This window comes from Ornithorhynchus anatinus, chromosome X1, assembly GCF_004115215.2.
Source record: "Ornithorhynchus anatinus isolate Pmale09 chromosome X1, mOrnAna1.pri.v4, whole genome shotgun sequence".
Taxonomy (NCBI): domain Eukaryota; kingdom Metazoa; phylum Chordata; class Mammalia; order Monotremata; family Ornithorhynchidae; genus Ornithorhynchus; species Ornithorhynchus anatinus.
The window spans coordinates 87,403,225-87,475,313 of NC_041749.1; the positions used below are offsets into that span (position 1 = coordinate 87,403,225).

The 72,089-nt window shown below is 45.7% G+C and overlaps 1 long non-coding RNA gene and 1 other non-coding gene across 2 annotated transcripts; one reads left to right on the forward strand and one right to left on the reverse strand.

The window, feature by feature from the left end:
- The first annotated feature begins 20,020 nt into the window (after positions 1–20,020).
- On the forward strand, positions 20,021–41,688 carry LOC114806398. The gene is made up of 2 exons (XR_003754426.2): positions 20,021–20,125; positions 41,566–41,688. It is a non-coding gene; the product is annotated as an uncharacterized LOC114806398 (long non-coding RNA).
- LOC114806935 lies at positions 24,332–24,469 on the reverse strand. Its single transcript, XR_003754989.1, has one exon. It is a non-coding gene; the product is annotated as a small nucleolar RNA SNORA7 (small nucleolar RNA).
- Positions 41,689–72,089: the final 30,401 nt, after the last annotated feature.

Sequence of the window (72,089 nt, forward strand, 5' to 3'; positions counted from 1 at the left end):
CTGAGAACAATTAACAATAACATGTGAAACCAGTAATATAGTAATATGATACAATAAGACATTATTAATAAGCGGGTGATGACCAGGGTGGGGTGTTGACTAAGGGTCAATCGGATCAAAATCGAAAGGCTAGCGGCAAGGAGAGTCCTGGGGCTCGTGGTCCAAATGTCTCTGAGGTGACAGAGGGAGCCCTGAGGATGTCTGATGTGGGGAAGGGTGGAGCTGATGCAGGGGATAGGGGAGGGGAAATTCATGGGGAGAGGAGTAGTTGGGAGCGCAGGTAGCAGCTAAAGTAACACAGTTAGAACAAGGGCAGTGTTGCCTGGGGATGGGGGTGGGGAAGGAGGGGCGGCGGGGGAAATCTCTCACCTCTGGTCAGAGCACAGGGGAGGAGGGAATGAAGGCTCCCCAAAGGATGGCCGCTTCTGGGTGGAGGGGGGAGGGCAGTTGGGGATGTAATGTCCCATGGCCCGTGGGGTTGGGGGGGGCGGCTGGGGAGCACAATGTGCCATGGCCCAGGGGTGGGGGAGAGCAGGGGAGCACGATGTCTCACAACTCCGGGGGTGGGGGGGGAAGGGGAGCACAATGTCCCATGACTCTGGGGGGTATGGAGGGGTGCTGGGGAGAACAGAGTCTTACGGTCCGGGTTTGCTACCAGGACAAGCTATGAGGGGGTGCAAGACCGGGGGGCGTTGGGAGTAGGAGAGTCAGGGAAAGATGGGGGAAGGTCTGGGAGCTACTCATGGATCTGGTGGCTGTGGGGTCTGCGGTGGCATGGGGGGCGGGGGGGATCCTCAGTGTCAGAGTCCTTGGGCGGGGGTGCAGAAGTCCGGGTTGGGGAGCTGACCACAGGCCCGGGGGCAGGTCATTGAAGTCTGATAGCAAGGCTTCAAGGGAGCGGAGATCCTGAAACCACGTGGTGATGATCAGGGGAGAAGAGAGATTCAGCCGAGAATAAAGGGGCGGGCGGTCTAAGGTGCGGGTCCAATGGCGAATCGGTCCCGGCGCAATTGTATCGGCGATCGGCAGCCAAAGAAACAGCTGTTATTGGTTATTGAGCTTTACCATGTGCAGATCAGTGTACTAAGTGGTTGGGAAGGTACAATACAACAGAGTTGGTAGACACAATCCCTCCCCACAAGGTGCTTACCTTCTACAGTCTCACAGTGTTCACTACTTTCCCTAAGCCATGGTAGCCTGAGCTGCTGGCTTGCCTGGAAGAAATGATTATCGTTTCTCCCCCTTCAAACCTAGGAGAGTCCAGCAGCCTATGGAGAACACTCTTATATCTGCCCCAAGGGGGGTTGCCATTCTCCAGAACAGAAAGGAGAAATCTCCCATGCCAGGAGTACAAGGAAAGCCATTACACTACTGTTAGAATAGCTCTCCTGGGCATCTGCAGCAGGTGGCAGGGAAGAGCTTGGTGAACAGTGGCTGGGAAGGCCCAAATGCGGGAGATTGGTGGAGGGTGCTGTTGAGGTGATTTTTTAAATTGCAAACTTGGACCACATTCCTCTCCAGGGTTCCACTACATGACAGCATACTGACGATTTCTTCTTTTATTATTCTTGGTAAAGAGATGTCCGTCCTCCTCACTAAGACAGAGATTAATATTCAGGCATTCTGGCTTCTAGATTCTTGTTCTCCTTCCTGTTTAGACTGGGAACTCCATGTGAAACAGAAACTGTGTCTGATCCAGTTATTTCATACCTACCTCAGCACGTAGTACAGTACCTAGCATTTAGTAAGCACTTAACAAATACCATCATTATTATTATAGGAGTAAATCGCTTTCAGAAAGAAGATGCCAGATGTAGCCCTGGGAAAACTCACACACCTACACACACACACACACAGAGGAAAAAAAACCAAAACAAACCCAATTGTTTTCTTTCAAAGTGGATACGTCTGAATTGGTACCATTAGTAAAAATCAAAACAAAAAAAACAGCAGCTCATATCCCAGAGACAGACACAGGCACATGCACTGTTAAGTGTCAGAGTCTGTCAATCAATTGGGCTCAAAGGTAATATTTATCCCTTATGTAGATGCCCTCTTCCTGGACAGAGCCGTGTGCCCTTTATTCTAACATGGCAGGCAGGACATTCAATCATTAGACCTCCTTTTTCAGCTCACACACAGTGCAGTGAGGTTTTTGGCAGATGCAAAAAATCCACCTGCATCTGTATCCAACTGCACCTATTCCCCAGTTGAGAAAAGGTTCTACTGGGAAACAGTCATTGACAACATTTTCCCTTTGCTCTCATGCCCCTGAAGTGACCCAAGGAAAAATGGGCAGAGTCGATACCAGGGTCCAACCCACTGGGATAAAGTGACCAAACATCCTGCTTTAGGCAGGGTGGTCATACAATTCTGGCTGCCACCACAAGCCTGGTGGTGCTCTATATGATGATGATCATGGTGATCATAATTGTATTTGTTAAGCACTTACTATAAGCCAAGAAGTGTGCTAAGTACTGGGGTAGATCCAAAATAATCAGGTTGGACACCATCCCTGTCCCAAGTGGGGATCACAGTCTAAGGGGGAAGGAGAACATATACTGACTCCCTATTTTACAGAATAGGAAACTGAGGCCCAGAAAAGTGAAGTGATTTGCCCCAGGTCACATAGCAGGCAAGAGGCAGAGCTGAGATAAGAACCCACATCCTCTAACTCCCAGACCCAAGATCTTTCCTCTAGGCCACGCTGTTTTTTACTGGGGTGTTGGCAGAGGCAGTAATAGCAAGCAGGGAACTTTACTCCTGAAGCAGCCAGAGACCCTATTCATACTCAGTGATGAAGTCTCACTGTCAGCAGCCTCATCTTCAAATATGTGTCTGTGTGTATGTGCATGTGTGGCCAGATTGTTGACACTGTGCTTACATTAAGTGATCCTGTGACTTAGTGTTTGGGGCTGGCTTCTTTACCTTCTTGAATCACACCAGTGATGTGCAAATTGGGAATTGTGCCTCCTACCTCACTGGAATTCTAAAAGAGATTGCTAGAGGTCAGAGACAACCATTATCCTGTGGCCTAAAGGACTGAACCCATTTTATGGACAAACGTCCATGTCCCCTTGCACCAAGTGACAAGGGGAGAGGATACCAAATGAGATCCATTTCCCACTGTTTCCTCAGAAGCGATAAAGGGGAGTGTGAAGAGGTTCGGCTGGAAAGGTCTGAGCCAACTGAATTAGCTGCAAATGGAGTGCGGGTGACAATCAAAACTGGAGTTTCTAACCCCCTCACGCCATCGGCCTGCCCTTTAATTTGCCAATGCATCAATGGGAGATAAGAAAACATATTTCTGGGTAATTAATTCAGAAAAAGGTTTCGGGTGGCTAATGCTGCCATTTGTGACTGCCTGGGAGACGAAATGCCTTTGTGGTCAGGATGTTAAAATATTTTGACAGCTCTCGTCCAAGAGGCTAACGTAATGAAATGTCTTGGCCGGCACCTTCCGAGGGGATGGAGACTGACTTCCCATTTCTTTTTCTTTAGTAGGTGACGGACGAGCATTTGCCTCGGATGCTGCCTTGGCAATTAATCACCATCAGCCCATCAGTCTCAATACCCAGTGATGGGAGGAGGAATCAGCCACTGCCTTCTGGCCTGGGTGGGAAGAACATTGTCAGAAGATTTCAGGCAGTCTCTCAGTGCAGTTTGACATTTTCTCTGTATGTGTATGCGCGCGTGCGCGTGCGCACACACACACATACACACACACACACACACACACACACACACACACCAGCTTAAGGGGAGCGAAGCCAGGGTATAGGAAATGTTTTGCTCCAGCCCAGACCCAGGTCAGCCACAGCTTGAGAGACCCCACTGAGACCACTCTACTCCAGCTCATATGCTTCAATATTAAGCTAACCTACTCATGTGTCTTACTGTCATCTCTCAATCAAACTATCAGTGGTATTTATTGAGCACTTACTCTGGGAAGAGCCAATCAATCATATTTATTGAGTGCTTACTGTGTGCAGAGCCCTGTACTAAGCACTTGTGAGAGCATAATTCAACAACATTGGTGGACACGTTCCCTGCCCACAAGCTTCCAATCCAGCAGGGGAGAAAGATATGAAAATAAATTACAAGGAGGTGAGACAATGGAGTATAAAGATATATACATAAGTGCTGAGGTGATGGGTCGGGGAGCAGTACTTTAGTGCTTAGGTGGAACATAAGGTATGGAGATTTCTCCAGATATTAATGGGCAGGGATTGTCTCTATCTGTTGCTGAATTGTACTTTCCAAGCGCTTAGTACAGTGCTCTGCACATAGTAAGCGCTCAATAAATATTATTGAATGAATGAATGAACTTCCTGTTGTCGCCCTTCCCATTGCCTGGAGCCCCCTCTGTCTTCACATCTGTCAGACCACAGCTTTTGCCATCTTCAAGACACTTTTGAAATCACATCTTCCAGGAGACCTTCCTTGATTAATCACTCATCTCCAGTCAGTGGTATTTATTGAGGGTTTACTAAGTGCTTCGGAGAGTACGATATAATATCCACACCCTATTTCCCTCCCAACTGTTATTTTAGCACTTTCTCATCACCTAAGTACTTAGGTTTTCTTGGATTTGGAACTCCAAATGGCACAAGAGCTCATCAGTCATGTACCCTAAGGGCAGGTTGTTGAGGTTGGGGAAAATGCCAAATGTCCCAGTCTCTTTGAGAAAGCCTTTCTGAAATAACAGCCTTTATATATGCAAACGCACATGCATGAACACATGTGCAGACTACTCAGGCACTCTGGTTATAAACAGAAATATCAGCCTTCTGGCCAACATCTGCTTATACATGTCTGTTCCCTAAAAGTGGCCAGCAGAGACTGATCCTCTTCATGGCTCTCAGGTTTTTCAACCACCTTCATAACCCACCTTCTTGCCCAAATCTTTACCTGCAGTTGGCTGTGCTGCAGCTGATGTCACCAGGTGAGTGATTGTCATCTCATGCCAAAACGTTTTCCCCTCTGGGAAGGGTCCTGAGGAGTGAGCAGTTTCCAGATCTGGAGCTTTGCAGAAACAACTGGCAATTCAATTTTTTTTATGGTATTTGTTAAGCGCTGACTATATGCCAGGCACTGTATGGAGCACTGGGGTAGATATAAGATAATCAGGTTGGATACAGTCCCTGTCCCACATAGGGTTCACAGTCTTAATCCCCATTTTCAGATAAGGAAACTGGCACAGAGAAGTTGTGACTCACCCAAGGTCACACAGCAGACAAGTGGCAGAGCTGGGATTAGAACCCAAGTCCTTTGACTCCCAGCCCCATGCTCTTTCAACTAGGTCAAGGGTGCATGTTCCCCAAAGTGCTACCTGCCCCCATAAATCCACGTGTCCCCGGACAGACTCTGTCCCTCTTCCCCTGCTGCAGGGTCAGCTGCAGAGAAGAATCCCACTACTTTCTTCCCCAGAGCCAGAACTGGTGACTTTGTATTTTAAACTGTGAAGAAAGACAATCAGGAGCAGCTATATACTGGTCATTTAACTGATTAACTTTTACCTGATGGAATGTGTGCTGCCTAGGTAACATAATTATTTGATAACGTTTAGCTCTGGGCTGCCAAAGAAGATCTTCGGTTATGTGTAGGCTTTTCACTGGAAAGACTGTGGCATCAGGTTTTCTTCAGCTTTAATATCCATCCTTAGCACCTGCCTCTGCAAAGTGTATTAGAATCATATCTGCTTAGGGGAGTGGCTTTAGGGTGCAGTCTTCTGCAGAGAGCAACTTTTGAATCACTGCCCATTTTTCCCCTTTCACTCTCCCACTTTCCCTAATAATGCTAATAACCACTGTAATATTTATTAAGCCCTTACTATGTGTCAAGCACTGTACTAAGCACTAGGGTAAGATACAAGATGATCAGGTTGGACACAGTACCTGTGCCATGTGGGGCTCACAGTCTAAGAGGGAGGGAACACAAATGTTTAACCCCCATTTTACAGATGAGGAAACTGAGGCCCAGAGAAGTTAAAGGACTTACCCAAGGTTACCCAGCAGCTAAGTGAGGGAGCAGGGATTAGAATCCAGGTCTCTGACTTCCAGCCTGGGGCTTTTCCCACTAGGCCATGCTGCTTCCCTTTTTTATTTTCACTTTTACTCCCACTTTCCCTGCCCCCCCCCCCCCACCTCATTCTTCTAGACTGTTTTGTTAACTTTGGAACTTAATAACCTGCCTCGGTCTCCAAGAACAATATTCCATTGTCATTTGCAAATGCCACAATCAGACTTCACTACCCTGCTCCTTTCTTTTTAATGTCTGTGCAATATACTAGCCGTAAGTCTATTACACACTTTCTCATTGCATATAAAGAGAACTGCATGACCATTCCGACCTTACTCCTGGGAGACCCTTACCTCCTCTCCAATCTGCCCGCCCATTTCTAGAATGCTAATCATATTTGGGTATAATGTTCTCCATATCTCTCTCAGAAATGGATGGTGCCTGAATGCCTGCATTGTCTAAATGGAAATTCTGGCCCTGCCCTAATAGATGCTGGGCTTATTAGTTATCCCCAACATTTTCTCCTTTGTAGAAGCGTGGTCTAGTGTGAAGAGCACAGAACCAGGAATCAGAGGACCTTGATTCTAATCCCGACTCCAGCCCTTGTCTTGGGCAAGTCACTTAACTTCTCTGTTCTTCCATTCCTCAATTGTGTAGAATGGGGATTCAATACCTATTCTCCCTCCTACTTAAACTGTGAGCTTCATGTGCACAGACCTGTGTCTGACCTGATTGTCTTGGATTCATTCATTCTTTCAATCTTATTTACTGAGCACTTACAGAGCACTGTATCAAGCACTTGGGAGAGTACACTATAAAAATAAACAGACACATTCCTTGCCCACTACGAGCTTACAGTTGCTTAATACAGTGCTTGGCACCAAGTAAGTGCTTACTACATTCCCCAGCTGTTGCTATTACTATACAGTCTTCTTAATATTATCCAGGTGCCACAGTCTTGAGTCCTTTAGGTGCAGTTTTTGAGTCTTGGTTTTTCTTCTTTTGACTCCTAGTGCCGGTCTTTATGATAAAATTCCAGCAAATATTTTGTGAGCGGAATTTAATAGTGTTGAGGGCCTCTCTCTCTCCAGTCTTAAATAAACCAGTCAACATTCCTTGAGCCATAGGACATGTCTGCAGTAGACAAATGTGGTGCTTAGACATAAATTTTTCAGTAGGGAAAATCTGACACAAAGCAAGACACGAGTCTGACTAGTGTTGGGGAAGCTTGAATCATGCAGTGTGAAGGGCCAGGGAGTCAGAGGACCTGGGTTCTAATCATGGCTCTGCCACTTGTCTTGGACAAGTCACTTAACTTTTCTGGGCCTCAGTTTCCTCATCTGTAAAATTGGGATGTCATATTTCCTCTTAGAATGTGTCATGTGGGACAGGGACTTGTCCACCCTGAGGATCTTGTATCTACCATAGTGCATAGTACAGTGCTTGGGATACCGTAAGCACTTAACAAATAAACAAATATTATTATTATTCAGTCAAAGTCTAAAGAAGCCAATGGATGGAGGCATTATAGAATATTATGGTGGCCCTCATCTCAAGGTGTTGGTGGATGTGTGTGTGTGTGTGTGGGGGTGCTATCTTCTAAGTGGAAAAAGATGTGCCTCTGTTCCTGCCCACTGGGCAGTGATGGATCTGGCCTCTTGCTACATGCCCCCATCCCCAGCTCCAAATTCCTGTTGCCACACACAGCTCACAGTTCCACCCTGATCTTTACTCCCAGCCTTCAGGAGGTGCCTCCACCAGGTGGGGTGAAGCACCATGGTGAGAGGGTAGGGATCCAAATTGTTTGTGGGAGTGATCAGAGGGGTTTCAGTTCATGGGGAAGAGATACTCTCCATGCCTAAACATTCCCAGAGGGGCCTAGTAGGCTGGCAGTCAGGAAACCCAAGTTCTAAACCCGGCTCCTCCACTTGTGTGCTGTTTGAAGTCACTTAATTTCTCTGTGCCTAAGTTACCGCATCTGTAAAATGGGGATTGACTGTGACCCCCATGTGGGATGGGGACTGTGTCCAACTTGATTAGTTTGTATCTACCCGAGCGCTTCGAACAGTGCTTGACACATAGTAAGTGCTTAACGAATACCATTATTATTATTATTATTGTTATTACCTTGCCTGCTGTGCGACCTTGGGCAAGTCACTGAATTTTTCCCATGCCTCATCTGTACATTGGGGATTAAATACCTTTTCTCCCTCCTACTCAGACTGTGAGTCTCACCTGGGGCAGCGACTGTGTCCAACCCAATTATTCTGTATCTGCCCCCGTGCGTAGTACAGGGCTTGGTCCCTAGTAAGTGCTTAACAAATATCATAAATGCTTACCAAATACCACAATTATCATTATCATCATTGATTTGAAAACACTTTGGAGAAATAGAAGTGCTCTAAATTTTTAAAGTGTTACTATTAAGCCACTTGAACAAGGCATGCAAATAATGAATCAATCAACCAATGAGGAATCACCAGAATCAGTAAATGAGTACTGGGTGGAATGTGAAAGTGGCATCAGGATGGGCCAGGACACCAAACAGCCTGTCTCCAACCTAAGGACTCTGTCCCCTTAGTCCCTTTGAGCTTGTTGAAGGTTTCCCCTCCTTCTCTCTCCCTCTCCTCCTCCCTCTCTCCCCACTCCTCTTCTCATGTGATAATAAGAGAATTGACTGTGCTGTCAGTGTGTTTTGCCTGTCTGACATGGGATACCAGCCTGTTAGTCCTTTGTGCTACAGTGGCTTTTAGCTCCATACTGAGGTGGTTTCCAGCAATCCTTGCAGAGTCCCTTGATATTCAGGACACTGAGCTTGAACTGAACAATCAGATTTAGTGGGGTGGAAAGCGCTTTCCATTCAAACCCAGCAAGCAGTTTAGTGGGAACAGGTGAGTGAGACATTTTAAACAGGAGAAAGAGGGGAAAAAATGAAGAGAATTTTAGCAGGTAAAGAGTTTGAGTCTTGTTACCTTCTTATGAGGGTGGCTGTAGGCAGAATTTGAGCTGACTGCTTCAGCTCAGAGAAATGTAGAAACCTATCTTTCAAGTACATGCATTTATCTTCAGGCACAGAAAGATCACAGTGGGGTCTGGGCCGAGGCAGCGTTGGTGAATGCATGAGTTTTTGTTCTCTGAGAATCTTTCTCCCGTTGCCTCTGCTTGACTCTAGGATTTACCTTTGCATCCAAAATGTGAATAATAATAATAATGATAATTATCTTTGTTAAATACTATTTAAGCTCTTGATCCACATGGGGCTCACAGTTTAGGAGGAGGGGGAACCAGGTTTTGAATTCCTATTTTACAGTTGAGGAAACTGAGGCACAGAAAAGTTAAGTGACTTGTCCAAGGTCACACAGATGACAAATGGTGGCACTGGGATTAGAATCCAGGTCTTCTGACTCCCAGGCTCATGCTCTTTCTATTAGGCCACACCATTCCTATGCACAGAGCATTTAGGGGACATACAGAAGTATAAGATGTGATCTTTTAATAATAATAGTAATAATAATAACAATAATAATAATTATTATGGTATTTAAGTGCTTACTATGTGCCACGCACTGTTCTAAGAGCTGGGGTAGATACAGGGTAGTCAGGTTGTCCCACGTGAGGCTCACAATCTTAATCCCCATTTTACAGATGAGGTAACTGAGGCACTGAGAAGTTAAGTGACTTGCCCAAAGTCACACAGCTGACAAGTGGCAGAGCCAGTATTAGAACCCATGACCTCTGACTCTCAAGCCCGTGCTCTTTCCACTAAACCACACTGCTGCTGCTTTTGCAAATGAAAGGGAAAAAGTGGCAGCACATCAATGAATATACAATAGGTAAAGACTGAGAATATAGATACAATTGAAAAGCATAATTCAATCAATGTAAAGTAACTGAAAAGATAAATATGTGGGTTTTGAGATGATTGAAGGGGGTGGCATAACTGGAAATGTGGGATAATGAAGCAGGGCAGGCTTCTGGGAGGAGGTGACTTCAGAAATGATGTGAAGGATGGAGAGGCACATACAGAGTTTTGCAAAGCTGAAGGAGAGCACGATTCAGGCAAGGGGGGAATCATGAGCAATGGGTAAGAGGCAGGAATGTTGAGAGGACACAAGAGCACAAGCTGAGGAGAAGACTGAAGAAAGAGAAGAGGAAGAGAGCCTTCAATCAGTCATATTTATTGAGTGCTTACTAGGTGCAGGGACCAGTACTAAGTACTTGGCAGAGTACTATATAACAGAGTTGGTAGACACGCTCCCTGCCCACAGTGAGCTTATTGTCTAGGGGGAAGATGGACATTAATAGAAATAAATTACAGATATGTTCATAAGTGCTGTGGGGCTGAGGGAGGGGTGAATCAAGTGCAAATTCAAGGGTGATGCAGAAGGAAGAGGGAGCCTTGAGCCAATAGTTAGGAGATATTTGTTTTATGCTAGACAAAATGGGGAAAATTGAAGACTTTTGCAGGGGGAGATGCACTTCCTGTATCTGGCACTCTGAAACCACCAGACTCAAGACCTCCTAAGATCCCACCTCCTCCGGGAAGCCTTCCATCCAGACTGTAAGTCCGCTGTGGGCAGAGAATGTGTTTTTTGTTGTGTTGTACTCTCCCAAGTGCTTAGTACAAATGCTCAGCGCTCAATAAATATGGTTGATTCCCTGACTAATTATCCACTCTGAGTCATATCAGCACAACAGAGGCCTCTTGCACTTATGTATCCACTTATACACTCATTCCTGGTCCTCATGTATGTATATAGATTTGGATTGAATATTCAATTATTGTGATTTCACTGGTAGTCAGTATTTTTTCTATCCTGGCCCCTGTTCAAAGGTAAGCTTTTTATGGGCAGGGAACATGTCTCATACTTCTGTTTGACTTTCCCAAGGGCCTAATCATCAGTGGTATTTATTGAGCCCCCACAGGGACAACAGGATGCTTGGAAGAGCTGTGTGCTGGTTGCATCCTCGTTGCCCAACTGATGGCCAATTAACTAGAGAGAAAGTTAAGAATGCAGAGAACTTTTTCTTCCACATCCCTAACTTTCTGTGTAGTAGTTGTAACAGTATTTATTAAGCACTTACTGTGTGCCGAGCAGTGTTTTTAGCACCAGGAGAGAATTCATAGGTGAAAATTAGAGTTAATAATAAGAATTATAGTATTTGTTAAGCGCTTACTATGTGCCGAGCACTGTTCTAAGCGCTGGGGTGGATACAAGGTAATCAGGTTGCCCCAGGTGGGGCTCACAGTTTTAATCCTCATTTTACAGATGAGGTAACTGAGACACAGAGAAAGTAAGCGGCTTGACCAAGGTCACACAACAGACAAGTGGCAGAGCCAGGATTAGAACCCATGTCCTCTGACTCCCAAGCCCGGGCTCTTTCCACTAAGCCATGCTGCTTCCCAGAGTTCCTGGCTCTCAAAGGACTCACAGTCTAGTATCCAATTTGGGAATTTTTGCCAATTCACATGGTTGACCTACTGATATCTTTGACCTGTACAACAAAATTCTGTGTGGTTGCTAGCTGCTTTGGGAATTTGTCCATCAATGGCATTGATCCTATGGATTGATTGAGCACTGATCATGTGCAGAGCACTGTACTTAACACTTGGGAGAGTACCTCTCTTTTTCTTCTACATTGTCGGCGTACTTAGACTTCTACCCTTTATTCACCTCACCCTCAACCCACAGCAGTTATGTCCAGATCTGTAACTTATTTTATCAGCCAATCAATCATTCGTATTTACTGAGAACTTCTTTCGGTCAGGGAACATGTCTACCAACTTTATTTTGTACTCTCCTAATCGCTTAGTACAGTGCTGTGCACAAAGTAACCGTTCCATAGATGTGATTGATACAGTAGCAGCGTGGCTCAGTGGAAAGAGCCCAGGCTTGGAAGTCAGAGGTCATGGGTTCGAATCCCGGCTCCACCACTTGGCAGCTGGGTGACTCTGGGCAAGTCACTTAACTTCTCTGTGCCTCAGTTCCCTCCTCTGTAAAATGGGGATTAACTGTGAGCCTCACGTGGGACAACCTGATTCCTCTGTGTCTACCCCAGCGCTTAGAACAGTGCTCGGCACATAGTAAGCGCTTAACAAATACCAACATTATTATTATTATTACTAAGTGCTGGGGTAGAGGCAAGGCAGATTTTAGAAGTGTTTTCTTTTGGGAAAGGAGACAAAAGAGCAAAAGAACCACGATAAAACAGAGTCATTGCTTTAAATCACGATTGTTACCTTTTAGAAATTGTGCCCTTGTAGTCTCAAGCCCCTCCCACCTCATCTAGCATCCCGCTACCATTCTCCCCCACCTCCTCATCCCCTTGTATTTACTATTTACCTGCGAGTAATTGTTGGTTTTCAAAGAAGAGATCTTCAGCCTGTTGTGTTTGAAGGCAAACTCACACTTTTTTTTTTTTTACAGAATTTAAGCACTTACTATGTGCCAGGCACTGACCTAAGGGGTTGAGTAGATACCAGATAATCAGGTTAGACATAGTCCATATCTCACATGGGGCTCATAGCATTCATCCCCATTTTATAGATGAGGTAACTGAGGCCAAGAGAATTGAAATGACTTGCCCAGTGTCATCAGCATACTGGTGGCAGGGCCGGGATTAGAACCCAGGTCCTTCTGACTCCCAGTCTTGTGCTCTATCCACGAGGTCACACTGCTTCTCATGATTGCCCATTAAAGTTCAACAAAATGGCAGCCAAAGCCAGCCCTGTTCTTTAGAATTTAAGTCTAGCAACTAGTCAAGAGATGAAAGGAAACTGGCTTTTCCATAGGGAGATTCTCATGGATCAGCATGGCCAAACACAAGCTACACTGTTTTGAGTCAGAGACCATGGGGCCCTTGGCCACTTCTAAGAACTGGCTCTGTTTACACCATAAAGTTCCAATTCCTCCATCTTGCCTTCAGTCATCATTGCTTTCCACTGGGGCTTGAGTGGATCTGAGACTTTCTCTTTTAGGCTGGAAGAAAGGAGTAGGCAGGGAATGTTTTTCTGCATGCACCAAACCTTTCCCTATTCCAAATTAATCTCCCAGACAGAAAATGAAAGAAAGGCCCTATCAAGGCATTCATGGAATTGGCAAGTGTTGAGTGGATTTTTTTATTACTATGGAATTATTGCTTCTACGAGTCAAAACAACAGCCCTCTCCAGTGCCAGCTCCAGGTGGTTTACTCTTGCAAAATTTATGAGCTGTTTTCAAGGGCTTGAATAGACCTAGTGACAGAACTGAAGGGTAGCCATGAAGATATTTTTTTAATTATGGCAATGTTGTCACATTTCTCGCTGACACAAAACAGGCTGTTACTTGGTTGATTAGTCACTGTATGGTCTGAAACATCAGCCTGGGAGGTCACCCCAGCTCCACAGAAGGTGAATTCTGACTTCTGATCAGCTACAAACACTTGCTGGAGAATGCCAGAAAATACATGAGCCATGTGGATTGAGTTGTAAATAAAAATATCAATTAGAAACAGGACTCTGGAAACTTGAAAGAGTCATGGTGCCTCATCCAGACTACATTCATAGACATCAGCCTCCTTAATCATCATCAATGGTATTTGTTGAGCGTTCACTATGTAGAGAGCATTGTACTTAACACTTGGGAGAGTACAATAAAACAGAGTTAGTCTGAGCTGGAAGCCAGATCCAATTTTTGAAAAATCCACCTCTTCCAGGAGGCATTCCTTGATTAATCCACCCTCCTTCTGTGTCCTGCCATGTCCTCAGCACTCTTATGCATTTATTCTTGCTTAGTAATTGATTCAACTGTCTGGGTTTTGTATTTCAAATTACTCAAATTCTTCTACTCTCACATTTAATCATCAATTCAGGTCAACTTGTCTTCCCCCTCAGGTTATAATCTGTTGATAGAGAAGCAGTGTGGCTTAGTGGAAAGGGCCAAGCCTGGGAATCAGATGACCTGGGTTCTAATCCCACCTCTGCCACTTACCTGCTGTGTGACCTTGGGCAAGTCACTTAACTATCTGTGCCTCAGTTACCTCATCTGTAAAATGGGGATTCAGTACCTGTTCTCCTTCCTGAGACTGTGAGCCTCATGAGGAATGACCTGATTATCTTGGATCTATACTGCCTAGAATACTGCTTGGCATATAGTAAGCACTTAAGAAATGCCATTAAACCCCTCCTGCTCCCCCTTAAAAAAGCTCCTTGGGGGCAGAGGTCACCTCTTAAACTTCTTCTGCATGACTCCCCATAGTCGGCATTCAGTCTATCTGGTGGATTGATATATGGGTTTTTACAGGTCATTGCACTGTAATCTCTAGATAGTAATATCGTTGTGGGCAGGTAACGTGTCTACCAACTCCGTACTCTCCAAAGTGCTTCATACAGTGCTCTGTGCCCAGTAAGTGGTCGATAAATGTTATTGATTGATTGGCACATCTTACAAGAGCCAATCTTATCACACTGGTTCTCTGCCAAGATGCCAACTGGACTCAGTGGGCATGGGTAGCACCTTCATTGACTACTCCAACAGAAACAGTTCCTGAGCCTCAGGGTATTTCACTGAACAACGAGGTTCACTTCTGGTAGGGTCCAGTTAGGGACAGGTAAAGAGGAGCAGTTGGGTGGGGCAGGGCATTGTGACCCCCTCAACCCTAACAGTGCAGGTGGACGGTCTTTAGGAAATAAAATGCAGAATGGATTCAGTGGAAGCCATCAGCAAATTAAAGCAGCAGCACTTGGGCCCTGTTCTTGTCTGAGGGGTGGGGGTGGGGGAAAGAAATCCAAAATGCCAAGAGGTTTCTGAATGGCACAGAGGAATTCTATTCAGTTTTCACTGAAAACAAATGGTGATTAGGTAGCTTCATTTGTCAGATTCATTTGGGATCAGGTTGGGATCCACCTGAAACCATTGCATTTGTTCTTTGCAGATGTGGACTTTTGATCTTGTGATTGTGTGCCTAGGGGTGCCTTTTGGTGGGTCCAAGAGGCTGCCTGATTGACACTTGGACTCTGTCTCCCATTTTAGTTACTGAAAAATTGGAAATGTTTCTATTGCAATTTCTGCATTCAGAAAGTAATCATTTCTGTACACACACTTTCGTTCTAAGGACCAGAAGTATGCTTCTTCTCGAAGAGCACTGAAACCCTTTCTCTTTGGCATCCCAGCAACTGGGCACTGATGAGGAAATACTAAGGTGTCTGACAAATGTCAATCCTGCTTGTCTGGATCAAAAGATAACGCTGAGGGCGAGTTGGGAGAACCGTAGGCCTTTCTCCCCTTACTTCTCTCCTTCTGTCCACTCCACTGATCCATTCGGCTTGGATATTCTCATCTATTTTTCACAATAACACCCCAATCACCTGCTTCCTCTCATTTCTGAACTCCACAGACCTCTTGTTCCACCCTAACCACTAGTCATTGTACTGGGCTGGATCACTAATCATCACTTGTCATTGTATCAGATCTTGTCTGATAAATCAATCCATCAGTCAGTAATATCTACTGAATGCTGAGAAGCAGCATGGCCTAGTGGAAAGAACACAGACCTGGGTTCTAATCTCAGCTCCACTGCTTGTCTGCTGTGTGACCTTGGACAAGTCACTTCACTTCTCTGTGCCTCAGTTATCTCATCTGTAAAATGGAGATTAAGATTGTGAGCTTCATGTGGGATAAGGACTACTTCCAACCTGATTAGCTTGTATCTACCCCAGTGCTTCGCACATGTCACGTACTTATTATTTCTAACCTCATGCACACAGAAATCCCACTCTTCAAGTGCAACGTTCTAACCTGCCTTCTCTCCCAACACTCCCGGTTGCCACTAACCTGTCCTCTCCCTGCCAAGAGACCTCCGATCCCTGGACCCCCTCCACTTATCTCAGGCCATCATGTCGTAACTCTGCCCCTTCCTCTGCTCAGCAACATTATTTCTCCTCCATTATCAATTTCCATGTCTATTGCCCCCATCAATTATTCCAGACCTTCAACTCCCTCCTGAAAGTCTCCATGCCCTTTCCACCCTCTCTCTTTCCCCTGATGACTCTGCCAACTATTTTGTTGACAAAATTGAAAGCATCAGACATTAGCTGAAAGACTCCCGCCCACCCCCACATCCACTTTCTCATCCTTCTCAGCCGTCTTTCAGGAGGAGATCTCACACAAAATTTCAAAATCCATCCTCTCTACCTGTGCCTCTGACACCAACCCATCTACTTCTTAAAAACACTTGCACTCACTCTTCTGCCCTAGCTTATTGCCAACTTCGACCCCTGATGGCTCTTTCCCCTCTGCCTAAAACCATGTCCACATCTCCCCATCTCCCCATCCTCAAAACCCCTCCTCTGTACCCCACTGCACCTTCTAGCTATCACTCCATTTCCCTCCTTCCATTCCTGTCCAAACTCCTTGAACTGGTTGATTACATCTGCTGCCTCCACTTTCTCTCCAACTTTCTTCTTGACTCTCTTCAATCCAGTTTCCACCCTCTTCGCTCCATTGAAACTATTCTCTTCAAGGTCACCAATGACCCCCAATCTGCCAAAACTAATGAACTCCCTTCTAATTCTCCTCGACCTTTTGCCTGTTTTTGATTTTGTAGACCACTCTCTCCTCCTGGAAACATGATAATAATGTTGGTATTTGTTAAGCGCTTACTATGTGCTGAGCACTGTTCTAAGTGCTGGCATAGATGCAAGGTCATCAGGTTGTCCCACGTGAGACTCACAGTCTTCATCCCCATTTTGCAGATGAAGTAACTGAGGCACAGAGAAGTTAAGTGACTTGCCCACAGTCACACAGCTGACAAGTGGCAGAGGCTGGATTCGAACCCATAACCTCTGACTCCCAAGGCCGGGCTCTTTCCACTGAGCTGCGAACCTCAATATTACTGCCACGGTTCTCATTTCCTCTCTGGCCGATCCTTCTCAGATTCTTTCTCTGGCTCTCCCTTTGCCTCCCATTCCTTAACTGAAGGGTGTCCCTTAAGGCTTTGTTCCCTTATTATTTTACACTCACTCTCTAGGGGAGCTTATCTGCTGTCATGGCTTCAGCTACCATCTCTATGGGAGTGAGTTCCAAAGCTACCTCCCTAGCCCTGACCTCTCTCCTCGCAAACTTCATTCATTCATTCAATTCATTCAATTGTATTTATTGAGTGCTTACTGTGTGCAGAGCACTGTACTAAGCACTTGGGAAGTACAATTCGGCAACAGAGACAATCCCTGCCCACAAAGGGCTCACAGTCTAGAAAGGGGGAGACAGACATCAAAACAAGTAAACAGGCATCAGTAGCATTATTATAAATAAAAGGAATTATAGATATATGCACATCATTAATAAAAATAAATAGAATTATAAATATGTACATATACACAAGTGCTTTGGGGCGGGGAAGGGGGTAGAGCAAAGGGAGTGAGTCGGGGTGATGGGGAGGGGGAGCAGAGGAAAAGCGGGGGCTCAGTTTGGGACTTGAATTTCTTCCTGTCTTCAGGACATCTCTGTATAGATGTCCTGGGGGTCCCTCCAGCTCAATATGTCCTGAACTGAACTCCTCATCTTCCCTCTCAAATTATCTTCCCCCACTGATCCTAGCCCATGTGAGAGGCAATGGCAGTAACTGCTATAGTGGCAGTGGGCAACAACAGCGGAAGGGGAATCCTCACGAAATGGGTGCCTACACTGGCCTGGGCTCCAGTTCTTCTATTTTCCTGCGAAGAACTGGCCTTTGGGGAGTCAAAACTGGATTAGAGTTTAGAGGGCCCAGGCTAGAAGGAGAAGGTTCTCTCTCTTTACCTTCTTTCCTTGCCCTTTCTTCTTTTGCTCCATGTCACCTTTCCTTTTCCCATTCTGTATTTCCCCTCTTCTCTCACTCTACTTGTCCTCTTTGTATATTTTCATTTCTCATCCTTTTTCCTTTATCCTACCTTCTTTTTTTCTCTCCCCAAATCTGCTTTGCCCATGTTCCCACATTACCATTTCCTCCTCCACAAACTGATGACTGCATTGTCCAGGTAGAGGTAGCTCTACAATCAATCAGTGGTCTTTATTGAGTGCTTAGTGCAGAGCACTGTACTAAGTGCTTGCGGGAGAATAATAATGATATTTGTTAAGAACTTACTATGTGCAAAGCACTGTTCTAAGCACTGGGGGGATACAAGGTGATCAGGTTGTCCCACGTGGGGCTCACAGTCTTAATCCCCATTTTACAGATGAGGTAACTGAGGCACAGAGAAGTGAAGTGACTTGTCTAAAGTCACACAGTGGACAAGTGGTGGAGCTGGGATTAGAGCCCATGACCTCTGACTCCCAAGCCCGGGCTCTTTCCACTGAGCCACGCTCACAATGTTGTCTACAGAGTTGATAGACACGTTCCCTGTCCACAGTGAGCTTACAGTTGAGAGAGAGACAGTAATATAAAATAATATACAGATATGTACGTACATTTGTGGGAATGGGGTGAGAGTTTAGCAGCTGCCTTACTCTGGCTATTTGACAACAAGCAACACTCTTGGTCAGAGGCAGAGATTGACTTGGATGGTGGCCAGTTAGAACAAGCTGTACAGCTGGAAGGATTATGTGGTGCAGAGAGGCTTTCATTTCATCCCTGCCCCTGGCCTGGAACTCCCTCTCCCTTCATATCTGACAGACGATCACTCTCCCCACCTTCAAAGCCTTATTAATCTCACATCTCCTCCAAGAGGCCTTCCATGATTTAAGCCCTCATTTCCTCTATTCACTCTCTCTTCTGTGTCACCCCTGCTCTTGGATTTGTACCCTTTATTCACCTCACCATCAGCCCCACAGCACTTACATCCATATCTGTAATTTATTTTAATGTCCATCTGCCCCTCTAGACTGTGAGTTCCTCATGGGCAGGGAGTGCATCTACCAGCTCTGTTGCACTGTACTCTCCCAAGAGCTTAGAACAATGTTCTTCACATAATAAGTGCTCAGTAAATCCCATTGACTGATAAACTGATGAGTGGTCATTCATGATTAGACTGAAGTGTAAACTAGTCAGAGGAGGTCCTAGGGTGGCCATTCATTTTATTTTATACCATACTGTCTGGTTTTCCGTTTGTCTGTCCCCTGTTCTGAATGGATATGGCACTGGTTACTTTTCTGCCCAGGATTTTTATTTTTAAACTCTCAGCCTATAAGAATCACAACTGAATATTATGCTTTGTCACCATTGGTTAATCCATGCTTCTGCTGTAGAAAGGAGAGTGGGGGAGGACAGTGGGGCTAAACTGCTTCCCTCCCTTGAAACCGGAGATGTTTTCTTGTCCCAGTGCTGCCCGATGGAGGGTTGGGGAGAGAAGAACAAGGGGCCAATTTGGGGGATCCTTATGGGCTCATGCTCGACTTTACCTTCCTCCCCACCCCTAATAAGAGACTAGAGGAGAGCTGGTCAGAGTGGCCTCCTTAGCTGTTTGTCCCAGGTGGAGAGGCTCCTGCTGGCTTCCATTTCCTCCCCTCTTCCAAGTTCCCACCACGCTAAAGGCAGCTTTGCCTTCCTGGAGGAGCTGGAAGTGAGCTCCTGTCTTATGTTGTCGAGTCATCTCCGACCCATAGCGACACCATGACACATCTCTCCCAGAAAGCTCCACCTCCATCTGCAATCATCCTGGTAGTGTATCTATAGAGTTTTCTTGGTAAAATACAGAAGGGGTTTACCACTGCCTCCCACGCAGTAAACTTGAGTTTCCAACCTCGACTCTCTCCCATGCCGCTGTCATCCAGCACAGGTGAGTTTTGACTTGTAGCAGATTGCCTTCCACTCGCTAGCCCAATCTAAGAGTGGAATGGGTATGCCTCTGCTTGACTCTCCCTCCTGTAGTCGAGACAGGTGGAGTACTGGAAACTCTCAGGTGTGACTCTGAGAGGGATAGAAGTGGGCAGGACTCTAATAATCCCAAACAAATTCAGGTGTTACCTAGGTATTCTGTGGAGTCTATGCTTGCCCAGGACTGGGACCTTACATAAGGAGAGAGCCTCACAGCAGAGGGGTACCCATCAGCTAGTCTCAGGGTCCCTTCATCTGACCCTCCCTTTTCTGCTGGAAGGTGGAACCTTCTACCAAAATAAAGGAGATGAGTCACCCAGGAATGGACACAAGGTAAATACACATTGGTTTTTATTTTTCATATTTGAAAGGTTGTTATTGTTTGAATTGCAGTAGTTATTAATACTGAGTGACAGTTTGTGAGCTCTAAAAAGATTATTTGAAAGAAAAAAATGAAAAATATATGTGGGGGCGGTGTGTGAGGGGCATTGTCAGCAAGTGTGCCCTGTCTCCTTGCAACTATCAGGTGCAGATACTTTCTCCTCATGATGCCAAGCTGGACTTTCATTAAACACAAGCTCCCTATGAGTGATCACTTAGAAGTGTGGTTAAGATGGCCATTCCTCTGGGCTTATACTGGACACTCCAGTATTCAGCTGATCAGCCCCTGTCCAGTAGAGTGTGTGTGTGTCTGTTTGTCTCTGTGGGCGAGGTATTGACAAATGCATGTCTGGTACTCTTGCGGGCCAGCAGTGGCTACCATACTTGCAGATGGGAATTGTCAGGATCACAACTGTTCCAGAAGAGAAACTGGCTCACACCCACAGACAGACATATACACATGCACACACCTAGACAGGGGCAGATCAGCTGCAATTCCCCCCTCCAGGAAGGGACAGTCCCCAAATTCAGTCTTACGTTTTAGACTGTGCCAGTCCTACAAAGGGTCCCTCTCAACAGGCTGAATTTGGGGACTGTCCCTTTCTGGGGGGGGGGGGGGGTGGAGGGGGTGTTGCCTGGTGTTCCCCACAATCTCTGGTCTAGTCTGTTGTGTGACTTTTGGAAAGTTATTTGACTGTCCTCTGTCTCAGTTTCGTCATCTGTAGAATGGGGATAAGATATCTGTCCCTTAGACTTAGATTACAAACCCCTTGCGTGAGAGGGACTGTGTCTGAATTGGTTATCTTATATCTATCCCAGCACTTAGTCCAATGCTTGGCACATACTAAGTACTTAACATATACCACAGTTATATTAATTATTACAATTCTGCAGACTGACCTGATTATCTTGTAACTACCGCAGTGCATAGTCCAGTGATGGGCACATAGTGTTTAACAAATACCCCAGTTACTATTTATTAATAATTACAATTCTGCAGACTGACCTGATTATCTTGTAACTACCCCAGTGCATACAGTGATGGGCACATAGTGCTTAACAAGTACCATAATCATTATTACAACATAGGAATAAAGAGCAAGAAACACCCTTGCCACCAAGGAGCTTGTAATCTAGAGGGGAGACAACTATAATAATAATGGTATTTAGCACTTACTATGTGCCAAGCACTAAGCACTGGGGTAGATATAATCAAGTCGGACATAGCCCCTGTCCCACATGGGGTTTGGACTGTGGGTAAGAGGGAGAACAAATGTTGAATCCCCACTTTTACAGATGGGGAAACTGAGGCACAGAGAAGTTAAGTGACTTGCCCAAGGATGCACAGCAGGCAAGTGACAGAGCCAGGATTAGAATCCAGGTCTTCTGACTTGCAGGCCTGTGGCAAAGAAAACCATCCAAATTTTAAAAATTAAACCTCCCTCAATATTGAATAAACAACCCTCAGGAAAATCAAAACAAGCGGCCGCATTATTGTGCAGCAGACCCAAATGAGAGTTCATTTTAATTCAAAAGGCAAAAGTGGCCACAATCACTAACTTAGTGTGATTTACTTTCCCAAGCATATTTGCAGCAAGATAATTAGCAGTACTATCTTTGACCTTATCTTTGACAAAGTTGTATGGAAAAACCTAATTAATTTGGACCCCACTAATCCAGAATTTGTGATAAATTCACCCCCCTGCTTCTTTCCCTTTGCTGGATCTGCTGCTGCCAGAGATCTAAAGAAGGAAGTGTTTGATCTACACTATGGCGAACAAAGCCTCAGTTGAGCTGCAAGCACAAGGAGATATGCAGAAGCAGCAGAGAGAGAGCAGGGGGATGAATGGCATGGAGGGAGAGGAGAAGACTTTTCCTGAATCTCCAGCTGCCCTAAGTAGAATTAAAGAGACTGTTGAAAAACGTAGATCAATACTGACAACCAGCTCAGCCTAAATATAGTAGATGCCCTCATTTGCTCACATGGTATTGGGATCAAACTGTATATAAAAAATTACTACAATTTCACCAATTGGGACCAGATCCTACCCTTGAAGAATCAGGGAGATTTAACTTTAGATTTGGGCTACTGGTGTCTAGTCTTGTCTTATGCCGTAAAGTCATTTCCAACCCATAGCGACACCACGGACACATCTCTCTCAGAATGCCCCGCTTTCCATCTGCAATCGTTCTGATAGTGTATTCCTAGAGTTTTCTTGGTAAAAATATGGAAGTGGTTTACCATTGCCGCCTTCTGGGCAGTAAACTCGAGTTCTCGCCTTCAACTCTCTCCCATGCCGGTGCTGCCCGGCACGGGTGAGTTTTGACTTGTAGCAGATTGCCTTCCACTTGCTAGCCACTGGCCAAGCTAGGAATGGAATGGGTAGGCCTCTGCTTGACCCTCCCTCCCTTAGCTGAGACTGGTAGAAACTCTTCATGTGTGATGCTGAGAGGGGAGGCCACTGGTGTAGAAATCCCATATTTTATTTTGTTGTCCCATTTTCTTGGCAGAATCTGTCAGGAGGGCATGAAATAATTGTTCCTTATTTGAGTGACACAAGCCCTGTGTCTCTACAGGAAAGAGAGGGGATAAAGTCATCTATAGCCAGTGTCCCATACTTGATGTATAAATCTTGAAAGTTTCTTCTACCTGCAATTTATGTTAGTGTCTGTCTCCCCCAGTAGACTGTAAGCTCCTTGAGAATCGGTATCGTATCTAGTATGATAATATCCTCTCCCAAGAGCTTAATACAGCAAGTGGTCAATAAATCCTATTGATTGAAATCTGATCAACCCATATTGGTGGTACTTTATGGCATCCTGGTAGCTCTTAGGTAAATCAAACAATCAGTTGTATTTATTGAGCACTTACTGTGGGCAAAGCACTGAAGTTAAAAATCTGAAATGTTTGTTTTTCTCAAAGCAAATGAGAGAAATTTGCTTTATGGAACTGTTGGGCCTCTTCACTGTACAGGAAAATTGGTTTTCAGCAAATGCAAATATGCTTATACATAGGAAAATATAACCAAATAGTAATTTACCTAGAATGGGGAAAAAAATAATTATCCATGGCTTGGGCACCAAACACGAGAGGACAAGGGAATACCACAAGTTCTACCTCTTACAGTAACTCAGTCAACCCTGTGATGCTGTGCTATTTGTTTAGGTAATATACATATAGTACAGCATTTTCACACAGAGGGAAATAGTCTCCGACTAATTGACCTTGAATTTTGGCAAATGTGAGGCTTTTCAGGAACCCGACCCACCCTTATGGACGAGACTGTCTTGTCAAGGAGCCGTTTTTTGTTATAGTTTTCCATGGACCTGGAAGGGTTGTTTAGGCTTCTCCTTTTATGCCTATTAGCCATTTCCTCAATCTCCCCCTCCTACTTTATCTTGCTGATCTCCTACTACAACCCAGCCCGCACAGTTCACTCTAATGCCAACCTGTTCACTGTACTCATCTGTCTCGCCAACTACTCCTTGTCCATGCTGCCCCTTTAGCCTGGAGCTCACTGGCAATCCACCACTCTTTCCACCTTTAAAGCCCTTCTAAAATATCTCTTCCAAGAAGTCTTCCTTGACTATCGTTTTATCTCCCCACCCAATGCTCCTTCCCTTCTGCATTGCCTATGCACTTGGGACTGTACCCCCTAAGCACTTTGATACCCCCCAACCCGTTATGCATGTATCCTTCTTGTCTTATGCTGTCGAGTCTTCTCTGGACACATCTCTCCCAGAACACCCCAACTCCACCTGCAATCGTTCTGGTAGTGTATCTGCAGCGTGGCTCACTGGAAAGAGCACGGGCTTTGGAGTGAGAGGTCATGGGTTCGAACCCCGGCTCTGCCACTTGCCAGCTGTGTGACTTTGGGCAAGTCACTTAACTTCTCGGTGCCTCAGTTCCCTCATCTGTAAAATGGGGATTAAGACTGTGAGCCCCACGTGGGACAACCTGATTCCCTTGTGTCTACCCCAGCGCTTAGAACAGTGCTCGGCACATAGTAAGCGCTTAACAAATACCAACATTATTATTAGAATTTTCTTGGTAAAGATACAGAAGTGGTTTACCATTGCCTTCTTCTGTGCAGTAAACTTGAGTCTCCACCCTGGACTCTCTCCCATGCTGTTGCTGACCAGCACAGGTGAGTTTTGACTTGTAACAGACTGTCTTCCACTCGCTAGCCACTGCCCAAGCTAGGAATGGAAAGGATACGCCTCTGCTTGACTCTCCCTCTCATAGCCGAGATTGGTAGAGTACTGGAAACTCTCCAGGAACGTTCCTGAGAGGGTACATACCCTTCTACTCTACTATTTTCCCTATTTGTAATTCATTTTAAGGTCTGCCTACCCCCAGGAGATTGTAAATTCCTAGAAGGAAGGGATTGTGCCCATGGACTCTGTTGTCTCATCCCAAGTGCTTAGTATGCGTTTGCAACTAGAGTAAGTGCTCAATAAATACCACTGAATGATTGATTAGGGAGAGGGGAGGGTACTGCAAAGCTTTTCAACTGGGTCTACAGGACAGGGAGGGATCATGCCACCTCTGTGGCCACTGTGTTTGTTTTCAAGCACATATCCTCACAGCTCAATCAGAAGAGAGATTTGGAAAGGATGCTTAGATGCTGGAGAGTCATTTCCTTCCTTGCAATATGGCTCTCCATCAAGTGGCCAGAGAGATGCCTGAGCTGCCTCCTTCCCTAGCAGTGATTGAGAAACTGGCTCAGCTGTGCCTGAGGTGCCCCCTCCTCCTCCCCCTGCCCTTAAAGCGTCAGCTAATTAAGTGCTTGAAGACATGACGATCAAAGTTATGTAGGCAGAAGCAATTTTTATGAACTGGTAGCTTTAATTTAAACTCGGTTCCAGCGGAGTGTGCTGTGATGTTTTCTACCAGCAGCTAGTCAGCGGCATGGGCTGCAGAATAGTTAATAACCATCCGTTCAAGTCGGAGACGTCACGGATGGACTGAAAAGCCGGACAGGGAATGATTCTGGTGTGGATCAAATTAAGGGAAGAAAAATTCTGAACTAAAGATACCAATTCACATGTGATTGGATGATCCGATGGATTTGGCTTCCAGTTTATTTTTAATTTCTGCCAGTCAAGATGCTGGAAATTAAAAGGCTCTCTGAATGCTTGAGTGACTGTAATCTAAGAGCAGAAGGAGTGAAATGTAGATCTTCTGGGGCCTGTTATGCTCCTGCAGTCATTAGAGTGGCTAATAGGAAAAAGCCAAGGAAGCTGGCCAGGATTGACAGCTTAGGTCTGAATTTTATTTGTCACTTGCGGGGAAAGGGAAATGACCGCTTGACGTTCATCTGTAAAGGGAATGGGCAGCAGTTTGGCAAGGAGGGGAGGGTTTGGGGGGGCAATTCCTCGCAGTGAGATTGAGCATATTGATGTGGGAAGTAAATTAGGATCTCAGCGCTAGTAAGACCATCAGTCCCCTGGGATCAGAAGCCAACTATAGCTAGGAAATAACCAGAGGAGCAAAAGAGGAATCACTGGGTGTGGGAGTGTGGGAAAGGGAGATGAATATTGTGCTGGGATGAGAGATTGGGTTTGTCACACTTGATGATAATAAAGATTCAAAAGATTTTGCACTTGCCCTTTTGACACCAAAACACTTAATCAGCAAATGCAGCTTCACCGTCATTCTAAATGTACTTGAATTGTGGCGGTTGTGCAGCAGAGCATCAGAATTTGGATTAGAACTCAACCACAGCTGACTTCATCTGAAAGAGAAAAGTGAAGGAAAGCTTAGGACTCAACTGTTCACTTTTCCTGGATGCTTTCCTTACTGAGCTGACCTGCCAAATGCCATTAGAGAGCAGGAAGGAATTCTGGAAATGCTTAATTCGAGCTTTCTCAAGAGCTGAAGACCCACACAAGCAAGACCATTACTGGCCATCCCGCAGTAGCAACAGGGCACTTGGAGGAACCATATGATGGTGGTCCTTCTTGACAGGGTTGAGATGGACCAACTCACAGCCCTAGCTTTCCCCTCCCCGTCCCTACCAATCTCTTCAGGATCCCATTATGGACCACTCATCTATGTACTGAATCGCTCATGAACCTACCAATCGTTTCCCCCCTGCCCAAATTCCCATAGGAACCCATTCTATATGTTCCCCCCCACCCACTCTGTGAAGCAGTGTTTCCTTTGGTTTGTTTCATCTCTATCCCTGACCCTACCTCTGAATATCCAATTAGCTCTCTCAAGTTCAGAGGCAGTACTAGTGATGTAGTCAAACCCAAAGCTGGAGCCAGAGCCAGGTTGGCTGGTCCAAAGATTCAGAGACACTTAGTGCTTGGACCAGAGAGTGGGTGAAGGGGCTACCCCGACCTGGACCCTGTCTTTAGGTTGTTGACTCCTGGTCTACCAAAATTCTAAATTTCCAGGGCTTTAGGAATCAAAACCCTGCTGTTGCTTTCTCTGTGGGCTGTTAGGACTGGATCCCATTTCTACCAGCACTTCCAGGAAGCCCATGTAGTCTTCAGTGATGGATGTTCAGGAATTGGGAATTCAGAAAGTGAGAGAGGAGCCCAAGCAGAAGGGAGATGATATTTCTGGATCCTGGCAAACAGGCAAATGACTAGAGTGGTAATGAGGGAGAGTATTTAATATTTTCTCAGATTGAACAGAATAGGGCCTATGTGGTTAATTACTGCAAGATGTTAAAGGAATCCGAAGGAATTCAGGCACTATTGTTCTCCACAAAGATACAGCTATTTTTCCTCTCATCCTCTCCTTTCTTCAGCTAAGTCGTTTATGCAGGTGAATGAAAAAGCAAAAGGGTTCGGAGGGGTGAATCTCTGTCTTCAAAAATAAAAGGAAATCTCTTTAATGAAAGAGGAAAAGCAGAACCACTCCTTGGGTGAAGGGTATGGGGCCTCCTCCTTTAGGAGTTTCAAAGAAAAAGAATCCTCCTGCTGACTGGATGAGCTTCCACAGAAGTTAGAATTAGATCAACTGGTTGGCTCTGTCTACCTGGCCAAGAGCATTAGAGTATTACACAATCTGAGATATTTCTTACCCTCTCTGTTTTGACTGTCAACACTGTAGTGCTACAGTGAAAGAGGAATGCACACCACCTACATGCAGACCTCTTAATCTTCCTTCCATCTCAACTCCTTGGGCTCTAACCCATTTTCTCAAGAGTCTCCCCGCTCCTAGAAAACCCTCCCCACCATCTTCACCAAACCTGCCCCTCCATCAAAGCCCTTCTAAAAAGGCCACCCCCTTCAGGATACATTTTTCATCGAACCCCCCACATTTCTGGGGATACCTTCCATTCAGTCATCTCAGCACTAATCATCTGTCCATTTGTAAATCTATTGGTCCACCTTTTACTCTTCTGATTATTTTCTGCAACCATTTTTATCTGTTGCCCAATTAGATTGCAAGCTCCTTCAGGGCAGGAATCACATCTTCTATTTCTTCTTTCTATCCCCTAAGTCTGACATGTTGGTGACACTTTTTTCTCAGTTTCCCCTCCCTTCCTCCTGGCCTCTTTACCTGCCCAGGGTCTTTTCGGATTTCAACCCTGGATGGAATCCCCCTCTCTTTACTCTCTCCATGGTCTTCTTTCTCTAGCCCCTATTAAAGAGTAAAACTCTTTCATAAGTGGATATGTCAAGTAGCCAATGCAGGTCTTTTTTCTGCATTTAAGTTCCCCTGTGACCCAGTTCCAGTATTTTCATTGTCTGTGTGAGAGGCAATGAATTACATCCATCGGAATCCTGCCCTCTCAGGGAGGAGAGAGAGCCATTCACATAGTTTAATGGGAATATCTTGCTGGCACAGTCCAACTCAACTGATAAAATCAATGATTACCTCTCCTTATCAATGAATGAATCTATTAATAAATACCTGTTCTCCCTTCTACTTACACTGTGAGCCTCATGTGGAACAGGAACTGTGTCTGACCTAATTAATTTGTATCTACTAGCTTAGAATAGTACCTGACAAAAAATAAGTGCTTGACAAATACAATGCTAATAATAATAATAAAGGTTCGCTCTAATGTGGGCAAAAAAATTGGCGCATCCTAGAGCCTCCTACCTTAAGGTAGCTGACTGCTTAGTCCAAAAGTTGTAAACTGGTATTTTGGGTCTTATATAGCCTCTAAATATTTGTAACAATACATTTCTTTGAATGGAAGCAGGTGCTTTGTTACCTCTTAACTTTAATGTGCCTCAGTTCCCACATCTGCAAAATGGGGATTCAATAGTGTACTGAAACTGCGAGCCCCATATATGACCTGATTATCTTGTATTTGCCCCAGTGCTTAGTACAGTGCTTGGCATATAGTAAGTGCTTAATACCACAGTTATTATTTATTATTAAGTTGAAATAATGATAAAGTGAAATGATGAATAATGATAAAGTGACTTTTTTTTTCCTACCCAATTATTTTCTAGTCACAGGCCTTGGGAGGTTCAAAGGTACTGACTCTCCCTGGAGGTTGGGAAGGCAAGAGAAGGGGAAATGTTGGGAAAGGAAACCAGGGAACAGCATGCTAATTCAGTTGATCCAATCATCCAGGGCAGAGTCCCCAGCGTTAACCCGATCCAGTTTCATCTCTGATGACTACTTTCCTGTGCTCAGAAAAGCTCCCGTGATTTGACGACTTGAGCTGAAAACATTCTCTCCCCTAGCCAAGGACTTATCAATTTACAGTACTTTTTTCCTGTGCTGAATGTAATTGGGCATAATGTTGCTATGTGAAGTCATATCACTAAACACAGCAACTGGTGACACAGCTCAGCAGGAAGCACTATATCAATGTTTTATTAAGGAAAATGGCCCAATGCTGAGTGAGGTCGGGGGCGGGGGAGAGGGAGGAGGGGGAGAGAGAGCATATATTGGGGGCCTGCTCTTATTATAAAACACTTTTGAGGAGATGCACTTGAATTAAGAAAGTGTGAGGTGAACTAAAGCCAAAGGAATGATCCTCCACATAGGGGTCTGTATTGACACAGTTATTATACCCCATGACATGCCTGAGAAAAAATGCTGAGAGATCCTTCTCCACTTGGTTTTCAGAGCCATCTACTGCATGGGGTGTTAGTAGGAATCTTGGGCCAGGTAGACTGCTCCTTGCTCCCTTTTCCCTTAGGACTCAGACTGTGTCTACGTAGCACCGTGGGGGTGACTACAATGGCTTTTTGGTTTCAGGAAGGGAAATGGAACTAGCCTGAGTTGCCCTTAAATGTGGTATTGGAGTCTCACAGGTACTGCGGGGGCTGGGATCTCTGTAGACTGTACTGAGCACTTGGGAGAGTAGAGGTACAATAAAGTTGGTAGAAATGAGCTTACAATCTAGTGGGAAGACAAACATTAAAAGAAATTACAAATATGGGAATTAGCAGAGTATAAGGATATGTATGTAAGGGCGATAGGGGTGGAGTGAATATTAAAGTGCTTAGGGGGGACAGACTCAAGCAAATGACTTGTCTTGAATAGGGAGAATAGGGTGGGGAAATGAGAGGTTAGTCAGGGAAGGCCCCAGCACATCCTCCTGTGGAAACAAATTCCAGCACCTACCACTATTTATTATTATGGTATTTCTTGAGTTATTACTAGGTGTCAAGTACTGGGGTAAATACAGTATAGTAGATCAGCCACAGTCCCTGACCAACATGGGACTCAAAGTCTAAGTAGAAGGGAGAACAGATATTGAACCCCCATTTTACAGAGAAGTCCAGTGACTTGCTCAAGGTCTCACAGCAGGCAAGTGACAGAACCGGATTAGAACCCAAGTCTTCTAACTCCCACTGTGGCCTGTGCTCTTTCCACTAGGCCACACTGCTTCTCAAAGCAAAGCTTCTCAAGTGGAACAGCAATTTAACAATTTAACAGTAACAAGAATGTGAATTCTAGCTTGAGTTTTTCTTTTTTTCCCAAAGTGAGAATGCATGCTGAGATCTACATTAAGGAAGCATGGGAGATTTTATCTGCTCTGGAGTGAATGTAGTTGGTGCTGAAGAGTTTTTTCTTATTATTGGCATTAGTATTATATTAAGGGTTTACTATGTGCCAAGCACTGGGGAAGATACAAGTTAATCAAGTGGGACACAGTCCCTGTCCCACGTGGGGCTCGCTGTCTAAGAGAGAGGGAGTTCCTGGAACACAGGAATAATAATAATAATGTTGGTATTTGTTAAGCGCTTACTATGTGCCGAGCACTGTTCTAAGCGCTGGGGTAGACACAGGGGCATCAGGTTGTCCCACGTGGGTCTCACAGTCTTCATCCCCATTTTACAGATGAGGGAACTGAGGCACAGAGAAGTTAAGTGACTTGCCCACAGTCACACAGCTGACAAGTGGCAGAGCTGGGATTTGAACTCATGAGCCCTGACTCCAAAGCCCGTGCTCTTTCCACTGAGCCACGCTGCTTCACAGGAGTAACCAATTCTCAGGAAGGTAATTTAGACACTGAATGCAGGTCTTTTTAATCTGGGATTTGCAAATGTCCACTGCTGAAAAGTAAAGTTCCGGCAATATTTCTACAACTTGCTGTGACCCTGCTTTGCAAAAAGGCCAAGGTCTGGACACCTTGGAAAAGAAACTTGCTATTAATGACTATGGGTACCCAATGTAATAAACCCCTACAGAGATCTTCATGACTTCTGCATGAATATCAAGTGAGCTTAGCCGTGATGGGTATTATTTCCCTGAATGCCAAAGGAATTAATAATGATTAACATCATTCTCTTCAAGCACTCAAAAGAGGGGAAACAATTTAGATGTCTTGAGTTTAATGTTTTCACAGTTTAGTCACCGGAAGAATCTGAGACCACGGTGTGCTTATTAATCAAGAGTGAGATTTGAGGTCATGAGAGACAGTCTCAATTCCCTCTGTCCAGGGCTCTTTGGGAGGAGAAGGGAGGGGCCCCTGCTGGTTAGAACTGCTTTTCCTCTTCCCTCCCCCCACCTCCCTTGAAGTCTCCCTTTGGCCAAATTTATGCCTGACTTGAGAGGAGGAAGAATATAGCTCAGCAGCCTGTGAAGTTTCCAGGGGAGAGAAGACAGCCAGACCCGTTTAACTAAACATATCTGTCTCCTGAAGACTCACCCTGGAGCAGGGTTTCTCATGTGGAAAAACCACCATGACTGGGCTGCCCCATCACACTGCAACCACGAGGCCCCGTTTCCAGACACTCTCACCCCGACAGAGGTAGTAGCAGAATTCCCAGTAGGGTCTATGGGCCCTGGCCTAAAATGGTGAATTTGGTGCAGGATGGAGATAGGGAGAAATCCAAACCTAAAAACTTCTACATCATTCATGCAAATAGTATGCAAATATATTTTTCCAGTTAGAGCCCTACAAGCCATCAGGGTAATAATAATAATAATTGTGTTTTTTTTATGTCCAGGCACTATACTAAGCTCTGGGGTGGATACAAATTGGATTGGACACAGTCCCTGTCCCACATTGGGCTCACAGTCTTAATCCCCATTTTACAGATGAGGTAACTGAGGCACAAAGAAGTGAAGTGACTTGCCTAAGGTCACACAGCAGAAAAGTTGCAGACTTCCAAGCCCACTATGCCATGAAGGTATACTGCAGGCCAGACTGTGTAGGGATTCCCTAGATGCCTGTGATGGCTCAGAGCAGAACTGTAGTCTATTATTTCCTGATCGATCAATGGTATTTATTGAGCACTTACTATGTGCAGAGCACTGTACTAAGCGCTTGGGAGATTACAATACAACTGAGTTGGTAGACACATTCTCTGCCCACAGAGAGCTTACAGTCTAAAGAGGGAGATGGACATTCATATAAATCAATAAATTGCAAATAAGTCCATAAGTGCTGTGGGGCCGAGAGAGGAGTGAATAAAGGGAGCACATCCAAGTGAAAAGATGATGCAGAAGGGAGAGGGAAAAGAGGAAATGAGGGCTTAGTTGGGGAAGGCCTGTTGGAGGAGATGCGCTTTAAATGAGGTTTTGAAGGTGGGGAGAGTGACTGTCTTTCGGATATGAAGAAGGAGGGCGTCACAGGCCAGAGGCAGGATGTGGGTGAGAGGTTGGCAGTGAGATAGACGAGATCAAGGTACAGTGAGTAGGTTGGCAACAGAGGAGTGAAATATGCAGGTTGGGCTGTAGTAGGAGAGCAGCGAGGTAAGGTAGGAGGCCACGATGAGCTTAATGATTGTGGAGGCATGATGATGAACCTGCCCCTCTATGTAGTCATGCAAATAACAGACTCTGAATATCATATGGGGTGACCTACTCTGATAGACTATCACTCCCCCCACCTTCAAAGCCTTATTGAAGGCACCTATTCTCCAAGAGGTTTTCCCTGACTAGGCCCTCATTTCCTCTTCTTCTACTTCCTTCTGCATTGCCCTTTTGCTTGGATTTGCTCCCTTTATTCACCGCCTCCCCCCAAACCCCATTCCCACAACATTTACGTACATATCTGAAATTTGTTTATATTAATGTCTTACCTACCCTTCTAGACTGTAAGCTCATTGTGTTCAGGGAATGGGTCTACCAACTCTGTTATACTGTACTCTCCCTAGCACTTGGGACAGTGCCCTGCATACAATAAACAGTCAATAAATACGATTGATTGATCCTCAGGTAGTAGTAGTATTATTTATTGAACACCTGCATGGTGCAGTTGGGAAATAGAGAATCAAGAAGTGACCCATTTCCTGCCCCCAGGGAGTTTACACTACTGGGGAGACAGCTATAAAAATATTTGCAACTCAAGTAATCAGAATGAAATACCTGAATCTACACATCTATATAAGTGTTGGAATTGGCTGATGGATTAATATAGTTTAGGGTAAATTAACTGAGGAAGACTTGGTGAAGGAGGCAGGATTTTAGGAGGGCTTTGACTGTAGGTAGAGCTGTGATCTGTCTGATGTGTGGAGGGAGGAAGTTCCAAGCTGGGGGAACAGTGTGAGCGAGCGGATGCAAGCGGGAGAGATGAGAGCCAGGTACAGCTAGGAGGCTGGCTTGGGAGGAACTAAGAGAGTGAATGAGGGACGAGTGGCTGAAAAAAGCAGATAGGTCAGGCGGGGTCAGTTGGTGGAGAGCCTTGAAACTGACTGTGATTAAATTTTGTTGAATGGAGAGAGAAACAGGAAGCCAAAGGAAGATTTTGAAGAGAGGAGAGATTTGGACAAAGTGACATTTCAAGAATATGACCCATGCAATAGTATGTAGTATAGATTTTTTTTTTAAGTCGTATTTAGGAACTTTAGGTCAAGCACAATTCTAACCACTGGGATAAATAAAAGTTAATCAGGTCGGATAGAGTCCCTGTCCCACGTGGGGCTCTCAGTCTAAGTAGGAGGGAGATCAAGCATTGAACCCCCATTTTGCAGTTGAGGAAACTGAGGCAGGCAAGTGGTGGAGCTGGGATTAGAACCCAAGTCCTCTGGCTCTCAGACCCATGCTTGTTATGGGCAGGGAGCATGTCTGCTAATTCTTTTGTATTGTACTCTCCCAAGTGCTTAGAACTGCTCTGCATATAGTAAGTGTTCAGTAAATACCACTGATTGATTAATTATCCACTAGGCCACACTACTTTCCTAGATTGGTGAGGGAAGAGGCTTGGGAGAACAATGAGGAGGATGATACAATAGTTAAGCTGCAAAATGACAAGAGCTTGGATCAAGGTCCTACAATTTGGGTGGAGGGGAAGGGGTGGATCTGGAAGATGTTGTGCAGGAAGAATCTGCCGGATCTGGCATTTGACTGAATGTAACAGTTGAAAGACAGCGAGGAGTTGAGGATGACATTGAGGGTTGTGTGCTTCTGGGGCAAGGAAGATGGCTGTGGGAAAGTTAGGAGGAGGAGTGGAATTAGTGGGAAAGATGAAGAGTTATATTATAATAACAATAATATTCATGGTATTTAAGTGCTTATTATGTGCCAGGCACTGTACTAAGTGCTGGGGTGGATACAAGCAAATCAGGTTGGACACAGTTTCTGTCCCATGTGCGACTCACAGAAACAATCTCCATTTTTTACAGATGAGGTAACTGGGACACAGAGAAGTGAAGTGACTTGTCTAAGGTCACACAGCAAACAAGTGGAGGAGCTGAGATTTTAAAAAAATGATGGCATTTGTTGAGTGCTTACTATGTGCCAAGCACTGTTCTAAGCACTGGGGGGTATGGGGGGAATACAAGGTAATCAGATTGTCCCTCGTGGGGCTCACAGTCTTAATCCCCATTTTACAGATGAGGTAACTGAGGCCCAGAGAAGTTAAGTGACTTGCCCAAAGTCACACAGTGGACAAGTGGCGGAGTCAGGATTAGAACCCATGACCTCTGACTCCCAAGCCTGGGTTCTTCCCACTGGGTCACACTGCTTCTGATTCCCAGGCCTGTACTGTATCCACGATGCCAGGCTGTTTCTCCTGTTGAGTCAGGTGCTGACGGAACATCCAAGTAGAATTGCAGGATGAGAGGCCAGGGCTAGAGAGATTTATTTGGAAATCACCCGCCTAGATGTAAGTGATAGTTTTTTTTAATGGCGTTTGTTAAGCACTTACTATGTGCCAGACACTGATCTAAGCACTGGGGTAGATGCAAGCTGATCAGTTTAGACACAGTCCATGTGTCACGTGGGATTCACAGTCTTAATCCCCATTTTACAGATGAAGTAACTGAGGCACAGAGAAATTAGTGACTTGCCCAAGGTCACACAGCAGACAAGTGGTAGAAGTTGAAGCCATATGAGCGGATGAGCTCCCTGGGAAAGTCCTTGTGGGTGAGAGGCTTGAGGAGGAAGAAATCAGGGGAGAAGAGCCAGGATCATAAGCCCATGAGCTGCTATTACTGGGTCAAGGCATAGTCCATCGATTATCTTGAGACAGTGACTACAGGGTGCTTGGAGGAACTGTATGATGGTTGGCCTCTTTGGCATCCTCCCTCATGAGCTAATGTTTTCCTCTACATAACTTGGATCTGCTCCAGAATCTCTAGAAAAATAATATGAAAGTGCTTTAATGTGCTTGAACATTAAACAGCGCAAAGCTGTTAAATCTCTGTTAAGGTAATTCCAATCATAGTATCACAACATTAAACAAATGAGGAGTTGTAATGTGATTATGAGACTACAGGAGAGTGTAGAAATAGAAGCTTGTTTGGTTGTTTGGTGGCAGTGATTTTTCCGAACTCTAGTGAAGAATTTGTTCCATTTGGGATAAACGCCAGCCTTCTTTTCTGCATAAAGCACCTCATAGCAGACAAACTCCTCATGGACACCTCTACATCCCTTTACACTCCTTTATCCTTTAATGATGGTCTTCAATCATATATATATATATATTTAGCCACTCTCTTAGACAGTCTTTTAAGTCCAAAATTTTTGCTGGGGCATGGAAAAAGCAGAACTTCATTTAGTTTTGCATCTTGCAAAGATAATAATAATTATGGTATTTGTTAAATGCTTACTATGTGCCAGGCACTGTACTAAGCACTGGGGTGGATACAACCAAATTGGTCTGGACAAAGTCCCTGTCCCACGTGGGACTCACAGACTCAATCCCCATTTTACAGATGAGGTAACTGAGGCACAGAGAAGTTAGGTTACTTGCCCAAAGTCACACAACAGACAAGCGGCGGAAGTAGGTTTAGAGGCATTGGGTTGTTGACAAGGTCCTAGATGGACAAGGGTTCCTTTTACAGTTTAGAGTGGGGGAGACAGACATTAACATAAATATAAATAAATTACAGATATGTACATAAGCGTTGTGGGGCTGGGAGCGGGGAAGAACAAAGGGAGCAAGTCAGGGTGATGCAGAAAGGAGTGGGAGAAGGGGAATAGGTGGCTTAGGGAAGGCCTCTTGGAGGAGATGTGTCTTCAATAAGGCTTTGAAGGAGGGGAGGGCGTCCCAGGCCAGAGGGAGGATGTGGGCGAGGGGTCGGCGGCAAAATAGAAGAGATCAAGACACAGTGAGAAGGTTAGTATAAGAGGAGCCAAGTGTGCAGACTGGGTTGTGGTAGGAGAGTAGCAAGGTGAGGCAGGAGGGGGCAAGGTGACTGAATGCTCTAAAGCCAATGGTGAGGAGTTTTGGTTTGATGCAGAGGTGGATGGGCAACCACCAGAGTTTTTTGAGGAGCTGGGTGACATGTCCTGAACATTTTTGTGGAAAAATGATCTGGGCAGCAGAGTGAAGTATGGACTGGAGTGGGGAAAGACAGGAAGCTGGGAGGTCAGCAAGGAGGCTGATGCAGTAATCCAAGCAGGATAGGATGAGTGATTATGTTAACATGGTAGCAGTTTGGATGGAGAGGAAAGGGCAGATTTTAGTGATGTTGTGAAAGTGGGACTGACAGGATTTAGTGATGGATTGAATATGTGGGATTGAATGTTGGTGTGACCAGGCTCTCCCAGTAGCCCTCCATTTTGTAGCCACCCCACCCAACAGGTCTTTTCTGAACTCCCAGTCCCTCCCAGACTCTGCTTCTTTCCTGTTTGTGGTTCCAGCTCCACTCAGTGCCCCTGTTCTTATTTCTCTTCCAACAGTGCTCCTCTTCCTTTGTCCCCTTCACCCCAGCATGTCTGACACCTTTCCCCAGTGTCCCTGACCCCTGCCCATCCATCTTCCCAGCCTCTTCTTCTCTGCCTTTTGGCACCCTCAGACTCTAGGGGTTGGAGGCAGCAACAGCATAGAGTAGCAAGTGGAGGCAAGGGAAGTTTCCTCTCCTCTCCCCCACCCTGTCTGCAGGAGTGCCGACCCCAGCCCACATCCTGCCTCTGGCCCGGAATGCCCTCCCTCCTCAAATCTGATAGACAACTCCTCCAAGAGGTCTTCCCTGATTAATCCCCCTTTCCTTTTTTCCCACTCCCTGCTGTGTTGCCCTGACCTGCTCCCTTTCCTCTTCCCCCTTCCCAGCACTTATGTACATATCTGTAATTTTATTTATTTGTAATGATGCCTGTCTCCTCATCTCCAGGCTGTAAGCTCATTGTGGGCAGGGATTGTCACTGTTTATTGTTATATTGTACTTTCCCAAGTGTTTACTACAGCATTTTGCACACAGTAAGTGCTCAATAAATACAGTTGAATGAATGAGTTCTGGCAGGATAGTTGCTGATTTTCATTGGTACCCTTTGGACAGCCACTATTCAGAACAGATGGGCTGCCTATTTGTACCGCAGCAGACCCACATAAAGGTGGTCAATTAGTAGTCAGAGCAGAGAGAGGGCAGGAGAGCAGTACTGAGGCTGGGGAAAGATTGGTGGTGTTTGTGTGTGGTGTTTCAAGGAGCTGCTTGTAATAGCAATAATAAGAATGACATTTATTAAGTGCTTACTATGTGCCAAGCACTATACTAAGTGCTGAGGTAGATACAAGATAATCAGATCGGTCGGAGCCCTTTTCCTACAGGGGACTCAGAGTCGAAGAGGTGGGGAGAACAGGTATCTTATCCCCATTTTACAGATGAGAAAACTGAGGCACAGAAGTGAAGTGACTTGCCCAAATTCACGCAGAAGGCAAGTGGAGGAGCTGGGACTAGAACCCAAGACTCGTGAATCCCAGGCTCATGCTCTTATGCCCATTTATGCTTGCATCAGGGTTCATGCATATGTGTGTGTCACCCTTGCCTTCTGTTTCTCTGTCTCTTTCTCTCCATCTCTATTCTTCTCTGTCCCTCCACCTCTCAGTCTTTCCTGCTGTTTTAGCCCCACCCCCAGGAGCCCTGGCCCACTTTGAGTTTGCAAAAATGTGGCTGCCTTGTAAGAATGATGGTATTTGTTAAGTGCTTACTATGTGTCAAGCAGTGTTCTAAGCACTGGGGTAGATACACCCCAAGCTGCACTCCTTTTGGTTCTGGGTCTGCTGAACATGGTTAAAGGGGGTCTTGAAGCAATAGAAAACAGCCTCTCCTCTGCCCTACATAAACAACATTGGCCAGGGCAGCATATGTTTCTATTGGGGTTTATTTGAGTTAAGACACTGTCTTCTCTGTTAATGGAGCATCCAGGCCTACAGCAAAGAGAAAGGCAGGAAAGCAAACCCTTTGGCTAGGAAAAGGCCAGGTGAATGAGGAGGGTTTTTAAGATGCCACCCTGCCCTAGGCTCAACCAAATGGCTGTTCAGAGCCCTCTAGCTCCAGGATCCTCGTCGGCATTATTGAGAAATCTCACCCTGCCCCCGTTCTCATTGTCTGGCTCAGATTTAGTAGCTGTCAAGTTTAGAGTGGCTGTTTATACAGTTTTATGCTGGGTAGTCTGGTTTTCAGCTTGTCAGCGGCCTGTCCAGTACCCATATGGCACTGTGCTCCCTTATGTCCGTTTTTAAAATTTTCAGTGCCCAGCCTCCCCTACCCCTTGACTCCTGCTTCTGAGTTCCCCGGCCCTTGGATTCCCAGGAACCTGGGAGGTGAACGCAGTAGTTCTGGAGCTCTGGGATTGGTCGCGTTACCACCGTGCCACCCACCCCTGGGACACACTCTAGGTTCTGCTGATTTCTGTCATTACGTTATGTTGCATGGCCCGTGAAATGCACGTAATGGAACTTATGTGGGGCCTTTTGGGCCGGCAAAGGCACGTCCAGTAACCGTGAGTACCACCAGTGGCCCTAACCCTAACTGTAGGTCGGATCCCTTACCTCCATTCTATCACGTAGGGGGCAGGATTGAGCTCCGTTCGTGATGTGTTTGAAGAGAAGCAACTGCGAGGAAAGTGCCAGGGACCCAGAAATTCACTTGGGAATGTGTCAAATCTTTTTACAGTGTGTTTCTAAAAGAGAGAGTGTATGAAGAGAATTTTTAACAGGTGATTTTCATTTCTCAAGTGAGGGGAAAACTTGATAAAGACATAGATTCTTCCTCTCATCCTGGCATCAAATCATCTCTTACCGGTTTAGATCATACTCTGCCATTTTAAAATAGTGCCACTGTTTCCTAGTTCCAGCAGAAAATACAAATACTCCGGAGATTCCATTTTCTTGTTAAGTGCATTTATATTCCACCCGAGTACCCGCCTACCCCCTCTAAACACAAACACAGGGACACATACATGCAGTGTGTTGATCTAAATGCATAAGCGGAACATCTCACTTTGCAAATTGGATTTACAGAAGTAGCAAGGTAGTTTAAAAAGACTCAATCTGATTCTCATCCCATAAGGGGAGTGAGGAGGGAGAGGTGGGCTGCCCTAAATCCAACGAGGAAGAGAATGTCTCCCCTCCTATGCTGGAGAACTGTGCCTTCATGCAGTCCCACCTATGACCTGAAGGGGGAGTAGTAGCTGCGGAAATTCTTGTCCAAGTAATAATAATAATAATAATGATGTTGGTATTTGTTGAGCGCTTACTATGTGCAGAGCACTGTTCTAAGCGCTGGGGTAGATACAGGGTCATCAGGTTGTCCCACGTGAGGCTCACAGTCTTCATCCCCATTTTACAGATGAGGTAACTGAGGCACAGAGAAGTGAAGTGACTTGCCCACAGTCACACAGCTGACAAGTGGCAGTCGGGATTCGAACCCATGACCTCTGACTCCCAAGCCCGGGCTTTTTCCACTGAGCCACGCTGCTTCTCTATGTAATAATAAAGATGGTATTTGTTAAGTGCTTACTATGTGCCAAGCACTGTTCTAAGCGCTGGGGTAGATACAAGGTGATCAGGTTGTCCCACGTGGGGCCCACAGTCTTCATCCCCATTTTACAGATGAGGGAACTGAGGCACAGAGAAGTGAAGTGACTTACCCAAAGTCACACAGCTCATTAGTGGCAGAGCCAGGATTAGAACCCACGTCCTCTGACTCCCAAGCCCGTGCTCTTTCTACTAAGTCCAACATAGGTAGAAACCCAGGACTTGGCTTAGCCTTCCTCTGTCTCCGTCCAACCTGGTTCATTCCAATATGTGCCTTGGTTCCTGTTGTAGCCCAGCAACTGGGATGATGCTGAAATTGAAATGACCCCCAATTAAGCGCTTAGTACAGTGCTTTGCACACGGTAAGCACTTAATAAATGCAATTGAATGAATCCCTCTTCCTGGCTCCACAGCTGGGAGCATGGCTGAATCAATAAATCAATCGACTAATTAGTCAATCTGTGGTATATATTGAAAACCATGGGTGCTGGCTAGAGATGCAGAATTCAGAAAGGAAGGGTTGTGGTGTAAAGGAAAGCACCTCTCCCACCAAGGAAGTTTTTGCGGGGTCCAGTATCTTCCTATCATCGGGGACTACTTTCTGAGCTGACAGAGTTTGGGTGCTCCAGGGAGTTGAGTAAAAGCTGAGTCCAAGGTTGTGACACTTTCTAGCTCTCACAGTGGTGTTGGCTATTCTAAATGCAGAAAGATCTCTATCCTATTGTTGGGATAAATGGCAACCACTTGTATTTATGCTTTCTAATTATTTTGACAATTGTATATTCATTGATTTATGTCAGTTTATTTTTCTCATTAGGTCGAGGACAATTTGAGGACAGGGACCATGTCCTATATTTCTTCTGCCCGACCCCAAAGCATCTAGTACAGTGATCGGCACCCAGTAGATATCCGGTGGTGATGATGATGAACAAGGGCCTCTGGGGTGGCCATTTGTCTGGTTTTATACTGGACAGTCCAGTTTCCAGCTGGGAAGCTTAGACCAGTGGCCTCATGAGAGAGTCTTTTGCCTTTCCTTTTTGAATCACATTTAAACTCACAACCCCTATCACATCCCTGAGGTTTAACATTGGGTGAAAAGGACACCCGACTTGTTTGGTACCCAAAACTGACAGGAGACTCATCAGTGGTCGTGAAAGAATGAAATCAGTTCGGCTGGGGATGGGAAAGGAGTGTACACTGTTCTTGAGTGCTGTCAGTGGACCTCCTTTTAAGCCTATGGACCTGGACATTATTTTATCCTACTGTCAGACCCTTTTCCAACTTGTGAAACAGCAATTTCCAGGCTGGCTTATAGGTGTGGTCTGTGTATCATAACTGCAGTGCAAACTCATGCATTCCCCTTCTGCACCACACTTAGGATCATGAGGAGAAAATGGAAGAAGAATGTCACTCCTGCAGCTGCACTGAACCAATACTAGCTGCCTAGTGTAGGGGTGGGAAGGGAGTGTACTCTGTTCTTGAGTGCTGTCAGTGGACCTCCTTTAAGCCTATGGACCTGGACATTATTTTATCCTACTGTCAGACCCTTTTCCAACGTGTGAAACAATAATTTCCAGGCTGGTTTATAGGTGTGGTCTGTGTATCATAACTGCAGTGCAAATTCACGCATTCCCCTTCTGCACCACACTTAGGATAATGAGGAGAAAATGGAAGAAGAATGTCACTCCTGCAGCTGAGATTGAACCAACACTAGCGGCTGGAGTTTGGAGAGGGGACGAATGTGAGGGTGGGTGTGGCAGGGAAGTGAGACAAACGGGAACCAATGGTAAGTTTCTATTTTCTCTTCAGGACTCCAAGCTGGAAAAGCCGAGATGTGTTCAGTGACAGAGAAATCAATGACTTGAGCAAGTAACAGAGAGCTGGAAGTAGGAAAGGAAAAGCTGCAATAAAATTGAGAGTTCGGGCACAGTCTTCCCTTAGGGAGCTCTCTCATTCACTTTCTGCAATCCAACTTCGGTGCTGAGTTCTTCAAACACTAGGGAGCAGCAACTTCCTTTGAAAATACCATCCCAGCACTGTGCCTGCTGTTGCTGCTGCCTTCTGCCAACAAGAATTTCCTGGGCAATGGCGGGATGGAGGGAGAGGAAGGGTTAGGAAAGAGGACCTGATAAGGTTGGGAAGGGTGAGGAATATCTTTGCTGATTCTTTCCTTGCAGGAATCTATCAGAAATTACAGGCTAATTGCTGCCCCCTGCCTGGCCAATATTAATCTAATCAAATCGAGCACCAATCAGAGCACATCACTCTCCTCTTCAAAAATCTTCAGTGGCTCCCCATTGCTTCTCTCAAAAAACAAAAATTCCTGACTGTTGGCTTCCAGGCACTCCATCAGCTGGCCTCCTCTTCCCCATCCACTCTTATCTCCTGTTCCACCAGAGCTGTGCTCTTTGCTCCTCCCAAACCAACTCCCTTGCTTGTGACTCTTTTGGCTCACCCCTTTCCCTGGAATGGAATGCCTTCCCTGCTGAAACTCCACTAACCACCTCCTTCCCCTCCTTCAAAGCCCTTCTCAAAGAGTCACTTAACTTCTCTGGGTCTCCCTCAGTTTCCTCAACTGTAAAATGGGTTTTCAAGATTTGTCCTTCCTCTCCTCTAGATTGGGAGCCCCATGCGGAAGAGGGGCTCTGTCTGACCTGATTAACTTGTATCGACCCCAGCACTTAAAACAGTGCTTGACAGTAAAGTGTTTAACACTTATAATAATAATAATGGGTCACATTCTCTGCTCACAAGAAGCTTACATTCTAATGGGGAAAATAGATATGACAATATCTACAAATAGAGTAACCTAAATAAACTGAGTTTATAATTGAATAAGCATATATAACTGCTGAGGATGGCTATAAATAAGTTCATAAATTCTGGAGATGGCCAATAGGCTTATTTATATGATTTAGGGTAATGGGAACTAGACAGGGAAGACTTATTAGAGGAAGTGAGATTGTAGCAGGGCTTTAAATGTGGGAGAGTTGTGGTTTGTTGGATTTGTGGAGGGAGGAAGTACCAAGCTGGGGTAACAGCCTGAGTGAGGGGATGGAGGGGAGAGAGTTGAGAGTGATGTATGGCCAGAAGGTTGGCCTGAGGAGGAACTAAGACAGTGAGTTGGGGAATATCAGGTGAAGAGATCAGATAGGTAAGGTGGAGTCAGGTGGGGGAGAGCCTTAAAGTGGATTGTGAGGAGTTTTTCTCTAATGCAGAGGCAATGCATTGACACATGGAAGTCAGTGGAGTGTTTTGAGGAGAGGGGAGATGTGGACCAATGATTTTTTAAAGGTATTCATTAAGCGCTTACTATGTGCCAGGCATTATACTAAACGCTGGGGTAGAGACAAGATACTCAGGTCAGACACAGATCAAGAGAAGTCAAGCTGTGATATGGCAAGACTTTGGACCAAGGTGTTACACTTTAAGTTGAGAGGAAGGGGAGGATCTAGAAGATGTTGTGCAGAAATGATGGGCAGGATTTGGCAGTAAACTGAATGTGAGAGTTGAAAGAGTCGAGGAGAATACTGGGTGTTGGGGGAGGATAGTGGTATTACGGATGGCGGGGAAAGGTAGGGGGAGGAATGGGCTTAAGGGCAAAGATGTGGCATAGGAGTGAGTTCTTCAAAGTGGCAGAAAAGTCAAAGAGGATCAGGATGAAATATTACCCTTTTGAACTTCCTTGTGAGCAGGGATCATGTCTACCTACTCGATTATATTGTACTCTCCCCTCAGCTTAGTACAGTGCTCTGCATAGAGTAAGTGCTTAATAAATACCATTGATTATAAGTGGGTCATTAGTGTCCTTGGTAAGAGAAGTCTGAGTAGAGTGAAGGGTTTGAAAGTCAGATTCTAGACTAAAGAGGATCGAGAATAGAGTTACTAGAGAAGAAATGAAGGCAGCGGGTGTATTCAACCCATTATAGGAGTGAGAGTGGGGAGATAAGGTGATAGCTGCAGGGGGGACTGTGGAGTCCAGAGAGAGCTTTTAGTATGGGGTGAGACTTTTATATGTTTGAAGGCAGAAGGGAAAGAACCCATGGACCGTGGGAAAATAGATTGAGGAGGAGGAGGGGAGCAAATGCCTTTAGGAGGTGAGGGAGGATAGAGTCATAGACCCAGGTAGAGGGAGTGGAGTTCCTTGAGGGCACGTATTCATTCAATAGTATTTGAGTGCTTACTATGTGCAGAGCACTGCACTTGGAATGTACAATTCTGCAATAGATAGAGACAATCCCTGCCCAATGACGGGCTCACAATCTATCACGCCTACCTACTCTGTTGTAATCAGTCAGTCAGTCAGTCATATTTATTGAGTGCTTACTGTTTGCAGAGGGCTATAAAAGTATTTGGGAAAGTACAGTATAACAATATAACAAACACATTCCCTGATCACAAATAGAAGCACTCAAGACAGTGCTCTTCACACAGCAAGCACTCCATTAATGCCACTGATTAATTTAGAGAACAAGCCAGAGACCTCCTTTGAGAAAATTGGAGCAGGCATTTATTGTCACATTTGGGAATGGGAGGGCTGGCAGGGAATACAGGAATGGTGAGAGGGCCTGGGTGGGATGAGTGGAGTGGAGTGGGTGGGATATGGAGATTGCAGTAGTGTAGGAAAAAGAGTGGATGAGGCAGCAGATTAGAAGGTTGTGGTTTATCAGAAATGGAGAGGTTACAGATGCATTGTTTAGAGATAATTTGATTAAGGTGGATCAGTACTGGTGATTGGCTGAGGTGAGGTGTGGCAAGGGGTCGGAGGGGTTATGGAGAGAAAGGAAGGAGGCAGTTGGGTATGGGGGCAGTGGGATCATCAACATTAAAGTTGAAATCCTGAAGAATCAGAGTAGAAAGCCATGGATAGCATCAAAATCAGCAGGAATTGCAGAGGTGGGACTGGGAGGGTGGTAGAGATGGAAAATGTGGGATTAAAAGAAAGAGAAGAGAGAGATGTAGGGAATGAGACTGAATGAAAATACATCATGGGGAGAGAAACAGTTCAAATCCTCTCTTTTCCCCATGAGATAGGAAGAGTGGAGGAAGATGAAGCCAGAGAGAGCGAGAGAGCGCACGTAAGCAGCATGGGGACAGTCTTCCAGGGGAGCCAACTCAGTGTTGCTCTCTTCCCGACATTCTAAATGCTGTAAAGGCTTTGAATTCTCTGCTCCTTTCTATGGATCCTGGAGGCGGGGAGTGGTGAGCAGCTGCAGGCTTCGAGTGGCACTGAGAGGTCTGTGTGAGGCTCATGAATCAGAAATAAATAGAAACACACTCCTGGAAGAAGATAGGGGAGTAGTATCAATTTCAGACATGACCACTTGGTGGTGGAGGTTGAGGGGCGGAGGTGGGGGAGGGTGCCATAAATTGCACCGATCCTCAACAGTCTCATTTCCAACTCTGCTCGGTGCCTGCTTCCTTGCAAGGATCTCTAAAAACATGGCCCCTAGGGTTTAGGAGGGTGGTGAAAGCTGGGCGGTGGGGAAAAGGGGGCATGAGAGTGACAGAGATCTTCCTGACCCTCATATCTGAAGATGAAGCTGCTGATAGTGGGACCAAACACGCATGGATGAGGACTTTTGAAGGACCATCATGCATGTGCAAAACAAGCAGGGCACATTTTCTTCCCCTTCCAGAGACCACTGGATCTCTTAGTCATCCTGCTCAGCCACCAGTGGTACTAGTGAGTGGCCCTGCTATCTCATCAGTGGGCCATTTTCATAAGACAGGCTGGGTTTTGAGGGGTGAGGGCTCACACGGAGCCATCCGCATCTCTTGCCTGACCGCAAGTAGCCAAAAGCACCCATTATGAGACTCCTGGCAGGGGTAGCGGGAGCAGTCTGTGGTCTTATAACTCCTCAGCCACTGTTGAATGTGGCCCTGACATTGACCCTACTCAGAGGTGAGGGTATTTTTGAACAGTTAGATGGGAATTGGGGGGAAATCGGCAATTACAAAGTGAAAAATAAGAAGCTAAATCAAAAGAAACTCACCTGGCCAAAAACAGGTCAAAAGAAAGTTCAATCATGAGGAAGTTTTTATAAAGACAAAAAGCCTTTCTGTAAAGATTCCATCCAGAGGTTTCCCCTCTCCACCACCTGCAGCCAAAAACCTCAGTCCTCTCTCTGCCAACTAGAAAAGAGTCCAGTGTTTCAGATTATCAAGTTTTTCACTCACCCTGCACCATTCAGACTGCAGACCTATGGGTCTTCTGATTGACAGCCAAATTTGTGGTTCCAAAGACCCCCCGCTTCCTCACCCCCCACCCCTCTAGAATTTACTGTCAGCCTAGAGGTGGCAAAATTGGATTGGAGTTCCAGATCCTTCCTCCAATTTCTGATTTTCATAGCTACTCTGCTATTTCCCCGGTTCACAATAACAAAGGCAATACATACAGTGTACCATGAGGGTGACGAGAGGCATAGGGTATAGACCTAAAGAATAATGCAAGAATAATGCAAAGCATCTCCACCCTTAGTGCTATAAGAAATCAAGGCTTTAGTTAGCATAATTCTTCCCTCACATTGGGGAAAGTTCTGGCAGATTTTTGAAGTTTACAGAATGAAGGGGACAGTGAGGATGAATATGGAATTATTGTTCTCCAAATTTTCCACGAGGATGAGGCAGCCCCCACTGCTTTTGAAAGGTGGTAGGTTCCGGAACAGTGCTTAATTTATAATGAAAGAGGTGTCGGGAGCTCGAGCGATTACGTGACTTGACATTTTAAATGGGTAATGACTGTGAATATTGTCATTGTTACCAATGACAATAATACTGCTGCACTTTCAGTCATAACAGGTTTATTTGAAAGCACAGCCTACTAGCATATAGTACTGCAGTAGTCGTAGATGTCTGTAACATTTAAGTTGTTTACACATCAATCAGTGGTATTCATTCATTCGATCTTATTTATTGAGAACTTACTGTGTACAGAGCACTGTACTAAATGCATGGAGGAGTATGATACAACAGAGTTGATAGACATGTTTTTTGCCCACCAGGAGCTTATAGTCTATATAGGGAGACAGACATTAAAATAATTATGACTAAAGGCATAAGGGCTGTGGGAAGAAAGGTGAGATGAATATGAAGTGCTTAAATGGTACAGATCCAAGTGGGGAAAAGCCTCTAGGGGAAGATGTGATTTTAGGAGGGATTTGAAGATGAGGAGAGTGGTGGTCTGTCAGATATTTTAAGAGGGATTTGAAGATGAGGAGAGTGGTGGTCTGTCAGATGAGGCAGGAGGGAGCTCCGGAACAGAGGCAGGACAAGGGCAAGGGTCGTTGGTGAGATAGAGGAGATCAAGGTACAATGATTGGGTTGGTGTTAGGCCAAGGGAGTGGATTGAGTTTTAGTAGGAAATCAGTGAGATAAGAAAGAAGGGGAAGACTTTTGTAAGCTCCTTGAGGGCCTGGGTCTGTGCCTCTTGATAACAATAATAATAATAATTATGGCCTTTGTTAAGTGCTTATTATGTGTCAGGCACTGTACTAAGCACTGGGGTGGATAAAAGTAAATCAGGTTGGACCCAATCCCTGTCCCAAGAGGGACTCTGTCTCTATCCCCATTTTACAGATGATGGAACGGAGGCATAGAGAAGCAAATTGACTTGCCGAAGGTCACACAGCGGACAAGTGGCAGAGCCAGGATTGGAACCATGGCCTTCTGACTTCCAGCCTGTGTTCTATCCACTACGCCATGCTGCTTCTCTTGTTTCTGTTATTCTCTCCAATTACTTAGGACAGTGCTTGGCAGCCGGAAGAGATTCAAAAATGCTCTTGAGTGACTGAATGGCAAAAACCAAAGCTCAGTGGTTCACTCAATCCATCCATCAATCAATTGTATTTATTGTATTTATTCATTTCACATCTAAAACAGATTTTATTTCTACTTACTTTATTTTTAGTTTTCTGACTGAAAGGACAAGCCCAGAGGTGCCAGGGTCGATCCGTGACAATGTCTGGCACAAATCAAGCATTGTTCAAAACAAGTGAAAGGAAATGCATCTCCCCCCAGCAAGTGGCAAACATTTAGAGCTAGCTCTTTCAGGAAGTTGTGTGGGGTGAAAACATCAGAAGATTCAAGAGGATCAGTTAATGAAGGAGAGGTGCACAGTGGGTTATTAGAGGAAAAGTCGAGGTGTGCGGAGGGGAAAATTAGGGATGTGCTTGGCCCATCACTAACCACAAAGACTATCAGCAACAGTCCCGCTAAGCATCCTGTTGCTACTGTCGGAGACAGAACCCTGGGTTGGATGGGCCATAGGTCTGATCTAGTATAGTGCTCTGCACACAGTAAGAGCTTAATAAATACGATTGAATTAATCCCACATCATGGCACTGCTCTTGGGTCTATTTTCTTCTGGCCATAGGTACATTTCAACCCCTCTCTACTCTTCCACCCTCCAGCTCCTGCTGTTCCCATGCTCTACTTTGGACCATTTGGCATCAAGTGAGAACCTGGGAAGCAAGGGCAGAGGAAGTTATTTTTCCTCTTAACATGATTTGCACCCTTCAAACCTTCAAGCAGAGAATTGGGCTTGATTGACTTTTAAAAATCTGAATTATTGAATGAGAAAAATAGTCCTTAAATGATGTCAGTGAAATTGCAGTCAAGAAGTGGAGGTTGGTGTCGATGGACCTGAAATGGAGGATAATCAGTTTATGGGACTAAGTGGCTCAGCCAATCAGCCCTCTCCTCTTACCAGCCCACCATGGACTCCTGCAGATTCCCCGGGCAACTTGCTCAAAATAGCTGGGTGTGCTTTCTCTCTTCTTGACATGTGTGTTGCCTTGTACATTTGGCTGGAGCCATGCTTTGTGAGGTAATTTCACTGAAGTGGCCATAGAAGATGAGATGTCACTCTGTTGACTTCCAATTAGATAGCACAAACTACCTATTATTGGCCTGGCGCAGTTACTGGCTACATAATTCCCTAGAAGGAGAGCATTGGACATTTTCAGATGGGAAGAAAAGTGGGTCAGACATTTTCCATTCTGAATCAATCCTTGAACAAAAATGAGATTTTTTTTTTTTTTTGGTGAGCTTGTGCATATTGCTCTCTTTTTCTAGGACTATTTTAATTTCTCTCTATCTCTCTTTATCTCTTTCAGTCTCTTTTACTCGCTTCTTCTCTCTCTCCCACCTCAACTCTAAGGAGGGTTATAGGTTTGAATGGTTTGGTAAAACAATCAGCTGGCGATCCAGACAGCGCTAGCTTCCCCGGGAATGTGGATCCAGTGGCCATCCCAATAGGTTGCCCCCAGATGGCCCTTGAAATCAACAGACAGACAACTCAGATGCACGTGATGTCACTTACTTTACAGTGTCTACTTAGCGTACATTGTACTCTCCCAAGCACTCAGTATAGTGTTCTGCACACAGTAAGGGCTCAATAAATCTTATTGATTGATAGAAAAATGACATCCTGTGCGCCATTCTGTGGCAGTCTGTCTGAAGCCATCTGAAGCTGTGGAACTTGGTGGCATAATAGAAAAACACTGAACATAAAGGCTGCTTGTGCCATAACTGTACTGTTCGGAGAGGTCAGACCAGCGGAAAACCAGAATGTCTGTTTTCAAACCAGACAGATGGCCCACTCAACATCCCAAAGGTGACATTGCTAGCCATCCCATGGCAGCCAGCAGTAGGTCCGAGCCATTCTGTGGCACTGGGCAAAAGGAAGGGATGCAGAAGGCATTTGAACCCTGTAATTCACAAATTCATGAACTGTTCCATATCTTTTACTCCTTACCATTGGCTTTAAAGCACTCGTTCACCTTGCCACCTCCTATCTTACCTTGCTGCTTTTCTACTACAACCCAGCCTGCACATTTCACTCCTCCAATGCCAACCTATTCACTGTATCACAATCTCACCTATCTCAACATCCACATCTCCCAGACTACTTGCCTCTGGCCTGGAACACCCTTCCTCTTCATATCTGACAGACAATCACTCTCCCCACCTTCAAAGCCGTACTGAAGGCACATCTCCTCCAAGAGGCCTTCACTGACTAAACCTTCATTTCCTTCTGGATTACCCTTGCACTTGGATTTACACCCTTTATTCACCCCTCCCTCAGCCACACAGTACTTATGTACATATCTGTAATTTATATATTTATGTTAATATCAGTCTCCCCCTCGAGACTGTAAGCTTACTGTGTGCAGGGACCATGTCTACCAACTCTGTTGTACTCTCCCAAGGGCTTAGTCCAGTGCACACAATTAATAGGATTGATTGATCTAAACTGTAAACTCGTTGTGGGCAGAGAACATGTCTCTCCCAAGCACTTAGTACAGTGCTCTGCTCCTAATAAGCACTCAGTAAATACCACTGATTGATCGATCAGGTGAGAAGTAGAAATCAGGAAGAGAAAAATCCATTCCATGCCAAATAGCTCCTTAGGCCATCTGCCTAGTTTAGCTGTATGATAGAGGCAGCCTTGCCCATATGAACACCACTCTCCCTCCAATGGAAGAAATGTGGGGGAGTGATTTGAGCTCAGTTTGTTATTGGGCATCCTAGATTTTCTCTTCCAGTTCATATCTGGGACACTAGGCATCAGTCATGGCCAGGAGAAGGCACATAGTGCTTGAGGGAGAAGAGATGAGGCAGGTGGGGTGGGAGGGAGAAGGCACATTTACCCAGTATAAAGACCTTCTTTGAATCTCAGTTTCCTCATCTGTAAAATGGGAATTCAGTATCTGTTCTCCTGGCCCTTTAGACTGTGAACCCCACATAGAACTGGGACTCTCTCTGCCCTGATGACCTTGTATCTATTCCAGGCTTGAGTACAGTGCTTAGCATCTAGTAAGCACTTAACAAATACCACAGTTTTTAAAGTCATGGACATCTGGTTCCCTCTCCTTGCAGCTTTCCCTCTCCATGATGGAGAAAATCAGTCATCCAACTGTGGGTAGACCTGCAGCAGGTGCTTTGGCAAATCACAGAGGAAGGACAAAATGTTGTTCCTGTCCGCTAGGAGCTCATGATCCTGGACAAACTAGCAGACCACAGCTCTCCCCGTTTGCAATGCCCTTCCAAAATTCCACCTCCTTTAGGATGCCTTCCCCAATTAATTCCCATCTCCCTAGCCATGTCAACCCAATAGCCACTGCTAGTACTTCAGTGCATTTTCCTAGACTCAGCCCCTATGTGCATATGTATGTTGTATCTGTGTATTTATTCAACTATTTCATCTGGATACTTTGATTCTTCCTCCATTTCCCACTATTTGTAAACAATCTCTTTCTTCCCCATTAGATTGTGAGCTCCTTGAGGACAGGGATTGAGTTTCTTGTTTCTGTCATACTCTCCTAAGCAAGCATAAGGTTTCACCCTCAGGAAGCACTAATGTTGGTATTTGTTAATAATGTTGGTATTTGTTAAGCGCTTACTATGTGCCGAGCACTGTTCTAAGCACTGGGGTAGACACAAGGGAATCAGGTTGTCCCACGTGGGGCTCACAGTCTTAATCCCCATTTTACAGATGAGGTAACTGAGGCACCGAGAAGTTAAGTGACTTGCCCAAAGTCACACAGCTGACAAATGGCCGAGCCGAGATTTGAACCCATGACCTCTGACTCCAAAGCCCGTGCTCTTTCCACTAAGCCACGCTGCTTCTCTAACAAATGCCATGCCATCGATGGATCAAATGATTGAGAAACTAGACACGTATATGAACACAAATATAAGTAAAGATATAGATCAGGTAATCCAGATAAACTCAAATGAAAGAAGCCTTTATCAGTTTTTTTAAAAATGGTATTTAAATACTTACTACTGTTGTATTGTACTTTCCCAAGCGCTTGGTACAGTGCTCTGCACATGGTAAGCACTCAGTAAATATGACTGAATGAATGTACGATTGAATATGTGGCAGGCACTGTACTAAACTTTGGTAGTAGAAGCAAGCTAATCTGGTTGGACACAGTCCCAGTCCTACAGTCCTACATTTGACTCAAAGTCTTAATCCCCATTTTACAGATGAGGTAACTGAGGCCCAAAGAAGTGAAATGCCTTGTCATTCATTCATTCATTCAATAGTATTTATTGAGCACTGTACTAAGCGATTGGAATGTACAAGTAGGCAACAGATAGAGACAGTCTCTGCCCTTTGACGGGCTTACAGTCTAATCGGGGGAGACAGGCAGACAAGAACAATGGCAATAAATAGAGTTAAGGGGAAGAACATCTCATAAAAACAATGGCAAATAAATAGAATCAGGGTGATGTACATCTCATTAAACAAAATAAACAAAATAAATAGGGTGATGAAGATATATACAGTTTGAGCGGACGAGTACAGTGCTGAGGGGGTGGGACGGGAGATGGGGAGGAAGAGAAGGAAAAGGGGGAGAAGAGAGTTTAGCTGCGGAGAGGTGAAGCGGGGGCTAGAGGGAGCAGAGTTGTCCAAAGTCATACAGCAGATAAGTGGCAGAACTGGGAATAGAACCCAGTCCTTTTGACTCCCAGGCCCATCCTCTATCCACTAGACTATGCTGCTTCTCTCAACATCCCGATAATTCTCCCTTAGAGATATCAACTGCCTCGAGATTTTTAATTGACTTGCGGTTGAGATCTTTTGTTGTCTTCCAAGAAAAGGGAGGTGGCTTGAGTCCTGAGGAATCAAAGGACAGAAGGCACGGAGGAGGAAATAATCAGATCAGAGAGAGGAGGTAGAAAGCGAAGAGTGAGCAAAGCCTGAGCTCTTGAGGAAATGAGCAACTTTTTTTTGCCCATCTCAGGATAGAGATGAGATAAGCTTAACATCTCAAGGGCTGGCTCCCTCTGGGATCCCTGAGGCAGTGGGGCACCGCTGTTAAGTTGTCTGAGCAAACCTCCAGGATGGAGAACAGAGCAACCGTTATCTGTGTGACGAGGAGAATCTGCAGCAGAATGAAAACCGCTCACCAGATTCGAAAAGGCCCCTCCACCTTTACCGATCTCCTGAGCTAGCCAGCCTCCTGCTGGTTAATCTCTGATCCCTCATACTCGATGCATATGTAATGAATGAACAGAGGTGCACTGGAGGGTTCTGGAGCTTTCAGTAGCGCCACAACAATTGTGGAAGAAAGTAGAGAGAAAAATCAATATTTTTCTCCAGTGCCGTTTGGATTATTGCTATCTAGCCACCATTTTAACGGTAGTAGTAATTAAAGTATTACTACTAAGAAAAGGCACAGAAGCAGCATGGACTGAAGGAAAGAGCAGAGACTGGGAGTCACTCACCCTGGCTTATAGTCCCGGCTTTACCTCTTGCCTGCTTTGCGACCTTGGACAAAGTCAAGCAATTAATGGTATTTATTGAGTACTTACTGTGTGCAGAGCACTGTACTAATCACTTGGAAGAGTATAAAAGAGTCGGTAAGCATGATCCTTGCCCTCAAGGAGTATTATAGTCTAGCGGAGGAGACAAGCATTAAAATTAATTACAGATAAGGAGAGGACATAAGTGTTGTGGAGTAGGGGTAGGGTGACTATCTAAGGGCTTAGGAAGTGGAACTAAGTGCCTGGGTGAGGTGATAAGGAGGAAAAATAGGGTAGGGGGATGAGAATTTAGGGAAGGCTTACTGGAGAAGATCTGATTTTAATAGGGCTTTGAAGATGGGGAGAATGGTGGCCTGTAAGAAATGAAGGGGGAGAGAGTTCCAGGCAGGAGGGAGAGTGTGAGTTAAGGGTCGACATTGAGTGAAGCGAGAGTGAGGGATGGTGAATAAATTGATGTCATTCTGCTTTTCTGGGTCTCAGTTTTCTCATCTGTAAAATAGAGATTAAATACCTGTTCTCCCTCCCCCTTAGCCTCTGATCTCCATGTCAGGCAGGGGTTGGGTCTGATTTTGTTTTTAATGATATTTTTTAAGCACTCACTTTATGCCAGGCACTGTATTAAGCACTGCATTAGATACAAACTAATCAGGTTGGACACAGTCCATGACCCACATAGGGAACACAGTCTTAATTCCCATTTTACCAATGTGGTAACTGAGGCCCAGAGAAGTGAAGCGACTTGTACCAGGTCACACAGTAGATGTGACAGAGCTGGGATTAGAACTCAGGTCCTTCTGACTCCCAGGCCTGAGCTCTTTCCACTAAATCGCACTGCTTCTGATTGTATTGCATTTGCCCCAGAGTTTGGTACCTCCTGTTTACTTGTTTTGATGTCTGTCTCCCCCCTCTAGAATGTAAACCAAGGATTAAGGGATTGTCTCTCTTTATTGCTGTATTGCACTTTCCAAGCACTTAGTACAGTGCTCTGCACATAGTAAACACTCAATAAATACGATTGAATGAATGAAGTAATTAATTTTCAAATGCCAAAATTATCTTTATTAGTTGCATTTTTTGAGCACCCACTTGGTATGATGCACTATACTGACTATACTAGAGCACTTGTGAGAAGCAGCGTGGCTCAGTGGAAAGAGCAGGGGTTTTGGAGTCAGAGGTCATGAGTTCGAATCCCTGCTCTGCCACTTGTCAGCTGTGTGACTGTGGGCAAGTCACTTAACTTCTCTGTGCCTCAGTTACTCATCTGTAAAATGGGGCTTAAGACTGTGAGACCCACGTGGGACAACCTGATTCCCCTCTGTCTACCCCAGCGCTTAGAACAGTGCTCTGCACATAGTAAGCACTTAACAAATACCAACATTATTAACATTTTTACTTGTGAAGTAAAGAATAACAAAGTGGCATGTATTCTGCCAACAAGGAGCAGGGGGTAAGTGATTTTGGGCAAGTCACTTACCCTCTTTGGGCTTCAGTCTCCTCATCTGTAAAATGGGGATGAGTTAAACTGTGTCTGATCAGATAACCTTGTATCTACCTCAGAGCTCAGCATATAGTAAGTGCTTAATAAATGTCAGTTATCATGAGGTATCTGTTTGGTTCAGTAAGCAGAAATGGTCAAACGCAACCTGAATGCATTCTACCCTGAAGCCGCCCCTGGAGACCATAAGCTCGTTGTGGGCAGGGAACATGTCTACCAACTCTGTAATACTGTACTCTCCCAAGTGCTTGGGACAGAGCTCTGCCCACAGTAAGTGCTCATTAAGTACAAATGATTTGATTGAGAATGAAAAGGCCATCCTTTTTTGGGCTGACATAGTTGACGTTTGCAGAACCTGATGCTGTTTTTGCTTTAGCCTCCTTAATGCTCGATCCTCAGAAAGCTCCTGCTCAAAGGTAGAGTTGCTCTCCTTTCTTGATTTCAGTGCGCAGTGCTGGTCTTTCAATGCACCACCTGTGGTTGCCTGCTATGCCGCCAAGAGAAAGGAATGGGGAAATGACGTTTCTTGCTAAGTAGGTATAACATGGGTGCCATCACCCCTTCATCAGGAAGAATCTGGTCCATTACTCTAGGGGAGCAATCAATCAGTGATGTTGAGAGCTTACTATATGCAGAGCACTGTATTAAGTGTTTGGAAGAGTACAACAGAGTTAGCAGACACATTCCCTGCCCACAGTGAGGGATCCTCTTAATACTTGTCTCAAGCCCCCGGACACTGAAATATGGGGCCATCAGGTGCTGGGAGTCCTCAATGGACATGCCCACCCACAGACTTGAGATGAGGGTGGTTTATTGGATCACAGAAGATCACTGAGTTGCTCCTCTTGGGGCCTTAGGCAGCAGCCCAAACTGAGAAATAATAATAATAATGTTGATATTTGTTAAGTGCTTACTATGTGCAGAGCACTGTTCTAAGCGCTAGGGTAGACAGAGGGGAATCAGGTTGTCCCACGTGGGGCTCACAGTCTTAATCCCCATTTTACAGATGAGGTAACTGAGGCACAGAGAAGTTAAGTGACTTGCCTCCAGTCAGCTGACAAGTGGCAGAGCAGGGATTCGAACTCATGACCTCCGACTCCAAAGCCCATGCTCTTTCCACTGAGCCAAATCCAAATCTCGGTGCAGGACCCAGGGCTATTCTGTAACAGCTGAGGGTCCACGGTGCCAGATCACTGACCTGGAAGCAGCTGTGGCACAGGTCCTGATCCCATCAGCACCCTCTGCAAAGACTCGCAGACCTCCATCAGGCTGGGCTGGCTTGTGGCTGCAGGATGTACTCCAGCACCTCTAGACTAGAAGCTCATCCTCTAGACTCTAAGCTCGTTGTGGGAAGGAAATATATCCGTTTATTGTTATAGTGTACTCTCCCAAGTGCTTAGCACAGTGCCCGTGCCGAATAAGTGCTCAATAAATACGATTGAATGAATTAACATGTAGCTAGGTCACTGTGGGCAGGGAATGTGCCTACCAACTCTATTGTACTCTCCCAAGAGCTTAATACAATGTTCTGCACACAGTAAGTGCTCAATAAATACCACCGATGATGAATACCATTGATGATGATGTAGTAAGTGCTTAATAAATACCATAAGTATTAGGTATGATAGGACTGCCATAGGATATGACTGAAGAGTTCAGAAGTGAGCTCACCCCAGGGGTGGCATGGTCACATATGCAAGCAAACACTTTTTTGAAAAAAGGTGTGGCATTAAAACCTGTGGGAATCACAGGCAGCTTACTGAAAAATCTGCCCCTGGCTCGAGATACTAGACACCATAACCGAGTCTTCCCTAGCCCGGCTGAATTCCCTCTTCACCACTCTCATATCCATCGGTGCGATAGTATTCTCAGCCAGGGCAGCCTCAACCCAGATTCTGCCTGGCACTTCCTTTTTCCAGTGGGTCCTTTCTAGCCAATTCCCATTTACCTAGAGTGATTCCTTTCCCTCGACTACTGAGTCCTCTTAACCCTCCTTTTTTAGGGCCACCGCCCTCAGAGCAATGGGCTCGCTTCACTTTGCTCGGCCTTCTAACGAAGATGGCTAGCTCCAACTCCCTGTTGCTCAGGCAACTCAGAAAGAAGATGAGGAGCAGCGTGGCTCAGTGGAAAGAGCACGGGCTCGGGAGTCAGGGGTCATGGGTTCTAATCCCGGCTCCGCCGCCTGTCAGCTGTGTGACTCTGGGCAAGTCACTTCACTTCTCGGTGACTCAGTCACTGTAAAATGGGGATTAAGACTGTGAGCCTCACGTGGGACAACCTGATTACCTTATATCTACCCCAGCGCTTAGAACGGTGCTCGGCGCATGGTCAGCGCTTAACAAATAGCAACATTATTATTATTAGGATAAGAAAATCTGGAGGCATGTTTGGGACTCGCATCAAACGGGCAACGCACGTGAAGACGCAGTTCGGTCACTAGGTGGCAGCAAAAACCCCTTGCGCGTCCACCTGTTCCAGAGGTGCAAAATGATCCCGTTGCAAGCACTTGTCTTGTACAGACCTAGCTTTAGAATGTCATGCTGATGAGCATAAATAATGATATCTTAAGACGTCTAACCTATGATGAAGCAAAACTCTGGGGAAGCTGTAAACGATTTAGCATTTCCAGCTAATCAGTTAATCAGTCAACAACTGTGGATTGCTGCAAGTTATGGTCTCAGCAGCCCAGGGGACGCCGGCACATCAGTCATCCGCTGACCTAGGTGGCCCACTAGCTTAGGGTTCGCCTCCCCACTCCCACCCCAGCCCATGACCTTAATCCACTCCTAGATACGGGGACTCAGAAAAGGCAATGTGTGGAGTTCCTAGGCTTAAGCTTGTTGTGGGCAGGGAACATGTCTACCAATTTTATTTTTTTTAACGGTATTTGTAAAGCACTTACTATGTGCCAGGCACAGTACTAAGCTGAGCTCTGGGGTAGATACAAGCCAACCAGGCTGGTCACAGTCTCTGTGCAACATAGGGCTCCCAGTGCCAATCTCTATTTTACAGATGAAGTGACAGAGGCACAGAGAAGTGAAGTGACTCGCTCGAGGTCACAGAGCGGACAAGTGGTAGAGCTGGGATTAGGACCCAGGTCCTCTGACACCCAGGTCCGTGTTCTATCCACTAGGTCATACTGCTTCACCAACTCTGTTGTATTGTACTCTGTCGAGTGCTTAGCACAGTGCTCTACCCACAATAAGCACTCAATAAATACTATTGATTGATATGAAAATCTGTCAACTGCCAGCCCTTTCTCCCATAAACAGTCCCTATGCTATTATTTCCTGAACTATTTTAAAGCCTACTAAAGTGATGTGTGGGATCATGAAACACTTCCTGATGCTCTCCTTCAGCTCTGATTATCATGAGGCAATATGGGCAGAACCTAACCCACAGGCCATTTTGATCCCAAATTTTCAGGAACAGGTTTGTTATAGACTGAATTTGGACTGTTATGATGCCCTGCACCCCTTCATTTATGGCTCAGGCTGTTCGGGGAGCACCTCCTCTGTGCAGACCACTGGACTATGTGCTTGGGGAACATTCAGGAGAATTTAAGGCCTGACCCCTGCCTTGGAGAGGCTTACAGTCTCAACGGGGAGGCAGTAGGCATGAATTGCCAAATATGCCAGAGTAAAGTTTGAGAGCATAGAAATATAAAACGGAAACAAGTGGAAAGAAAAACTGATGACAAGTAGATGGATAAATGCATAGAAGTGCCCAGGTGGCTGAAGAGATGGGGCGACTGGGACTGTGGGCCGGGGGAGTGTGAGGATTAATCAGTGAATGCCTCCTGGACACAGTCACCTGGAAAAATGTGGGCTATAGACTTCTAGGCCATTTAGCTGTTCTTCCCATGAGCTTTAATTAACTCTGATTAGAGCATTCAGACTTGGAGAGACAGGGAACATTTTGCTTTTGCTTCAGACAGCATACCCAAATGACACAGGAGAATTGTTAAAATCTCTCAGTGGGAGGCTTTCTGAGGGAAACTAGCTCTGACTTTGACATTACCCAGGTACAGCACTGTTGTCAGTTGCAGGACAATCGCAGAAGTGCCTGGAAAATATTTTCCCTTCTCATTTTGCTTCAGGGAAAAACACCACAGCAACATGCAACTCTGTTACCAAATTAGAAAGTCAAACACCAGGGAATGTCAGCTTATCTTGTTTGCCAATTCCATTCAGGTGATCCACTCCAGCTCTTCTCCACAACAGCCTCCCTGGATGGAGCCTTTCCAGGAGCGAGGTTGAGGATCCGGATTCTGAGAGACAGATTTGAAAACTACGCCCAGGGCTGCAAATAACAAATGCAGTGGCTCAGCAAAGGGCAAGCATTACAAGAAGGGAAGGCTTTTTGTGGTCTTTTCAGTCACATCCACAAATCTGGATAAAGCTAAGTCTCAGTAGGGTCAGCTCTGTAAATCACCAGAGCGGTGTTTGTGTAGGTAGAATTTGTTCATCATCATCATCATCAACACTGACTAGGTTTAGAGCTCTATACCTGGAGCTTTGGAGACATCCTCATCATCAGTACTTACACAGAAAAAGTATTCTACAAGATTATTGTCCTCAAGGTGCTTTCACTTTTATGGGTAAACATGTAGACATAAACTGAGACCTATATCATAGTTTAGTCCTAAGGAACAAGTGTCAAGAAAGCAAAAGGGTAAATCGCTCCAGTTGTTGCAAACATTAACTACAACACAACATAGGAGAATCTTTTTGTGTGCCCCTAACCATTCCTAGGTGAACTTCACCTCCAGTGGCGTCTGTTTCGAATGTGAAGGACAACTATATAGCAGTTCAAAGAGAGTGAGAGTAGGTATAAAGAATAAACACAAGTGGATAAATAAATCTATGACTTCTGTAGCTGGCCTTCATTTTCAAAGATGATGCTAACAGCGGTTAGGGCCTATCTGTGTTTACTGGTGTGGAGTGAAATGACTGATGCGGATTTGAGAGAATCTGCCCTGTTGTTTACAAGGAAGGATTAATTTTTGCAGCACTAATTGGTTCGACTCCCATCAGAGACAATGCTTTCCTTAAGAAGCCTAATGGATAGAGCACGGGCCTGGAAGTCTTTGCCCTAGCAGGGCAACATTACAGTTCACCATACCTTTAAAGCTTTTCTTTTTCATTCTTTCTGTTCTCTGACATTGTTGTGCCCTCTTCCATTTCCCTTACAACCGTTACTTGGGTCATTCATTCTCCTTACAGATCCCACCCAGCTGAAGTGTGTTGCCAAGAACATTGCTTTAATGTTGGTGCACTGACTGCATTCCACCACCTTGTTATTGTTACTTTTGTCCCATCATTTGATGTTGAGTATTTTTCATCGGTGATGCTGATGAAATTGCTCCAGAAGTTAGGTGTGTTCTCTGAAGTAGGGACAGGTCTTATGGCTATAGAGAAGACATTAAAACAGCCTTGTGGACATTCAAATTGGTATGGAGGTTAACACCCCTTTGTTGCAGTCTTCCAAAGGCCATACCTACTTTAAAATTCTATTTTCTATCACTTCATCTGTGCATTGCTAGGCAGTATACTGGCTAGGTAGCAGAATTTGGAGACTGCTTTGAGCTGTGTGTTGCTGATGAATCCATTTGATTGTATGTTGGGTTGCCCAAGTTTAGGCTGGTTCAAGATTCATTCATTCATTCAATGGTATTTATTGAGCGCTTACTGTGTGCAAAGCACATGCACTAAGCACTTGGGAGAGTACAATGCAGCAATAAACAGACTCATTCCCTGCCCACAATGAGCTTACAGTTTATAGACAAGCCATTAACATGCATAAACGAATAAATTACAAAGATGTACATAAGTGCTCTGGGCCTTGGAGAAGGGAAAAATAAAGGGAACAAGTCAGGGTGATGCAGAAGTGGGAGAAGAGGAAAAGAGGACTTAGGGAAGATCTGTTGCAGGAGATATGCATTCAGTAAGGCTTTGGGGGTGAAGGCAGGGAGGGAGTAATTGTCTTTTAAATATGAGGAGGGAGGGAGTAATTGTCTTTTGAATATGAGGAGGGAGGGAGTAATTGTCTTTTGAATATGAGGAGGGAGGGAGTTCCAGGCCAGAGGCAGGATGTGGGTGAGAGGTGGGCGGTGAGAAAATGAGATTGAGATACCATAATATGGTTGGCATTAGAGGACTTAAGTGTGTGGGCTTGGTTGAAGTGGAAGAGTAGTGAAGTGAGGTAGGAGGGGGCAAAGTGATTGAGTGCTTTAAAGCCAATGGTGAGGAGTTTTTGTCTAATGCAGAGGTGGATGTGTAACTACTGGAGTTTCTTGAGGAGTGGGAAAACATGGTCTGAATGTTTCTGTAGGAAAATGATCCGGGCAGCAGAGTAAAGTATGGAGAGACAGTGGAGTGTGGAGAGACAGGAGGCTGGGAGGTCAACAAGGAGACTAATGCAGTAATCCAAGCAGGATAGTATGAGTGATTATATTAACATGGTAGCATTTTGGATGGAGAGGAAAGGGAGGATTTTAGGCATGTTGTGAATATGGAACCCACAGGGTTTAGTGATGGATTGAATATGTGGATTTAATGAGAGAAAGGAGTCAAGGATAACTCCAAGGATACGGGCTTGTGAGACAAGAAAGATGGTGGTGCTCTCTACAGTGATGGGAAAGTCAGGGGAGGACAGGGTTTGGGTGGGAAAATAAGAAGTCCTGTTTTTGACATGTTAAGTTTGAGGTGATAGGAGGACATCCAAGTAGGGATGTCTTGAAGGCAGGAAGAAATGCGAGGCTGCAGAGAGGGAGAGAGAGTGGGGCTCGAGATGTGGATTTGGGTATCATCCACATAGAGGTGGTAGTTGAAGCTATGGGAGTTAATGAGTTCTCCAAGGGAGTAGTTGTAGATGGAGAATAGAAGAGGACCCAGAACTAAACCTTGAAGGACTCACACAGTTAGGGGGTGGGAGGCAGAGGAGGAGCCTGCAAAAGAGACTGAGAATGAATGGCCAGAGAGATAGGAGACAGTGACAGTGAAGCCGAGATTGGACAATGTTTCCAGGAGAAGGGGGTGGTCTACATTGTCAAAGGCAGCTGAGAGGTTGAGGGGGATTAGGATCACATAGAGGCCATTGGATTTGGCAAGAAGGAGATCTTTGGTAACCTTTGAGACGGTGGTTTCTGTGGAGTGAAGGGGTTGGAAGCCAGATTGGAAGGGGGCTAGGGGAGAGTTGGAGGTGAGGAATTTGAGACAGCAGGTGTAGACAACTCACTCAAGGAGTTTGGAGAGGAATGGTAGAAGGGAGATTGGGTGATAACTGGAGGGAACTGTGGGGTCAAGAGAGGTTTTTTTTTTTTGGATGGGGAGACATGAGCATGTTTGAAGACAGTGGGGAAGAGGCCAATGTAGAGTGACTGGTTGTAGATGGTAGTAAGGGAGGGAAGAAGGGAGGGGACAAAATCATATGATGAGGTGCGAAGGGATGGGGTAGGATGTGCAGGTGGAGGGGATGGATTTTGAGAGAAGGCAGGAGATCTCCTCTTGAGATACTGCGAGAATGATTGGAGAGTTGAAGAAGGAGCAGGAGAAGGGAGGAACTGAAAAGGAGCAGGGGAGATTTTAGGGCAATCGCATCTGATAGTTTCAATTTTCTCAATAAAGTAGGTGGCCAGGTCATTAGAGGCAAGAGTTGAGTGCGGGAGGTGGTGGGACAGGGATTTTGAGGAGGGAGTTAAACATCTGAATCAACTAGTGAGTGCAACGAGCATGGATGTCAAAAAGGAAGGAGAAATAATTTTGCTGGGCAGAGGAGAGGTCAGAGTTAAAGCACTCAAGGATGAACTTGGAGTGGAGGAGGTCAGCCTGATATCTAGATTGCTGCCAGCAGCGCTCTGCGACTCGGGCACACAAGCGAAGGAAGCGGACTGTAGACGTGATCCAGGGCTGTGGGTTCGTGGTCTGAAATCAACAAAGGGGTAGGGGAGCTATGATTATGTTGTCATTTGTATCCCAAGTGACCCCTACCATAGGTGAAGTTCACCCATGGGTGCAAATGTGGCTGAAGAGGCCAATGCAGGAATGGCAGTCCTGACCACAACCGGGCACAGACCAAGATGGTGGGAACTGGGTCCTGGGCCTCTGAACTTAATTCCATTGAGCCCACCATGTCACTTCCTGCAGGACTGCACCTGGAATGATTCAGACATTGAAGTCTCGATCCCCCAGTAGGGAAGGCCTACTCGACTCAGAGACACAGATGTGATTAATTATGGAAACTCATGTCCAACAAGGCTAAAACAAGGAAGTGCTTTCCGGGAGATTGAAGGGATTGCTGTGGCAATTAAGGAGGGGGCACAGCAGATATATGGCAGAGGAAAATTAATTTGACTATGTGGTGCTTTAATGAGACAATTTCTCCTCTACCTGGAGGGGGCGTCCCCTTGGATGGGTGTACAATGCCTTCATATATAATGACGTTAAGCTTGTTTAATGTCCAATTGTAAATCAGTGAATGGATCAACACCATATCCTAAGACACAGACCCAAGAATGTGATAGAACATGGCTTCTATAAGTCATTCTGGGGCAGAGTTAATAGAGCAAAAAATCGTAATCCAACAGTCCAGACAGAAACAGAGGAGGTTATTGATATTCCTATTCCCCCAAGCAGAAATATTCCAAGAACCTTCACCAAGAAGATGAGTATGTGGCCCTAACAGGGAAGCTGAAACACATTTGGAGACTGAAGTATATCAAGGAAAAGTCACTTGCCATCTCAAACCAAGAGTCCCTGAGTAGAATCCTGGGTCAGTGATCGGGGAAAGAATCAGGGAGCGATTGAGGACAGGGTTGCCCCCATCATTTCGCCCCACCCAGCGTGAAGCAAGATCCTGCCCCCCACCAGGAGCGCAGGGTGGGCGGAGACCAACTGTGGAACGTGTAGAAGATTGTGGCAGTTGCTAGCTGGGGATAGTTTTGCCCAAAGTGGTGAAGAGCCCCTCCAAGCAGTGATTAGCTCCTACATAGTTTTCCTGCTATTTGAATTGTTGAATTTAAACCGTCTTCATGGTTTCATTGTATTCTCATTGTTCTTTGTTTCTGCCCTCCCCCACTTGGACTGGGAGCCCTTTATGGATGAGGAACCCCGTCTTAACTGATTTTCATTTAATTACCCCAGTGCTTAGAACAGTATTAGTGGTAGTAACAGCAGAATGGCTTAGTAGACAGAACACAGGCCTGGGAGTCAGAAGGTCATGGGTTCTAATCCCTGCTCCACCAGTTGTCTCCTGTGTGGCCTTGGGCAAGTCACTTCACTTATCTGTGCCTCAGTCACCTCATCTGTAAAATGGGGATTGAGACTGGGAGCCCCGTGTGGGACAGAGACTGTGTCCAACTTTATTCCCTCATATCCACGCCAGTGCTTAGAAGAGTGCTTGGCACATAGTAAGTGTTTAACAAATAGCATAATTATTATTATTATTCTCTGTGCCTCAGTTACCTCATCTGTAAAATGAGGATTAAGACTGTGAGCCCCATGCGGGACAATACAATGCCCAGCACATAGTAAGCACTTAACAGATGCCAAAGTTATTAATAGAGGGATTTATTGAGTGCCCACTGAATGCAATGCACTGTACTAAGCACTTGAGAAAGTACAACAGAAGCACGAGACATACTCCTGACCCCGCTGGAACGTACACTGTAATTGTCTAATCACTGGTAGTGACAATAATAATAAATAATGATGATGATGATATGGGTCATTGGGGTACAGAACAGTAGCAGCTACTGGAGCCAAGAGAAGCAGGATCTGGATCCAGGAGCAATGGGGCCTGAGAAGGGGGAGTGGGACATGGAGAAGCCGTTGAAAGATCGAAGGTACCTTTCCTCAGGATCCAGCCCTGGAGTGGAAGCCTGGCTGAGAGAGAGCTAATAACTGTGATAGGCCCCCTCAGGAGAAAGGCCCAGGACCCGCTCCATGGGGTTGAGAAAAGAGGAATTGAATGCTAGGGCTCAGATGCAAACTGAGCCATCCTCAGGTCATGGGGTTCCTAGCTAGGAGCCCTGAATTGGACAAAGTACTGTCTGGGCCGCCCACTCCATTCTGGATCTGGGTTCTAACCCCAGCTCTACCACCTGGCCGCTGTGCTGTTTTGTAACCTCGGGCAAGTCATTTCACTTCTCGGTGCCTCCGTTCCCTCATCTGTAAAATGGGGACTAAGTCTGTGAGCCCTGTGTGGGAGAGGGAGGGACTGTGTCCAACCAAATACCTTGTAACTACCCCAGCACGTAGAACATTGCCAGGCACATAATAAGCACTTAACAAATGCTATAATAATTATTATTATTCTCTGGGCCTTGGTTTCCTCATCTGTAAAATGGGATTACATGCCTGTTCTCTCTCTCCCTAGACTGCAAACCTCAAGTGAGACAGGGACTGTGTCTGGTCTGATGATCTCGTACCTACCCCAGCACTTAGTACAGTGCTTGGCACGTAGTAAGTGCTTCACAAATACCACCATTATTATTATTATCATCACTGGGCTTTCGGACTCCCAGCCTCATGCTCTTTCCACTAGGCCATGGGATCAAATGTCTCTGGTTGGAGAGGGCCTTCACCCCTCGCAAAAACAACCTTCTCTTCTACTGTTCAGATTTATAACTGGGCTATCTATTGATTATGCAGTAGACAGCTAAAGTTTAATAATATACACAAGAAGTAAATGGATTTGCAGGGAATAGTAAGTCAGCTGTTAATAGTCGCCCCACATCACCTTTATCACAGTAAACCCAAAGAAGGGCTGCAGTGGGGTTGTTATTTGTCATTTTCTTTTTGGCAATTAATTCCCTTGCTGTACTTGAAAAGGGACCGAGGTCACGTTTGAAATTCCAAAAGATGGTGGAGACACAAATATTTTAAAATTTTCCAAGTGTGTGTGTGAGCTGCTAGCCTAATAAGAAATCAAATATATTTTAGTCCTTTAGTCCTTTATATCTTATTTAAGCACAATTACCAAGTTTCGAGCATCCAATCCTGGTATTTATTTAACAAATAAGGCTTGTCTTTCTAAATCTAAATTGGAGGCTTATTTGAGATACTTAAAGTGCACCCGTTAATGTTTGCCCTGGGTGAAAATCCAGATCTGGTTATGTCCCTACTCACAAGGATTAGAACTGTCACAATATTTATTTAACAGGATGAGGCATGTTAAGCCATGCTGCAAATATTGCTGTGCCAATATGAGTAGAACTTAGTGCTTCTAAAACGTTTCTCTCTCCCTCTTCCTGCCCAGGCTCACAGAACAGGACTGCTTCCATCCAGCTCTCCAACTTGTCTCCAGGGGCTCTTTCCTCCCCTTGGTCTTGAGGAAAGCCCAACTCTAACCCTCAGTTAATAAAAATAATAATAACTGTGGTATTTGTTAAGTGCTTAACTAAGAGTCAGGCACTATACTTAGCACTGGGGTAGATACAAATAAATCAGGTTGGACACAGCCCCTGTCCCACATGGGACTCACAGTCTCTAATCCCCATTTTACAGATGAGGGAACTGAGGCCCAGAGAAGTGAAGTGACTTGCCCCAGTGTTGGGGTCTCCCCTCCACTGGTGGAGTATTCATTCATTCATTCATTCATTCAATAGTATTTATTGAGCGCTTACTATGTGCAGAGCACTGTACTAAGAGCTTGGGATGAACAAGTCAGCAACAGATAGAGACAGTCCCTGCCGTTTGACGGGCTTACAGTCTAATCGGGGGAGACGGACAGACAAGAACAATGGCACTAAACAGCGTCAAGGGGAAGAACATCTCGTAAAAACAATGGCGACTAAATAGAATCAAGGCGATGTACAATTCATTAACAAAATAAATAGGGTAACGAAAATATATACAGTTGAGCGGACGAGTACAGTGCTGTGGGGATGGGAAGGGAGAGGTGGAGGAGCAGAGGGAAAAGGGGAAAATGAGGCTTTAGCTGTGGAGAGGTAAAGGGGGGATGGCAGAGGGAGTAGAGGGGGAAGAGGAGCTCAGTCTGGGAAGGCCTCTTGGAGGAGGTGATTTTTAAGTAAGGTTTTGAAGAGGGAAAGAGAATCAGTTTGGCGGAGGTGAGGAGGGAGGGCGTTCCAGGACCGCGGGAGGACGTGACCCAGGGGTCGACGGCGGGATAGGCGAGACCGAGGGACGGCGAGGAGGTGGGCGGCAGAGGAGCGGAGCGTGCGGGGTGGGCGGTAGAAAGAGAGAAGGGAGGAGAGGTAGGAAGGGGCAAGGTGATGGAGAGCCTCGAAGCCTAGAGTGAAGAGTTTTTGTTTGGAGCGGAGGTCAATAGGCAACCACTGGAGTTGTTTAAGAAGGGGAGTGACATGCCCAGATCGTTTCTGCGGGAAGATGAGCCGGGCAGCGGAGTGAAGAATAGACCGGAGCGGGGCGAGAGAGGAGGAAGGGAGGTCAGAGAGAAGGCTGACACAGTAGTCTAGCCGGGATATAACGAGAGCCCGTAATAGTAAGGTAGCCGTTTGGATGGAGAGGAAAGGGCGGATCTTGGCGATATTGTAGAGGTGAAACCGGCAGGTCTTGGTAACGGATAGGATGTGTGGGGTGAACGAGAGGGACGAGTCAAGGATGACACCGAGATTGCGGGCCTGCGGGATGGGAAGGATGGTCGTGCCATCCACGGTGATGGAGAAGTCTGGGAGCGGACCGGGCTTGGGAGGGAAGATGAGGAGCTCAGTCTTGCTCATGTTGAGTTTTAGGTGGCGGGCCGACATCCAGGTGGAGACGTCCCGGAGGCAGGAGGAGATGCGAGCCTGAAGGGAGGGGGAGAGGACAGGGGCGGAGATGTAGATCTGCGTGTCATCTGCGTAGAGATGGTAGTCAAAGCCGTGAGAGCGGATGAGTTCACCGAGGGAGTGAGTGTAAATGGAGAACAGAAGAGGGCCAAGAACTGACCCTTGAGGAACTCCAACAGTTAAAGGATGGGAGGGGGAGGAGGCTCCAGCGTAGGAGACCGAGAATGATCGGCCAGAGAGGTAAGAGGAGAACCAGGAGAGGACAGAGTCCGTGAAGCCAAGGTGAGATAAGGTATGGAGGAGGAGGGGATGGTCGACAGTGTCAAAGGCAGCAGAGAGGTCAAGGAGGATCAGAATGGAGTAGGAGCCATTGGATTTGGCAAGAAGGAGGTCATGGGTGACCTTAGAGAGAGCAGTCTCGGTAGAGTGGAGGGAACGGAAGCCAGATTGGAGGGGGTCTAGGAGAGAATGGGAGTTAAGGAATTCTAGGCATCGATTGTAGATGACTCGTTCTAAGATTTTGGAAAGGAAGGGTAGTAGGGAGATAGGACGATAACTGGAGGGGGAAGTGGGGTCAAGAGCGGGTTTTTTTAGGATGGGGGAGACGTGGGCATGTTTGAAGGCAGAGGGGAAGGAGCCCTTGGAGATTGAGTGGTTAAAAATAGAAGTTAAGGAAGGGAGGAGGGCAGGGGCGATGGTTGTAAGAAGGTGAGAGGGAATGGGGTCCGAGGCGCAGGTGGAGGGGGTGGCACTTGCGAGGAGGGAGGAGATCTCCTCTGAGGATACTGCAGGGAAGGATGGGAAAGTAGGGGAGGGGGCTGTTGAGGGGGAGGGGAGAGGCGGAGGGGTGACTTTGGGGAGCTCAGACCTGATGGTGTTGATTTTCGTGAGGAAAGTGGAGTAGAGAAGCAGCGTGGCTTAGTGGAAAGAGCATGGGCTTGGGAGTCAGAGGTCATAGGTTCTAATCCCGATTCTGCCACTTCTCAGCTGTAAGACTTTGGGCAAGTCACTTAACTTCTCTGTGCCTCAGTTACCTCATCTGTAAAATGGGGATCAAGACTGTGAGCCCCAAGTGGGACAACCTGATAAGCTTGTATCTATCCCAGTGCCTAGAACAGTGCTTGGCACATAGTAAGTGCTTAGCAAATATCATTACTATTATTACCTCCACAGCACTACATCATCATCTCCTCCATTCCTCCATTGGTGATATTGGGCCAGGGTCACTCGAGTGAGATGATATTATTATTATTGTTATTATTATGATCACGGTACTTGTTTAACATTTACTATGTGTCAAACACTGTTCTAAGTGCTGTAGTAGATACAAGTGATTAGGTTGTACACAGTCCCTTTCCCACATGGGGCTCACTATTTAGAAGTCTAAATAGGAGGGAGAACAGAACTGAGTCACAGAGAAGTTAAGTGACTCGCCCAAACTCACACAGCAAGGAATTGGCAGAACCAGGAATAGAACCCAGGTCCTCTGAGTCCTGGGCCCATGCTCTTTCCACTAGATCATGCTGCTTATCACGGTACTAGTTTAGCACTTACTATGTACCACACACTGTACTAAACACTGGGGTAGATACGAGATCATCAGATTGGACACAGCCCCTATCCCACACGGGGCTCACAGTCTAAGTAGGAAGGGCTAGGATTTAATTTCATTCATTCATTCAATAGTATTTATTGAGCATTTACTATGTGCAGAGCACTGTACTAAGCACTTGGAATGTACAATTTGGCAACAGATAGAGACAATCCCTGCCCAATGACAGGCTTACAGTCTAATCAGGGGAGACAGACAAAAACAATAGCAATAAATAGAATCAAGGGGATATACATCTCATTAACAAAATAAACAGGGTAATAAAAATATATACAAATGAGCGGACGAGCACACTGCTGAGGGGAGGGGAAGGGAAGGGATGGGGGGAGGAGTAGAGAGAGAGTGGGGGAAAGGGGGCTTAGCTGAGGGGAGGTGAAGGGGGGGGCAGAGAGGCAGCAGAGGGAAAAGGGGAAGCTCAGTCTGGGAAGGCCTCTTGGAGGAGGTGAGCTCTGAGTAGGGCTTTGAAGAGGGGAAGAGAATTAGTTTGGCGGAGGTGAGGGGGGAGGGCATTCCAGGACAGCGGGAGGACATGGGCCACGGGTCGACGGCGGGATAGGCGAAAACAGGGGACGGTGAGGAGGTGGGCGGCACAGGAGCAGAGCCTACGGGGTGGGGAGTAGAAAGACAGAAGGGAGGAGAGGTAGGAGGGGGCAAAGTGATGGAGAGCCTTGAAGCCTCGAATGAGAAGTTTCTGTTTCGTGCGGAGGTTGATAAGCAACCACTGGAGGTTTTTAAGAAAGGGAGTGACATGCCCAGAACGTTTCTGCAGGAAGATGAGCCGGGCAGCGGAGTGAAGAATAGACTGGAGTGGGGAGAGGGAGGAGGAAGGGAGATCAGAGAGCAGGCTGACAGTAATCTAGCAGGGATATAACGAGAGCCTGTAACAGTAAAATAGCCGTCTGGGTGGAGAGGAAAGGGTGGATCTTGGCGATATTATAAAGGTGAGACCGGCAGGTCTTGGTGACGGATTGGATGTGTGGGGTGAATGAAAGAGTTACAGATGAGGGAACTGAGTCCCAGAGAAGTGAAATGTCTTGTCCAAGTGCACACAGCAGACAAGTGGCAGAGGGGGGATTAGAACCCATGACCTTCTGACTCCCAGGCCTGTGCTCTATCCACTGCTGCTTCTATCTTATCTACAACACCTGCCTGAGATTGCTGCTGCTACTTAGGTGGCAGCTGACAGGCCCAGATCAGTAATTGTAGGGTGAGCACTACTCCTATGACAAACTAGGAGGATAATTGTTATTGTCTTGACTGGGATAGGTTGTTGCTTGAGATACTGTAATATAATAATGGTATTTATTATTTATTGAGAAGCAGTGGGCCCTAGTGAAAAAAGCACAGGCCTTGAAGTCAGAGGACTTAATAATAATAGTAATGTTGGTATTTAGGTGCTTACTATGTGCCAAGCACTGTTCTAAGCCCTGGGGGAGATACAAGCTCATCAGGTTGTCCCACATGGGGCTCACAGTCTTAAAATCCCCATTTTACAAATGAGGTAACTGAGGCCCAGAGAAGTTAAGTGACTTGCCCAAAGTCACACAGCTGACACGTGGCGGAGCCGGGATTAGAACCCACCATCTCTGACTCCCAAGCCCGGGTTCTTTTCACTGAGCTATGCTGCTTCTCTTGGGGTCTAATCCCAGATCTGCTACTTGTCTGCTGTGTGACCTTGGGCAAGTCACTTCACTTCATTTTGCCTGAGTTACCTCATATAAAAGAAGGGGATTAAGACTGTGAGCTCCATATGGGACATGAACTGTGACCAACCTAATGATCTTGTTTTTATTGCAATGCTTAGTACAGTGCCTGGTACTGATTATATTATGTAATAATTATATAATATAATAATATAGTATTTTATATATAATAATTATGGTACTTAAGTGCTCACTATGTGCCAAACACTGGGTTAGATACCAGTTATGTTGGGCACAGTCCCTGTCCCATACAGGGCTCACATTCCTAATCCCCATTTTGCAGATGAGGTCACTGAGACCCAGAGAAGTGAAGTGACTTAGCCTAGGTCACACAGCAGACATGTGGTGGAGCCGGGATTAGAACCTATCACCTTCTGACTCCCAGGCCCATGCTCTATTCACTAAGCCACACTGCTTGTTGTGGTGAGCACATAACAAATACCATTAAAAAAATTGTTGCTGTGTGCAAAAGAACTATACTAAGCACTGGGAAGGTACAAGATAAACATATAGGGGACACAGTCTCTGTCCCACATGAGGCTCACAGTCTATGAGGAATAAGGTATCTTACTGACATTTTACAAATGAGGAAATTCTAAGGATTAGAGTGACTTACAAAAGTGACACAGCAGGCCCGAGGCCAAGCCAGGATTGTGCTTTTCTCTTCATCCTGAGCTAGGTGGATTTTGCCCCCTTCACTCTGGTCTCCAGTGACCACCCGGTTGAATCTTGAGGGCTCTTCTCTTTCCCAATCTTCCTTTAACCCTCAGCTGCCTTTCACCCTCCCTCCTCCTAGTAACTCTCTCTGGCCTTGGTTTTAATCTACCTCACCAACCCCAACATCACCTGCTTTAGCATCTTCTATCTCCTCCTGCCTCCAGGCTGTTTCCATCTAAATGACCTTCTAGACTGTAAGTTTGTTGTTGGTGGGGAATGTTTCTGTTATATTGTTGTGTTGTACTCTCCCAAGTGTTTAGTACAATGCTCTGCTAGTGGGAAGTACAAGGGCTTGGGAGTCGGAGGATGCGGGTTCTAATCCCGCTGCCTCATCTGCTGTGTGATCTTGGACAAGTCACTTAACTTCTCTGTGCCTCAGTGACCTCATCTGTAAAATGGGGATTAAGTCTGTGTTCCCCATTTGGGACAGGGACTGTGTCCAGCCTGATTACTTTGTATCTATCTCAATGTTTAGAACAGTTCTTGGCACATAGTAAGTGCTTAAGAAATACCACAATTATTATTATATTATTACTGTAAGTGTTCAATAAGTGTGATTGAGTGATGACCACTTGGCCCCTTAGAGAAGCAGCGTGGCTCAGTGGAAAGAGCACGGGCTTTGGAGTCAGAGGTCATGAGTTCGAATCCCAGCTCTGCCACTTGTCAGCTGTGTGACTGTGGGCAAGTCACTTCACTTCTCTGTGCCTCAGTTACCTCATCTGGAAAATGGGGATTGACTGTGAGCCCCACGTGGGACATCCTGATTCCCCTCTGTCT